A 72089-nucleotide genomic window follows, 5' to 3' on the forward strand; every position below is an offset into this window, starting at 1 on the left:
ACAGTTTTATTTCTTCCAGTTTCCCATTTCACACTTAGAAACAAAATTCTCTGCAGTGAATAGCATTTCAGGATATCATGATTTTCCCCTTCCCAAAGTCTGTTTACTAAAATATGCTCAGCCGTCGGCCTCCCTACACAACGGGACATGTCAAAACCCATCCCAAGCTCCGCCCTGACAGGAAAGGGATCCAAGAATGATCAATGAGGTCACCTGCACCATCAAGAAGGTATAACCTTACTTTATTTACATGTGTAATGATGTAGACAATAAAATAATTCAGATAAAATGCATCAGTTCTTCACGGTCTCCCAGCTGCATCAATATATATTTCAGAAAAAAGTTTGTAACAATTAACATTCCTATATCCCCTGACCAACAGAATTTATTATTACTGTTTCATAAAATCTCCTTTGGTGTATTTCTGCTCACAGGACTTCTTCGGAGCTCCTATCCCTCTCTCTCACTCAGATATGTTTTTTCCGTAGATCACTTTTTTTTATTGAATTTCTTCTTCCTTCAGTTATCTCAGTCTCAAAAGGCAGAGTAAGACACACAGTGTTGTTTTTTTTCCCCTAAAGTCTCAATAAATATATGTTCTCTTTTGTACATATTTCTTTACAGAGTAATAGAAGCTTGCATATGTTAATTTGTGAATAACAAAAACTGAACTACTTCAAAAATAAGCAAGATAGGCAACACAAAAAGAAAAAAAAAGAGAATTAAAAGTCTAGCTTTTAAGATTAAAAAATATATCTACACTGCAATTTGTACAAAGAATTTTGGGATGTAAAAAAATCTAGTAAAAAGCAAAATAGATTTTAATATAGATGGTTTTTTTTAGTAGCCAATACAAGTTCTGTCTTCACAGGAAAAATATAAACGACTTTCTGAAAAATAAAATATAAATAATTTCAGTTTTCTGTAAAACTTTGCTTTTCATTTCTTCAGGCTCCAGGGAAGGTGGGGTTAAGTGCCATTTTCTCTCCACAAAAAACTGCTTATATAAAAGGTGGGGGGGGGGGGGGGGAATATTTAAATGACTTTTGCTCCTAACTTTGAGGCCCTTTTACTAAGTCATGGTAGGACTAACGCGAGGGTAATGCCTGCCAAATCGATATTACCGCCAGGGTAGTGCGGGCACCCGACGTTAACTCCAAAGTTAGAGCACGCTGTTTCCCGCAGTAGAAAATAATTTTCTATTTTCTACCGCGGGGTATGTTCCCGGCGGTCCTCAGCCGCGCGCTGCCTGATTACCGCATGAGTAGTGCGTGAGCCTTTACCGCCAAGTAAATGGATAGTGTTAAGGGCTCAGGCAGTAGTCAAGTACTACTTTTAATATTAGCGCACAGCCATTCCTTAGCGTATGCAGCAGATGAATCCAAGAACTGGTGGGTTGTGTTCATCTACCAGCAGGTGGAGCTAGAGATGTACATGGATTCATCGGCTGCTACTAAATGAAAGAAAATTATTAGCAGGTAAGGCATAATTTTACCTTTACTGCCCCATTTTAAAAAAAGGCCTTTTCAACCCACTGCGGTAAAAAATGGGCCAGCGCTTGCCAATTTCACGTATCCAAACTAACGCAGGCCACTTACTGCAGCTTAGTAAAAGAGCTCCTTTGTGACTACTGTGCGCTAAAGAAGCGCTACGCAGGACACGCCGAGGCATCTCATGGTAGTGTGCTGCTTAGTACGTGCTGTAACTGAGTGGGTAAAAAATTGGTTGAATGGTAGGAGACAGAGGGTGGTGGTAAATGGAGCTTGCTCTGAAGAAAAGGATGTCGTCAGTGGAGCACCGCGGGGATCGGTCCTAGGGCCGGCTCTTTTTAACGTCTTTGTGAGCAATATTGCGGAAGCGCTGTCTGGTAGGGTTTGTCTCTTTGTGGATGATACTAAACTCTGCAACAGGGTAGACACCCTGGAGGGTGTGAATGACATGAGGAAGGACCTAGCGAAGCTGGAGGAATGGCCTGATATTTGGCAACTAAGGTTTAATCCCAAAAAATGCAGGGTCATGCACTTGGGTCGCAAAAATCAGAGGGAACGGTACAGTATAGGGGGTGTAGTGCTTCAGTGTGAGAAAGAAGAGTGGGACTTGGGGGTGATTGTGTCTGACGACCTTAAAGCTTTCAAACAGGTAGAAAAAGTGACGGCCAAAGCCAGAAGGCTGCTTGGGTGCATAAAGAGAGGCATGACCAGCAGGAAAAAGGAGTTGATACTGCTGTTGTATAAGTCTCTGGTGAGGCCTCATTTGGAGTACTCCGTGCAGTTCTGGAGACCACACCTACGGAAAGATATAAATAGGATGGAGTCGATCCAGAGGGCAGCTACAAAATTAGTAAGCAGTCTTGAATGCAAAAATTATAGGGACAGGCTTATGAACCTCAACATGTATATGCTGGAAGAGAGGAGACATGATAGAGACATTTAAATATCTCAAGGGCATTTATGTACAGGAAGAGAGCCTTTCTCAAATGAAGGAGAGCTCTGGAATGAGGGGGCATGACATAGATAAGAGGGAATAGGCTTAGGAGTAACCTAAGGCATTATTATTTCACAGAAAGGGTGGTGGAGTCGTGGAGTCGAGGACTGTTCCAGAATTTAAAAAGGCATGGGATAAACATGTGGGATTGCTTAGGAACAGGAAGAATTAGGGGTTACAGAGGATGGGCAGACTGGATGGGTCATATGGTCTTATCTGTCGTCATGTTTCTATGTTTCTAATCCTGCCCCGAAAAAGTTTTTCTTTTTCAGTATGGGAGACTTGCCTTTGGGCGGAGTAACGCAAGCACATTACCGCACGCTGCCTGATTAGCGTGGGGAGCCTATACCGCCTTCTAGATGGGTGGCAGTAAGGGCTTTCGCGGTAGTGGCTATGCACTAAATGGGAAATTAGATGTGGTCATGACAACCCCCCCCCCAAATGTGTCCATTTTACTGGCATGCTAACAGCAGCCACATAAAGGTAGTGTGGGCCACCTGTTAATGCACCTTAATAAAAGGACCCCTAAGCCCATTTCTAGTGTAACCATCAAAAAGGGCTTTTTTTTCTGTTTGTTTGTTTGTTTCATTCATTTTCATGTGCTATGTTAGCACTAGAGAATGACACGGGAACAGAGCTTGCGGGGACGAGGACAGAGCCCATGGGGACAGAGCGGACGGGGACAAACTTTGTCCCCGTCTCATTTTCTACTTTGAAGCCTGTTAATGAACTGGACTGTTATTTATGTTTGAGTGATGCAGACAATGATAGTTCCATATCATCATGCTGATCAATCCATAGACTGGTGGGTTGTGTCCATCTACCAGCAGGTGGAGATAGAGAGCAATCCTTTTGCCTCCCTATATGTGGTCATGTGCTGCCGGAAACTCCTCAGTATGTTCTCTATCTCAGCAGGTGGTGGTCACACACAGCAGCAGCTCTGGCTAGGTCTCCAAGCCTAATTTTTAGGTTTTGTTGAGTACCTGGGGTTGAGGGCTCTTCTTGAGCAAGTGCAAACCTGGTGGCGCCAGGTCCCTCCTTTTCTCCCCCCTCCCGCTGGCTCCGTTAAAAAAAAAAAAAATTTTTGGACATCCTTAAGGGCGTTTATTTCGACGTTTATTGCAGCTACTCACTGGGACATCAGTTCGTTACAGCTCGGAGCGAGAAGCAGGTAATTTTTACCTTTTTATAGCGGGCAGGGGGTTCCCCGATCGATCTCCACGTGGCCTATGGCGTCGGAGGGCGAGGGCGCGAAGAATCGCTCCCCGGACCGCGAGTGCGCTTCTAGCGGAGATGCGGGGGTCTTAAAGTCTGATTCGCCCTTGTTGGGTGTCAGTTTGGAGGCTGGTCAGTGTCCCGGGTCTTCCTCCGGTGCGGCGGTTTTTCCCGCCATAAACGCCCATCCCCCGCTGCTCGCCTCCGCCATCTTGGCCGGCCACTCTGCTCGGACGGCTTCTTCTTGGGCCGCCCTTGAGCTGGGAGACGTTAATGCCATGGCCGCCCTTGATTTGGGCGACGGCAAAAAAGCGGCTAAAGTTAAGCGCCGTTCTTCCCGCGCGGCTCCTTCGCGGAGTGTCGCGCCGGACGCCATCTTGGATGCGCAGCATGTTTCTCCCCCGCTCTTGCGAGCGCCGGTTGAGGGCGCGTCTAGGGCTGTGGCCCAGGCTGCTGAAGTGCACAGTCTGGGGGGTTTCTCCCCCGAGTTTATTTTGCTGCTGCATCAGGCCTTCCTTATGCAAAACGCTGCCCCTGCTCCCTTGTCCGATAAAGGGGTTGAGGCCCTCGGGTGGATTCCCAGGCCTTAGAGGACTCTGTCTCCTCTGATGTAGATGAGGGCAGCGTATCTGAGTTCTCCCAACAGTCCTTTGGGGATTCCTTGGAGGAGACGGATTCCCGCTCGGATGGAGCGGATGACCCCTCTGCAGCGCGGATCTTTCGCTCAGAGGACTTGCCCAACCTGTTAGTGCAGGCCATGAGCATTTTGAAGATTTCCTCTCCAGAGGACGTCTCTCCCTCAGCCCCTGTTGGCTCCGCCATTATGCTGGGGACGAAGCGCCCGCCTAGAACCTTCCACGTGCATGATACCATGCACACCTTAATTTCGGCTCAATGGGATGTCCCGGAAGCGAGCCTCAAAGTGGCTAGGGCTATGTTCCGCCTCTATCCTTTACCTGAAGGTGAACGGGAGGCCTTTCTTTGGCCTACCGTGGATTCTTTAATCACTGCGGTGACTAAGAAAACGGCGTTGCCGGTGGAAGGTGGCACGGCCCTAAAGGACGCCCAAGACAGAAGATTGGAGGCGGCCTTAAGGTCGTCCTTCGAGGCGGCTGCCTTAAGTTTGCAGGCCTCAGTTTGCGGCTCCTACGTGGCTAGGGCGTGCCTGACGATTGTGCAGCGGGCTTCCCCCTCGGATCCTTCCTTGAGGGCTGATTGGCCGGCCCTGGAATCGGGCTTGGCTTATTTGGCAGACTTGTTGTATGATGTCTTGAGAGCCTCGGCTAAAGGTATGGCTCAGACAGTCTCTGCGCGGCGGTGGCTTTGGCTGAAACATTGGTCTGCTGACCATGCCTCTAAGTCCCGCCTGGCTAAGTTGCCTTTTAAAGGCAAGCTGCTCTTTGGGGTCGAGCTGGACAAAATTGTGACCGATCTCGGCACGTCTAAGGGCAAGAGGTTACCAGAGGTCAGGGCTCGGACCAGTGCTCACCTCGGTAACTCCAGAGGACGGTTTCAGGAAGCCCGTCGGTACCGCCCGGGCTCCTCTGCCCCCTCTTCCTTCAAGAGGAACTTCTCCCCCAAGCAGCATTCCTTTCGCAGCGCCCTCCGGTCCTCCCCCAGGGTCTCGTACCCAATGACGGGGTCCTGGTCCATGGACCAGTGCAGATTGGAGGACGCCTGTCCTCGTTTCTGGGCGAGTGGACCAGGGTAACTTCAGACGCTTGGGTGCTGGAAGTCATCAGAGACGGCTACAAGCTAGAGTTCTGCCGACCCTTAAGAGACGGGTTTGTACTCTCTCCCTGCAAGTCTCCGGTCAAAGCTGTGGCAGTGCAGCAGACCTTGGACAATCTGATCCGCCTGGGTGCGGTCGTTCCGGTGCCAGAAAATCAGCTTGGCAAGGGACGTTACTCCATTTACTTTGTGGTACCAAAGAAAGGAGGTTCTGTACGGCCTATCCTCGACCTCAAAGGGGTCAATTGGGCCTTGAAAGTTCGGCACTTTCGCATGGAGACTCTCCGCTCTGTTATAGCGGCAGTGAAGGCAGGGGAGTTCCTGGCATCCTTGGACATCAAGGAAGCGTACTTGCATATTCCCATCTGGCCTCCTCATCAACGCTTTCTGCGTTTTGCAGTCCTGGGCCGACACTTCCAGTTCAGAGCCCTCCCGTTCGGGTTGGCTACTGCTCCGTGGACCTTCTCCAAAGTAATGGTGGTCATCGCGGCCTTCCTGCGAAAGGAAGGAGTACAAGTCCATCCTTATCTGGACGACTGGTTGATCCGAGCCCCCTCTTATGCAGAGTGCGGCAAAGCTGTGGACCGGGTGATTGCTCTTTTGAGCTCCCTGGGGTGGATCATCAACTGGGAGAAAAGCCAGCTGCGCCCGACTCAGTCCCTGGAGTATCTGGGAGTTCAATTCGACACCCAAGTGGGCAGAGTGTTCCTGCCGGACAATCGGATTGTCAAACTTCAGGCTCAGGTGGACCAGTTCCTAGTAGCCTCTCCGCTTTGGGCTTGGGACTATGTGCAGCTGTTGGGCTCTATGACGGCCACGATGGAAGTAGTGCCCTGGGCCAGGGCTCATATGAGACCACTACAACACTCTCTGCTGCAGCGCTGGACTCCGGTGTCGGAGGATTATGCTGTGCGCCTTCCCTTGGACCCAGCAGTGCGCAAGGCGCTGAGCTGGTGGCTGAAGACAGACAAGTTGTCTGCAGGGATGCCTCTTGTGACCCCGGAGTGGATTGTCGTCACGACGGACGCCTCTTTGACGGGCTGGGGAGCCCACTGCTTGGGAAGGACAGCGCAGGGGCTCTGGTCTCCTGCAGAGGCAAAGTAGTCTATCAACCTCCTGGAACTCAGAGCCATTCGGTTGGCGCTTTTGGAGTTCCTCCCGGTACTGGCGTTGAGGCCAGTACGGGTCCTGTCGGACAATGCCACGGCTGTGGCCTATGTCAACCGCCAGGGAGGTACCAAGAGCGCCCCTCTAGCCAAAGAGGCCATGAATCTATGCCAGTGGGCGGAAGCGAACCTGGAACAGCTGTCAGCGGCCCACATTGCCGGAGTCATGAATGTCAAGGCGGACTTTCTCAGTCGCCATACCTTGGATCCCGGAGAGTGGCAGTTATCGGCTCAGGCGTTCTTGGACATCACGAAGCGCTGGGGCCAGCCGAGCCTAGATCTGATGGCGTCATCGGCCAATTGCCAAGTGCCGCGCTTTTTCAGCAGAGGACGGGACCCTCGATCTCTGGGAGTAGATGCTCTTCTCCAACAGTGGCCGACACAGGAGCTTCTCTGTGTTCCTGCCCTGGCCCATGTTGGGCAGGGTACTAGACCGGGTGGCAAAGCATCCGGGCCGGATAATCCTGGTGGGTCCGGACTGGCCCAGACGTCCCTGGTATGCGGACTTGATCAGGCTCTCAGTGGACGACCCTCTGCGGCTGCCAGTGGAGCAGGGCCTGTTGCATCAGGGTCCCGTGGTGATGGAGGATCCCTCCCCCTTTGGTCTTACGGCCTGGCTATTGAGCGGCAGCGTCTGAGGAAGAAGGGCTTCTCAGACAAGGTCATCGCCACTATGCTGAGAGCGAGGAAGCGCTCTACTTCTACTGCTTACGCCAGGGTTTGGCGTACCTTTGCAGCGTGGTGTGAAGCAGGCTCACTTTCTCCCTTCACTGCTCCAATTTCTTCAGTGTTGGCGTTCCTGCAAGAAGGTCTGGAGAAAGGCCTGTCGCTCAGTTCCCTTAAAGTCCAGGTAGCGGCTCTGGCTTGCTTCAGGGGCCGCCTGAAGGGTGCTTCCCTGGCTTCGCAGCCAGATGTGGTACGTTTTCTCAAGGGAGTTAATCACCTGCGCCCTCCTCTGCACTCAGTGGTGCCTGCGTGGAATCTCAACCTGGTGCTAACAGCCTTGCAGAAGCCGCCTTTTGAGCCCTTGTCGAGGGCATCTCTGAAAGACCTGACGTTGAAAGCAGTCTTTTTGGTGGCTATCACTTCAGCCAGAAGAGTTTCCGAGCTCCAGGCACTCTCATGTCGAGAGCCTTTTCTGCAGTTCACTGAGGCAGGAGTGACTATTCGTACAGTGCCTTCCTTCCTGCCCAAGATTGTTTCTCGCTTCCATGTGAATCAGCAGCTCTGTCTCCCTTCCTTTAGTAGGGAGGACTACCCAGAGGAATACTCTGCTCTCAAATATCTGGATGTGAGACGAGTCATCATCAGATACTTGGAAGTGACCAATGATTTCCGGAAATCGGATCATCTGTTTGACCTGTTTGCAGGTCCTCGTAAGGGTCTGCAGGCTGCTAAGCCTACAGTGGCAAAATGGGTCAAGGAAGCCATTGCAGCGGCTTATGTGGCCGCGGGGAAGGTGCCGCCTATCCAGCTGAAGGCTCACTCCACTAGAGCTCAGGCGGCCTCGATGGCAGAGGCCGGGTCCGTCTCCTTGGAAGAGATATGCAAGGCGGCAACTTGGGCATCGGCCCATACCTTCTCCAGGCATTACCGCTTGACTGTGGCTGCTCGGGCGGAGGCCCGGTTTGGAGCTTCAGTGTTGCGGTCAGGGATTTCAATGTCCCGCCCTGGGTGAGTACTGCTTCGGTACATCCCACCAGTCTATGGATTGATCAGCATGATGATATGGAAGGTAAAATTATGTATCATACCTGATAATTTTCTTTCCATTAATCATAGCTGATCAATCCATAGCCCCTCCCAGATATCTGTACTGTTGGTATTCTGGTTGCATTTCAGGTTCAAGTTTAGTCTTCAGTTCCTGTTCAGGAGGACTTCGTGTTCAAGTTTTTTCAATTGGATTCTTCAAGAGTTGAGACGAGTTTGTGTTACAGTGAGCTGCTGCATTCCTCTCCCCTCCGTTTTACGGGGCTGGATTGAGACATAAATTCTGCCGGCGCTCCCTCCCGCTTCGTGCAGCTGTAGGGCAGCTTTGTACCCCTCCCGCTTCGGCGGTGTTAGGGTCAGTCAGCTCCTCCCGCGGTTGCGGTTGCAGGATAAGCCAGATCCCCCCGCATCGGACGGATTCCCCTCCCCCACTTGTGTGGGGATGAGCTGGGTTAATTCCCCTCCCCCGTTTTGGCGGTGGTGAGCTGGGCAGAGTGTCCCTTTGTGGGTGTAATTCTCTAAGTGCTGAGTCCTGCAGATGGAGCTTGGATATCGACATACTGAGGAGTTTCCGGCAGCACATGACCACATATAGGGAGGCAAAAGGATTGCTCTCTATCGCCACCTGCTGGTAGATGGACACAACCCACCAGTCTATGGATTGATCAGCTATGATTAATGGAAAGAAAATTATCAGGTATGATACATAATTTTACCTTTGATTTTTTAGGAAAAACAAGCAAACATGCTGGCCACAACTAGCAAAATTTGCATGGGAGATCCTGTGCATTCCTGCTACCAACACAACTTCAAAGAAGACATCTTCTATTGCAGGAAGGACTGTGGAAAACAGGAGAGCTAGACTGAATCCTGAGATTGTTAATGACTGGTTAGGGTGGTGGACTTTGGTCCTGGGGAACTGAGGAACTGAGTTCAATTCCCGGCACAGGGAGCTCCTTGTGACTCTGGGCAAGTCACTTAACCCTCCATTGCCTGCCACATAGAGCCTGCCATGAGTGGGAAAGCGTGGGGTACAAATGTAACAAAATTCATCCACAGATTAAAAAACCATAACAGTTCTTCATAGGGCATATTTCTCCCCTCTATGGCATACAGAACGGGTTGTATTTTGTACCTCTGGAAATTTTAGCAGGGTGGATTAGGATTCCTTGGGGTAGTAGAAATCAGCTATTGTTGGGGTTGGAAGGGTAGAGGGTGGTGGTGAGGAGGGTTATTATAGGTGCTGTTTGTTATTGTTTTCTATTTGTAATTTAAACACAGCATATTGTTCCATCTTATACTTTAATAAAAAGGTTTAGATATAAAATCATAATTGTTCGAGGCTTCTGCAGATGAGGACAGAGCCCACGGGGGCAGGGACAGAGCTTAGTAAAAGGGCCCCTTGGAGAGAGATATTTCTAAACTGGCTTCTGTAAAAATGTGTATCTGAAAAGGAGGCGTAATGACGGGTAGGTCAGGGGAGTTCCCTTAAAATGCACCAGTGTTATAAACTTTGGGGGATCTGCTCCCAATTTGTTTCAGTTGATGTAAATTCTGGCGCCCAACGTTGGGCAAGGATTCCGGCGCCCATCCTGGAGCGCTCTTTATAGAGCATCATTCAGCGCTGATTTTTTTCGGTGCCATATACTGAATCCAGTCCACAGCACCACAGTGGTCAGAGGGGATTTTAAGTGCCACTGACTATTCGAGGATGGGGTTGAATAATAACCTGTAGACTCATTGGGGCCCTTTTACTAAGCCGCGCTGGGGGCCTATGCACGCCCAACGCACGTCAATTTGGAGTTACCACCCGGCTACCGCGCAGCCCTTGCGGTAATTTCATTTTTTATGCGAGCCGGAAAATAATTTTTGTTTTCTGGTGTGTGGCACAAACTGGGCAGGAATCATCATTCTACGCTCGTAGACGACTTCCGCACAGTTAACGCGTGAGACCTTACCACTAAGTCAATGGCTGGCGGTATGGTCTCAGACCCAAAATGGAAGTGTGCCAATTTTTATTTTGCCGCACGTCCATTTTCGGCAAAAAGTTTTTAAAAAGGCCTTTTTTACAGGCGTGCTGTAAAATGGGTCTGCGCACGCTTAAAACATGCGCCTACACTAGCGCAGCCCATTTTTCGGTGCACCTTAGTAAAAGGACCCTATAGATCTAACCAGGGCCGCTGAGAGGGGGGCAGGGGGGACAAAATTCCCCGGGCCTCCAAGGGGGGCCCGGCGCAGGGGTCAGGCCGCTGGCGCTGCAGTTCCCGGTCTCACCTGCCTGCCTCCTCCTCAGCTCTGGGCCCCCTGCATTCGAAGCGGCAGCCACAGATTGCCTCCCTTCGGGCCTTCCCTCCCTGTGTCCCGCCCTCACGGAAACCGGAAGTTACATCAGACAAGGGCAGGACACAGGGAGGGAAGGCCAGAAGAGAGGCAATCGGCAACTGCCGCTTCGAATGCAGGGAGCCCGGAGCCGTGGAGGCAAGCAGGTGAGGCCGGGGACTGCAGCAGCGGGGGGGGGGGGGGGGGCAGCGGAGGGGGCGGAGGTGGGGGCGGAGGTGGGGCGGCCTTGCCCCAGGCCCAGCCTAGTCTCTCAGTGGCCCTGGATCTAACAAACAAATAGCAGGCTAAGTATAACTTTGAAACTCCCAACTGAAGATGAATTTTGAGCTGAAAACTTGGGTTCATACATTTGGCTGAAAATAGGGCACAAATTTAGAAAGCCAGGTGTTTTGAAAATTAAGTCCATAATTTATAGGGAGGCTGATTTTCAAAAGCATTTCCACAGGAATGGATTTTCATAAATCTTCCTGCTGGATACGCAGGTCAACTTACACGTTAATTTACCAGGACAAAGAGAGGAGATATCTCTGACAACAGGGCTTTGCGCTTCCACACATGTCTTTTAAAATTCAACTGTACATACAGTACAGTCTCGCTTATCCAACAGACCCCCGGTGATGTCACGCGGCTTCTCTTTCTGTTTTCCAAACCCAGGACCCTACTTTTACCACTGCTGTGAGCCGGGTCCCTGCTTTCGCTGCCTTGGTTTCCACATTGTTTGAGGAGTTACCCTCGTTTTAAGTATTAGCCGACTTTTCGTTTATCCGAAAACGGGTCGGTCCCATTTAGGTCGGAAAATCGAGACTTTACTGTATTTAAAATAAACCCTGAAAATTTGGACATGCCAAAGAGCAGGTGTAAATCTGTGAGCACAATTTTCCTGGGATCATTTTAATTTTGAAAATCTGGCCAAGTTCACCCCCACCTAAAAAAAAAAAAGAACTATGCATTTTTTTTATGCCTGTACAGAACTAAAATGACAACTTTTCCAGTTATCCTTCTTATAGATTTACCACCCTTCTAGCAGTCACAAAAACTCTATATTCAGTTAACATATGCATTGTATTATGTAATAATGTTTGCTTTACTCTTAGGGATTTTAGAGAACTGCCGTAGGTAATTTAATCAGATATATGCTCAATTTTAAATTACAGTACACTCAGAAACACTTTCCACTGTTTTCATCTTTAAAAACATTTTATCTAGGAATCATCTTTGTACTTAAATGATAAACAAAATCTATGTTTCCCAGAAAATGTTTTTTTCTCCAATAACATGCACCAGCAGAAGTGAGATCACATTAAAAAAAAATTATATGGGACAATTCTTTTCTCTAAACTGGATAAAATTCATTCTTACTGTCCAAACCCCTAAAAAGATTTAGACAGCTTTAACCGTTGTCAGTTTCTACTTAAATATAAAAAACAAAATTATTAACATAGTCTTGCACAAGTGCCAGAATAAGATTCCAGAATATCCTGACAGTTCTGCATAAGAAAACCTCTTATGTAGTTAATCCGTTTCACATTTCCACTTAAAAAAATGTGTGCGGATGACTTCAGTAATTGTAGCTTTAGTAGGGATTAAAAAATGGCATTGCACACCAGAGACGGCTGTTCATCTCAACATTTTCAAACATCTTCTTTCTGTTCTAAATTGTATTCAAGCCGTCTATAGAACTGATCATGGAAAAATAAGTCTTTTTTTTCCCCAAAACAATTTCATTTTCATGTTTTGGCCGGTGCCTTGGGATCCTTTTCTCAAACAAGAAATCTCCTGAGCATCATCAAAATTATTTTAATGGAGCCATTTCTTTTTGACAGTGATTTGAGGATAGCGGAACGTTTGCCATAACTTGTTGATAATATCCTAAATGTGGACGTTTTCTGCCAAATGATATATTTTTAGAACCAAATGACATCTTGCAGCTTTAATTTCTTATTTGAAGCATGTTGAGATGAGGATCTTGTCTCATTATGGAGCACCTTGACATCAACTGAATTAAGAGCATCAGGTACCAGTTCTGTACCACCTAAAGATTCCATCAAATAATTCACGACTTTGGGGGTGCAGCTGACGGCATGTCAGATTAAACATCAAGCATAATATGCATGTGGTTAATGACAAAACTGAGAACAATTTGGATATTTGTGAGTAACCAAAAACAGGGAAGGAAGCAGTATTCCACGTCTCCCGGATGCAGGCTATGTAAGCCGCATTTGTTTTTCAAGATTTGTCCTATTATTTCCCAGATAATGACTATGCTGCTTATAAACCCTTTTATCTGTAATCTATTATCCACGGCTGCAGTTCTTTCATCTTTGGCTTTGATATTTCTTTTAACCGGTTTTTTTTTTTGTTTTGTTTGGTTTTGGTGGCTTTCGCTTTGTATGTGGTTGCTGAAATAACTTTTTGTACTTCTCGCCATGTATGTGCATTTTCTAGTTGATCTTCTTCGTTTTCTACTTTCTTGTTTTGAAAATTCTGTCACTTGTTCCCCCATGCTGACTAGAGGATTTGGGATACATGTGTTTATGTTTGATGATTGTGGCCATTTACTTTCATACTTCAGTACCTTTTGTTTGGTTATTTGTTTGAGCAAGTCGCGTAGCCCTCCGTTGCCCCAGGTACAAAATAAGTACCTGTATATAATATGTAAAGCACTTTGATTGTAACCACAGAAAGGCGGTATATCAAGCCCCACCCCCTTTTCCTTTTGGAGGCCTACCATAACACCTCTGGAAGTGTAATCTGTTTCTATAATTGCCATACCTCCTTCAGCCCATGGGACAAATAGTTTCAGTATTAACAGATTCATATAGATTAGCTGGTGAACCTTGAGTAGTTTTCCTATTTCTTTTTTACATCCTATTGTTAAGAGATTGGAGCATTAAATATTGAAGTTTGTTTAAATAAGAAAATATCCTCTGAAGACAAACAGGCCAGGGTTTCCTTTTTGTAAGAGCAATAAAACAGTGCTTCTTTCTTAACAAGATACATGGCGTTGTAAACAGTTTAACACAAAAACAGGAAGCAAGTAAGGAGCATATTTATCAGAAGACCTAATAGCTGAAAACAGTTCAGTGCTGTCTAGCTTCGCACAGTCCAACACAATTCCAACCCCCAACTGGCTGAGATCATTGAAGCCAATCTATGATTCCAAAGCTGCATGGCATTGCAGAGGTGTGGATCCTTTTCTGTTATCTCATGGAACATGTCTGACTGAAATGTTATCAGAATATTTAAATGGTCTCTCTCATGGAGGTGAGAAGTGATGTCTCCAAATGTATGTTTTCTACATACCCCACCCCTAGGCCAGTATGTCGGGTATAAGCTCAGTATCTTATATTTACTGCTAATTCTTGTATTGATCTTCCTTCTGGTGTAAATATCTGCATACAGTGTATCATAATGTGATTGGAAGTTATTCGGGCTGATGGCATCCAGTATAACTTGGAATATTTCCGTAGCTTCCTGTCATATTTTCCTAGTTTCTGATTAGATTTCTGAATTCTTGAAGACATTCTCTCTCTCCCAGGGTTGTTCAGAAAAGTCACTTCACACCTGCACGGGTCTGTTAGCTAGATCGTTCTTGTGGGTTGTTTTTTCTTTTTTTCCTTTACCACAATGTCTGTTTTCTAGCATCAAGATTTCTATTGGTTGGTCCAGGGGAATAATAATTTATGGCCCACCTTTCATAGTTAAAATCATGATAAGGTGGCTTAGAATAAAAACATTGACATCATAAAAATACAAAGGACACATATATACAGTCAAATACATACAATGCAAAGGAACTTAAACCAGCATCAACAGTCACAACACCAGCATATGATGTGAGATGCAGAGACATTTAATCTAAAAGAAATTAGACACACCTAGTGAGGATTATAAAAGCCACACTGTCAGGCTCTTCCTAACACTCATGCAATTAGACTCCCACCAAAGGTCGCAGGGGAAATATAAGGCCCTGTTTACTAAGCTGTGTTATAGGCACATTAGTGTTTTGCACACGCGTTAAATGTGTACACGCCCACACGGGTTAGCGCGCGTGCGCCAATTGTAGGCGCGTTAAAAATTCTAATACACATTAGTAAACAAGGCTCTTAGTATGAGCTACGAGCAGAACAGAAATGTTGCAGCTGTCAGCTTCACAGGTGGCAAAGCTGTTCCTGACTGGATCTAAGAGTCTCTGTTGGTTCATACTGGAAAAGGTTTTTCTTTAAATAAATCATCCTGTTACCTCTTAAACCTTTGAAAGCCAAGATAAACAGCTTAAGCCTGATCCAGGATCTAACTGGGAGCCAGTGAAGTTCCCAGATTTGTTCAGGCAGCCAAATTTGGTAAACCCTGTAACTTTCTTATGAGTCTTGAAGGGAGTAATCTAGATGGGAGAACACCATAATCCACAATTTTTGTGGTTGCAAAGAACATACAAATGTGATGTACTATTTAAAGCTCAGTAAAGTTCTTTTTTTTGCAAACCCCCCCCCCTCCCCCCAAATTTGAATTTGTGCTCCATAAGAGGAGTCAATCAAGACAACCAAATGCCTAGGTGATTGCAATTTTCTCAGGGTCATGATTCCAGTGTTACAGCAATGGTATAGGTGTTTCCAGTGGATGAGCCATGCCACCTTACTGTGTCTTTCTCTAGGTAGACCTTCTCATATTAGTATGTCACATCCAGCCAAGAGATATTACTGGTGTCCAGGTCTATGCTACAGAATCTACATTTGCCATGAACCTTCATGCCTGTAATCTGCTATCCTGTGCTGCAATTATCAAATTCTCATCTCTAGGTTTAAGTTCATCTCTCATTCATGTGTATGGTTACTGAAGTAATGCTTTGTATTTCCCGCACTATTTGAGCATTCGCCAACTGTTTTTTCTTGTTTGCTGATCTAATTCTTTTAAAAGTTATTTCTTGATTTGCATATCCCATTTCTCTTTCCCCATGTGTACTGGAGGAATCTTATTCATTCTGCTCACTTGAATTCTTGTCCCAATTTAAGGACGGAGGACCAAATCTGGATGTTTACCTTCATACTTAGCATTTTTTGTGTATTTGGATCTGTTGATGCTGTTAAGTATACCTGATGGCCTATGATACTTTGTCCATATAATCTATTTCTACACGACCCACTCCTCCTTCACCTCTAGGGAAGTATAGGTTATATGGATCCTTTCATGTTGTCTTAGGTTGCCTTTCTGTGTGAAACATTTATCACATTCAGAACATTTAAATGGTTTTTCACCAGTGTGGATTCTTTCATGTTGTCTCAGATAGGATTTATGAATGAAGCTTTTATCACATTCTGAACACTTAAATGGTTTCTCTCCCTTGTGGATTTTTTCATGTTGTCTCAAATAGGCTTTATGGATGAAGCTTTTGTCACATTCTGAGCACTTAAATGGTTTTTCTCCTTTGTGAAATTTTTCATGAATTGCAAGCTGGGATCTGTATATAAAACATTTCTCACATTCAGTACATTTAAAAGGCCTTTCTCCTTTGTGAATTTTTTTATGTGCTATAAGGTTTGACTTCCAAGTAAACCTTTTATCACATTCTGTACACTGAAACTGTTTGCCCCCTGAGTGAATTTTTACAGGACTTGGAAGCTCAGTTCTGTGGATCCTTTCATGCTGTCTCTTGTTGCACATCTGACTGAAACATTTATCACATTGAGAACATTTAAATGGCTTCTCACCCGTGTGAATCCTTTCATGTTGTTTTAAATAGGACTTATGAATGAAGCTTTTGTCACATTCTGTACATTTGAACGGTTTTTCCCCATTGTGGATCCTTTCATGTTGTTTTAAATAAGACTTATGAATGAAGCTCTTATCACATTCTGAACATTTAAAAGGTTTGTCTCCCATGTGTATCCTTTCATGCTGTCTCAGATAGCATTTATGGACAAAGCTTTTATCACATTCTGAACACTTAAATGGTTTTTCTCCCTTATGGATTCTTTCGTGCTGTCTCAGGTAGGATTTATGAATGAAGCTTTTATCACATTCTGAACATTTAAATGGTTTCTCTGCCAAATGGATCCGTTCATGCTGTCTGAGATAGGATCTATGGATGAAGCTTTTGTCACATTCTGAACATTTAAATGGTTTATCTCCTCTGTGAAACTTCAGATGGATTTTTAGCTGTGATCTGTAAACAAAACATTTTTCACATTCAGGACACTTAAAAGGCCTTTCTCCTCGGTGAAGCTTCCTGTGTGCTATGAGGTTTGACTTCCAAGTAAACCTTTTGTCACATTCAGTACATTGAAACTGTTTCCCCCCTGAGTGAGTTCGTACACACCTCTCCAATTCAACTCTGTGGATCCTTTCATGTTGCCTCATGGTGCACATCTGACTGAAACATTTATCACACTGAGGACATTTAAATGGTTTCTCCCCAGTATGGATCCTTTCATGCTGTCTAAGGTTGCCTTTCTGAGTGAAACATTTATTACATTCTGAACATTTGAATGGTTTATCCCCCGTGTGTATCCTTTCATGTAACCTCAGATAAGATTTATGAATGAAACTTTTATCGCATTCTGTGCATTTAAATGGCTTCTCACCAGTATGGATCCTTTCATGTTGTTTGAGATAAGATTTGTGAATGAAGGTTTTATCGCATTCTGAACATTTAAATGGCTTTTCTCCTTTGTGAAATTTCTGATGAATTTTAAGCTGAGATCTGTATACAAAACATTTCTCACATTCGGTACACTTGAAAGGCCTGTCCCCTTTGTGTAGTTTTTTATGTGCTATGAGGTTTGACTGCCAAGTAAACCTTTTATCACATTCAGTACACTGAAACTGTTTTCTCCCTGAGTGAAGTTTTACATGCCTTTCCAGCTCAGCTCTGCAGGGAAAGGTTTTATCGCAATGAGGACATTTTAATAGTTTCTTTTGCATGTTAACGTTTGTATGTGCTATGAGGTTTGGTTTTTTAGGGTTTCTGTTCTCATCTTCAGTATCTGTAAAATTAGTTTCACTTCTTTCAGATTGTTGGGTACAAGAATTACCTGACTTCTCAGTGAACCTGTTTTCGTAGTCTGTCATTTCTTGGTGCTCTATAAAATGTGAATTTGTGGTGATGTTTTCCCATGTAATTTCAGCACTTTGAAATGACCTCTCTTCTTCACCCAGTCTTTCAGTTTGTATGAGATTTAGGCAGTGGTTGGAATTCATCTCTTCCTCAGTGCAGGTGTTTGGTCTCTGTCCTCTTTGGGCTCTTTTTTCCACCCTGGGTGATGTTACGCCCCTGATACCTCCTTCACACTCAATTGAAGGATCTGGGCTGTCTGTGGTGGGTTCTCGCTGGTTCCATTCTTCCCTCTCCTGCCCATCACATGTTCTTTGTCTGTCACTGCTGTTTGCAAATCCATCATCTGTTAGGTAAAAATATGAGCAGATGATTAATATTACAGATATGAATATTACAAGTATATACGATCTGTTTACACTCAGCACATAGACGTGAAGCGTTTTGTTTACTGTTTCCAAAAATATAAGGTCTAGGGGGCATGCAATGAAGCTACAAAGCAGTAAATTTTAAACGAATCGGAGAAAATATCTCTTCACTCAACGTGTAAATTAATCTCTGGAATTCGTTGCCAGAGAATGTGGTAAATAGCGGGGTTTAAAAAAGGTTTGGACGGCTTCCTAAAGGAAAAATCCATAGACCATTATTAAAATGGACTTGGGGAAAATCCACTGCTTATTTCTGGGATAAGCAGCATAAAATGTATTGAACTTTTTTGGGATCTTGCCAGGTACTTGTGACCTGGATTGTCCAGTGCTGGAAACACGATGCTGGGCTTGATGGCCCTTCAGTCTGTCCCAGTATGGCAATACTTATGTACTTGGGATTCTGAATGGACTCTTGCTACTCTTTGGGGTTCCACATGGAATGTTGCTACACTTTGAAATTCTGCATGGAATCTTGTTATTCTTTAGAATTCTAGAATCTTGCTACTCTTTGGGGTTCTACATGGAATGTTGCTACTCTTTGGGGTTCTGGAATGTTGTTACTATTTGGGTTTCTGCCTGAATTGGCCACTGTTGGAAACACGATGCTGGGCTTGATGGACCTTTGGTCTGTCCCAGTGTGGCAATACTTATGTACTTAGTGTACATTGCTCATTATACATTACACATTACTCATAGCTTGAACGAAAGCCACTGAAAAATAGAAAGTAAAGGCACAGCACTTAACTCATGGCTGCCAAATGGGAAAACCCCCTACCCAGCAGCCACTGTACCACGACTCCTCTCCAAGTTCCAAACTCCGGAACTCCCAAAGGGGAACATGTATGTAGTGCAGACCGCGTATTTGAGAAATTTATAAATTAAGTAATTTACAAGATATTGGCGAAGCCACTATAGGCAGCTATAGAATTATTATTTTTGAGTCTTACAGGTATCACTATTCATTTATATAGTTGCATTTTTGTTCTGATCTGTTGCACTGGTGTATGGAATGCACATTTGAGAAGGTTTTAGAGGCACAAAATGTGCTTAAATAATAAAAGCTTAAAAAAATTTTAAAAATCTGAATGTAGTGGGGATTTTAAATGATTGAGAAGCTTCTCCACCCTCTAGTGGATAACCCTGCTTGGGTGAGATATATCTCTGAGAAGCTCCCCCTCTTAATCAAAATTTTTTCTGCATTATTTATACATTAAAGTGTATTCACCCTTGTGCAATGGAGCAGAACAGACATATTTACACTTGGATTAAATGAATGGCTATGGAAGGATAGAGTTATCCCTCTTACACAAGTAAATAAGTATTCCATACTGGGACAGACAAAGGTCCATCAGGCCCAGCATCCTGTTTCCAACAGTGGCCAATCCAGATCACAAATACCTGGCAAGATCCCAGTACAAAACATTTTATATTGCTTATCCCAGAAATAGTGGATTTAATAATGGTCTATGGACTTTTCCTTTAGGAAGCCGTCCAAATCTTTTTTAAACTCTGCTAAGCTAACCGCCTTTACCACATTCTCTGGCAATGAATTCCAGAGTTTAATTACACGTTGAGTGAAGAAAAATTTCTCCGATTCGTTTTAAATTTACTACTTTGTAGCTTCATCGCATGCCCCCTAGTCCTAGTAAACAAATGCTTCACATCTACCCTTTCCACTCCACTCATTATTTTATAGACCTCTATCATATCTACCCTCAGCCGCCTTTTCTCCAAGCTGAACAGCCCTAGTTGCTTTAGCCTTTCCTCATAGGGAAGTTGTCCTATCCCCTTTATCATTTTCGTTGCCCTTTTCTAATTCCACTGTATCTTTTTTGAGATGCAGCGACCAGAATTGAACACAATATTCGAGATGTGGTCGCACCATGGAGCGATACAAAGGCATTTTAATATTCTCTTATCTCTTGTTTGTCCTGTCCTAATTAGATTGTAAGCTCTGTTGAGCAGGGACTGTCTCGTCATGTTCAAGTGTACAGCGTTGCGTACGTCTAGTAGCGTTATAGAAATGATAAGTAGTAGTATAACGTCCTCACTTTTGTTTTCCATTCCTTCCCTAATAATACCTAACATTCTATTTGCTTTCTTATCTGCAGCAGCACACTAAGCAGAAGATTTCAACGTATCATAACATTCATGTGGCACTAGAGAAGTTCTTTCACAGTTCTGATACAGTGGTACTCCGTTTTTTGTTTTTATTGTTTTGTATACTTTTTTGTATATATTTTTTTGTATATATATATATATATATATTTTTTTTGTATATTTGAGCTTATTTACCAGTAGTTTTTTTGTGGGATTTTTTCTTTATATTAACTTTAAAAGCCAGTGTTTGACATGGCGTAAATGCTTGCACCTAAAGTCAGTTGTGTGCGCATGCCAACGTACGTCCTATTCTATGACGGCAATGTTGTGCAGAATTGGCGCTTGGGGTAGATTCTATATATGCCGCCAAAAACATTTGCGTGGAGCAAGTTTCCGCCTAAGCGTATTCTATAAGCAGCATCTAGACTTAGGCGCGTTATATAGAACACGCTTAGTTGATATCCCAGCACCTAAAACTACGCGCATCCATTTAAAAGCAAGGAAAACACGGCGTAAAGACCGGCGTGTAGATTTAGTTTCAGAGGGGGTATATTCTGTAACAGTGCACGTAAATTTTCGAATGCCCATGAAACGTCCATTTCTCTGCCGATAACCATGCCCCTTTTTGGCTGCGTGCATTAAAATTTAGGCACTCTGCGTTACAGAATATGCTTAGCGAGTTGTGCACGTCAATTCTAATTATTGCCAATTAGTGCTCATTATTGTTTGTTTGTTGCATTTGTATCCCACATTTTCCCACCTATTTGCAGGCTCAATGTGGCTTACATTAGTACCGTTAGGCGTTTGCCCAGTCGGTTGATAACAAATACAAGGTTGTATAGTGATCGAATGAGGTATATGTGGAGGGTCGGAAGGGATGAAGGTTGTGTGTTGTCCAGTACGATCATTAGGCATGCTGGGTTTTGGGTGAAGAGGTTTGCGTATGGTCATTGGGGTAGGCCTTTTTGCAGAGGTTGGTTTTTAGTGATTTCCTGAAGTTCAGGTGGTCATAAATTGTTTTCACAGCTTTTGGGAGGCCATTCCATAGTTGTGCGCTTATGTAGGAGAAGCCGGATGCGTAGGTTGTTTTGTATTTCAGTCCTTTGCAATTTGGGTAGTGTAGGTTTAGGTATGATCTTGCAGACCTGACTCTTGTTGGTAGATCTATAAGGTCTGTCATGTATCCTGGGACTACGCCATATATGATTTTGTGGACTAGAGTGCAGGTTTTGAAGATGATCCGTTCTTTGATTGGGAGCCAATGCAATTTTTCTCGAAGGGGTTTGGCACTTTTGAAGCGGGTTTTGCTGAATATCAACCTGGCTGCTGTATTTTGGGTGGTCTGGAGTTTTTTTGTTTGCTTGTTAAGCCAATTAAGTTGCATGCGTTGATATAGAATATGCCTTGATTTTGGCGCAGAACACTAGGTGTTCTATATAGAATCTGGGGGATAGAGCCCATATAGAATCGACCCCCTATGTAAGTGACGCAGGTATTTGCAGAAAGCCCCTGCTGTCACTTTCGCGGGTATGTGTACGTAAGCGCGACACCTAGATTATCGAATTTCCCCTCACGTATAAAGTTAGAAGCACACAGGAAGGAACCGAACGCTCACCGCTCTGATCCGTATCCTCCTCGCCTTCCTCCAGCTGGGTCCAGATATACGGCTCTTCTATTTTCAGGATCTGTATTGTGGGATCAGTGTAACTCAGGCTGTCTGTTCAAAGAGCGAGAGAATACCTTCATATTTTAAACAGCTTTGGATATTAAGAAAAAAAATATAACACGACTAAAAGTGAGACGATGGGAAGTCAGTGATCTCTGAATTTATAAGTATCCCTGGGAAGGAGTTACAGCTTGCCAGTAAAGAAACCGTGGCCGTGGAAATGTCTGCAAAATATGCCCTTTGCTGTAGAATCCCTTCCCCCCTCCCATTAAGAATAGAGGGTATCCCGAGGGTGCCTGACACCCGGGGCGGGTCACCGCTGTGCACCCCCCCCCCCGAAACACACCCTACCTTTCAGCGGGGGGCAGGCGGGAGGGCCGATCCGCCCCCAGTGCACGTCACTGGGAGCTGCGTCGGCTCTGCTGCTTCCCTGCTTTCTCTGCCCCGGAACAGGAAGTAACCTGTTCCGGGGCAGAAAGAGCAGGGAACCAGCGAGCCGACACCCCCCCCCCCCCCAGCGCGTGCACCTGGGGCGGACCGCCCCACCGCCCCCCCCCCCTTCTCTTCCACCAGCTACTTCCAGCTGGGATCTTTCCTGCCTTCATCCCTACAGCATCGTTTGGCTCATAGAAAAAGACAAATTGACTGCAGGGGGAGATGATGGGCTGGCACCCTGGAAAAGCAGTGAGAGAGGATGGGAATGACAATCCAAAAAAAAAAAAAACATAGGGAATGGGAGACAGAAACAGAAAGAAGCAGGGGATGGATGGAAGAAAATTCTACAGCAGAGTAAAAAAAGCCTGGTGAGGGGAGAAGAGGAGGTGCCTAGGGTAGAGAGAATAAAAAAAAGGGAGAAGAAAGGAACGAAAGAGACCTGAAAATGAAAGCAGAGAAGTAGAAGAAATAAGTTATCCACACAACAAAGGTTACAGATCAGGTGCCTAGATTATAACATCTCATTCTCACTGAAGCTCATCCACAGGAGACAAACAGAAATAATGGAAATAGAAGAAAGAAATTCTCCACAAAATAAAAATTAGAAATCATAACACCTCATTCTCTCTGTTCCTGGTGCAAAGGAGCCATCTTTCCTATAAGGAAATATTTGGATCAGCCCATCACCTGCTTCATGCAGTTCCTCACACGCGTCTGTCATGGGCAGGTTCCCTCGTTCCTCATATCCCTCGGGTCCAATGGTGAATTCCTCTTGTTTAAATCGGATTAAAATGTCAGGTTTCACATTGGAGGAGCCTATTATGGAAAAAGATGATTAAGGTACGTTTGGGAAAGTTACTCCAGCACTTCTACGATCAGGGCAAGTAAGCACAGAATTTCGTTCATATTTAGGTCTGGGTGGCAGTTGTCACCGCTGCCAAAATTATGCCGATACCAGTATTAAATATTCAGGTACGGGTGGAAGGCCAGCATTTAACTGGATAAATGCAGATATTCAACCCAAAACCAGCCAAAGACAGGACTTCTATCCCCCACTCCAACATCATTCCCTCCCCCAACCCAAAGTCCTCTCCAGCATCAAGAACCTCCCCAATGACTTCCCCCTGGCATTAAGAAGCCTCAATCTGACCCTCCCCTCAGCATCAAGTCCCTCACCCCACCTCAAGGGCAACCCATGTCTGGCAGCCGTACCACAAGATTAGCACTAGGGGTACGGGTAGACGTTTACTGTTTCCAAAAATACTAGGACTAGGGGGCATGCGATGAAGCTACAAAGTAGTAAATTTAATATGAATCGGAGGACATTTTTCTTCACTCAACGTGTAATTCACTCAACGTGTAATTAAACTCTAGAATTCGTTGCCAGAGAATGTGGTAAAGGTGGTTAGCTTAGCGGGGGTTAAAAAAAAGTTCTGGACGGTTTCCTAATGAAAAAGTCCATAGACCATTATGAAATTGACTTGGGGAAAATTCACTGCTTAGTTCTGGGATAAGCATCATAAAATGTATTGAACTTTTTTGGGGGATCTTGCCAGGTATTTGTGACCTGGATTGGCCACTGCTGGAAACAGGATGCTGGGCTTGATGGACCTTTGGTCTGTCCCAGTATGGCAATACTTATATACTTATGGTCATGGGCACCATTTTGAAATCAAGAGTCAGTGGGGATTGCTTCTACTACCAGGGGGAGAGGGTTGGGTAGGTGTTTCTCTATACCAAGGTGGAGGTGATTGGGAGGGGGGGGTGACTTTTTCCTTTACACCTGCCTCTCTCCAGCAAGCTGTTATTCATGCCTCTGACAGGCAACGTCTAGATTTGTTTATATCAACGTGGATTCCCCTTGTAAAACAGCCTGCAAAACCACTCTCTCTTCCTAAGCACACCTTCCTGATATCTAAGTGCGGTGTGCATTCCCACATGTAAACATTGGATTTTCAGAATTGCATTTAAACGTTTATGACAATCTACACACTAAGGGGTCCTTTTACAAAGGCATACTGAAAAATGGCCTGCGGTAGTGTAGGCGCGGGTTTTGGGCACGCGCAGAATCATTTTTCAACACACCTGTAAAAATAAAAAGGGCCTTTTTAACATTTTTGCCAAAAATGGACGTGCGGCAAAATCAAAATTACCACATGTCCTTTTTGGGTCTGAGACCTTACCGCCAGCCATAGACCTAGCGGTAAAGAATTTGGGCGTCACTTCGCGCGCCAGAAAATAAAAATTACTTTCCAGACACGTGTAGCGGACAAGCGCCAAAATTGAAATTACCGCAAGGGCCATGTGGTAACTAGGCAGTAAGTCCAATTTGGCGCGTGTTGGGCGTGCTTAGCGCCTACGCGGCTTTAGTAAAAGGGGCCAATAAAGTCCACAATTTACATGTGTTTTCCACTGTATTTTATTTAACTTTTGCTGACCAAAGCGGTTCACAATTTATAAGTTAAATACACAAACAAGATAATCTTGGTGAGTGTATAATCCTAACCCGATGTAATAAAAATATTTGCTAAATCAATCATCTAATATAATAATTTGCTCCTCCAACATTCCAATGTGTCTCACTGGGATCGTAACCACCTGCTGACATCACTCCTCCAACGTTCCAATGTGTGTCACTGGGATTGTAACCACCTGCTGACGTCACTCCTCCAACGTTTTCCCTCCCCTCCCTCCCAGTTCCATGGGACCGTGGAACTGGGAGGGAGGGACAGGGACTCGAACTCGGAGGGGGGAGGGAGGAAGGGAGGGGGGCCTGGAACTCGGAGGGAGGTGGAGAGGGCAGGGGAGAGATGCTGCACATGGATGGATGGAGGGGGCAGGGCACAGAGGATGTTGCCTGCATATGGATGAATGCAGGGGAGAGAGCATAATGCAGGGGAGGGAGGGGACCCTGAAACTCGGAGGGAGGCAGGGAGGGGACGACCCTGGAACTCGGAGGCAGGGAGGGAGGGGGGACAACAACCCTGGAGGGAGGGAGGGAGGGCCTGGCACACACTCTCATGCTCACACACACACTCTCTCTCTCACAGACACACTCGCACCCAGTCTCTCTCACTCTCTGTCATACACACACACTCGCACATTCACTCTCTCTCACACAGTCACTCTCACACACACTCTTTCAAACATACACACTCCAAGGAAAGCCTTGCTAGCGCCCGTTTCATTTGTGTCAGAAACGGGCCTTTTTTACTAGTTCTTTATAATATTAAGCGAACACGTCCAGAAAATGGATTCCACCCCCCCCCCCCCCCCCCCAGTTCTTATTATTTTTACATTGGATTTTCTAGAAGGTTGTCTATTTCCATGTTCTGACAGGAGGAGTAGCCTAGTGGTTAGTGCAGCGGACTTTGATCCTGGGGAACTGAGTTCGATTCCCACTGCAGCTCCTTGTGACTCTGGGCAAGTCACTTAACCCTCCATTGCCCTGGTACAAAATAAGTACCTGAATAAGTACCTGTTTTCAAATCTATGCTGAAAACCCACCTTTTCACTGCTGCTTTTAGCTCCTAGCCACTACTCAATTGCCCTCCCCTTGTCCCTTCCTTCCTTCCTTCTCACCCTTTACTTCCCTCACCCGTAACTGTCTTGTCTGTCTGTATTATTTAGATTGTAAGCTCTTTTGAGCAGGGACTGTCTCACTTTGTGTCATATGTTCAGCGCTGCATGCGTCTGGTAGCACTATACAAATGCTAATAATAATAATATATGTAAACCGCTTTGAATGTAGTTGCAAAAACCTCAGAAAGGCGGTATATCAAGTCCCAATTCCCTTTCCCTGTGTGTTTCTGCTCTTCTACTCCTACAAATCGATATTATCAATTAATACCACTATGGCACTTTACATTTTTCAACACAGTCGTTTTGAAGAATATGATAATCCTGACTTCAGATTTCCGGTGTGTTTATTAATTATTTGCTTCATAAACTTCACCTCTCCGCTGTACCTTTGTTATAACAGCGGGAATCTTTATTAGTCAAGATTAATAGTTTTTACTTATTCACTTTTTTTCTTATTCATCCCTTTTAATATCACTCAGTTTTACACTTATCTTATCTTCCAGGCTTTCTCTCTGGTTTGCTCCAACCAGAGAGAAAGCCTGGAAGATAAGATAAGTGTAAAACTGAGTGATATTAAAAGGGATGAATAAGAAAAAAAGTGAATAAGTAAAAACTATTAATCTTGACTAATAAGGATTCCCGCTGTTATAACAAAGGTACAGCGGAGAGGTGAAGTTTATGAAGCAAATAATTAATAAACACACCGGAAATCTGAAGTCAGGATTATCATATTCTTCAAAACGACTGTGTTGAAAAATTTAAAGTGCCATAGTGGTATTAATTGATAATATCGATTTTAAGGAGCACTTGTTGTGAAGTGTCTTCTACAACAAAAAATCCAGGTTTTTTTTTTACTGTGAACCTTATAACTTATCATGTATATACTTGCTTGTTACGGAAGGATAGGTCCGTTCGTTTCTCTCGGAATTCGGATAATCCGAGATTGCAAGGTCTTCTTCCTCTTGTTTAATGTTCATGGAGAACACAGACGTTACGACTGGAAAGTCTGTGATGAGAAAACAAACATGACTAGAAGGGGTTCACTGACGGTGGATTATATTATATTAGGAAATGAGTCTCTAAGGGGGAAACTTATCATCAGAGGCTACTGTTAAGAAGTATTTTACTGTTAACCCCAGTTATTAGTAACTGGGTCTCACTGTATAAAATAGCACGAGTTAGTGGTAAAAATAACACTTCTTAACGGTAACGTAGTAAATGACGGCAGATAAAGACCTGTATGGTCCATCCAGTCTGCCCAAAAAGATAAACTCACTTTATACCCGCGTTTGATTTGTCCTTGCCATTCTCAGGGAACAGACTGTAGAAGTCTGCCCAGCACTGTTCTTGTACTAAAAGTTCTGAAGATTCTGGAATCCTAAAGAGTTACAAGATTCCGGAATCCCAATTAGTAGCAACATTCCATCCCAAAGAGTAACATAGTAAATGACGGCAGATAAAGACCTTACGGTCCATCCAGTCTGCCCAACAAGATAAACTCATTTTACATGGTATGTGATACTTTATACCCGAGTTTGATTTGCCCTTGCCATTCTCAGGGCACAGACCGAGAAGTCTGCCCAGCACTGTTCTTGTACTAAGTTCTGAAGCTAACGTTGAGACGAAGCCCCTTATGATTTACACTCCAGCCCATCCATATCTACTCAATCACGATCATGGCGTAGACCATAGAAGTCTGCCCAGCACATGAACCTCATTCTACCACAACATCACTGTGTAACTGTTTATACCAGAATTGGCGAACGCCTTTGAGGTACTATTTAAGCCACATTGAGCCTGCAAATTAGGTGGGAAAATGTGGGATACAAATGTAACAAATAAATAAATAAAAGTTCTGAAGATTCTGGAATCCCAATTACCAGCAACATTCCATATAGAACCCCAAAGAGTAACATAGTAAATGACAGCAGATAAAGACCTGAACGGTCCATCCAGTCTGCCCAACAAGATAAACTCATTTTACATGGTATGTGATACTTTATAACCGAGTTTGATTTGTCCTTTCCTTTCTCAGGGCACAGACCGTAGAAGTCTGCTCAGCACTGGTTTTGCTTCCCAATTACCGGCGTCACCACCTAATCTCCGCTAAGATTCCATGGATCCATTCCTTCTAAACAGGATTCTTTTGTGTTTGTCCCACGCATGTTTGAATTCCATTACCATTTTCATCTCCACCACCTCCTGCAGGAGGGCATTCCACATACCCACCACCAGCTCTCCATGAAAAAAATACTTCCTGACATTACTCCTGATTCTGCTCCCCTTCAACCTCAATTCATGTCCTCTAGTTCTACCACCTTCCCGTCTCCGGAAAAGGTTAATTTGCGGATTAATACCTTTCAAAAATTTGAACGTCTGTATCATGTCACCCCTGTTTCTCCTTTCCTCCAAGGTATACATGTTCAGGTCGGCAAGTCTCCTCGTTTGGTTTGCAACGCAAATCCCATACCCTTTTTGTTGCTTTCTTTGCACCACTTCCAGTCTTTTTACATCTTTAGCTAGATACGGCCTTCAAAACTGAACACAATACTCCAAGTGGGGCCTTACCAACGACTTGTAGAGGGGCATCAACACCTCCTTTCTTCTGCTGGTTATACCCCTCTCTATGCAGCCTAGCATCCTTCTGGCCATGGCCGTCGCCTTGTCACATTGTTTCTTCACCTTTAGATCCTTGGACACCCAACACCCCAAGGTCTCTCTCCTGAGTAAAGCTTATTAATCTCTTATTAAACCAGTAGCTCACATTCATAACTTCCCCCACTTTGTGTCAAGAGTTTCAGTCCCTGATAACCAGAGCTGATATTCTGATGACATAAAGCCTCATTCCACCAATGAGCCAACCTCCTCAGTGATGTCACAATGACTTGATTCTCCTATACTTAGCTCACTTTTATCAGATATAGCAGGGATTTCGATTTCTAGAGACATTTTTTTCTTTAATTAAGGAGGGATGTCATCAATGTGGGCTACCGTTAAGACTTGTTATTTTACTGTTAACCCCAGTTATTAGTAACTAGGTCTCATTGCATAAAATAACATTTCTTAAAGGTAGCCCACGTTGATAACGTCCCCCCTCAGTGTGAACATTTTCAGTCTCTGGTAACCAGAACTGATATTCTGATGTCATAAAGCCTCATTCCAACAATAAGAGCCAACCTCATCAGTGATGTCACAATGGCTTGATTGCCCTATACTTGGCTCACTTCTGATATTGTGACATCATAATGTCTCATTCCACCAGTAGGAGTCAACATCACCAGTGATGTCACAGTGGCTTGATTGGCTCACTGTTATTACATGCAGCAGTGATTTCACTTTCTAGAGACACTTCTTTTTTCTTTAAATAAGGGGAGAAGTTGTCAACATGGGGTCCTTCTAAGACATTTTATTTTACTGTTAACCTCCAGTTATTAGGAAAGTCTTATGGCATAAAATAGGCCTTGTGCTAGAATAGCACTAACATGTTTTAACAGTAGTCCACATTGATAACCACACCCTTTAATGCTTGATGTTAATGACCTCTGTTCTTGTGATCTAAAACACAAAGCCACTTAAAATCGAAATATGTACTTACTCGTGGTGGGGTCATTCGTGTATCCTCTTCCTTCCCACTCACAGTGCTGAGTAAAATATTTTTCGTCTTCCTTTTTAATCTTGAATATAACATCAGGATTAACAATAGAATAACCTAGCAATAAAAACAGATACATGGATATTTAAATAGTACTTGTAAATAATTGTATATGTGTGTATCTTTTCAAATTGTTCTTGTATAATCCTTAGGTGGTTCAGCTGTTACCTGTTCCAATGGAACAGTGTGTGTGTGTGTATTTGTGTGAAAAAGTTTGGTGAGGTGCAGTCTGTCCCCTGATTAACATTAAACCTTAAGAGGATTTTTTTTTAAAAGGTAGTTTCTGTTCATGACCCTCCTTTGTGGAGGCACTGCAGGTACTAGTCTTCTCTGGCCTTCTGAAGAATTCCAGAAGGAAAACCCAAGTCCTGGGATATAAATATCTAGAGGCCGCTGAGAGGTGGGAGGGGATATTTGACCTGTGACATCTGGTTATGATCTAGAGGAGTTACATGTTGTACAGTGCAGAGCTAACCTTTACTCAGTTGTGGATCTCAGCAGGGGATCAGAGAGGTAAATCCCCCCTCCTAGCTGAGAGACGGGCTGCTCTTGTATGAAGTGTCTAGTTTGAGAAGATTTTGAGACATATGGTCATTCTTCTTGATATGTTTTTTTTCAGATTGGTCACTTGCGGGGGTGGGGTTGGATTTGGAAGCCTTGAGCATGAGTGGATATTCGATGCCCCACACTGGCAGCAATGAGTCTTCCTTTTCACATGCTGACTGCTTTGTAGATGCCACCCCAGAGGAGTTAGGCAAGGGAAACCGCTGAATGCGGGGAGTGGGGGAAAGGTAATGATGGGAGATGCTAAATATCTTAGGGGGAGGGAGAGAAAGAGAGAAATACTGGACACCTTGGGAGGTAGGGAAGGAGAAAGATGCTGGACTCCTGGAGAGAGAGGGAGGAAGTAGGGAAGGAGAGATATGCTGGACTCCTGGAGAGGGGGAGAAGGTAGGGAAGGAGAGATGCTGGACTCCTGGAGGGAGGAGGTAGGGAAAGGGGAGATGCTGGGCATGGTGGGGAAAGGCCTTGAGCAGCCTCTTGGTGGTGGGGGCATATTTGAAGGTTCGCCTAGGGTGCCAGATACCCTTTGGCTGGCTCTGTATATACGTCTTTGGTTTTGTTCTTAGGATTGGATAAATGATTAATTATATGGGGCTTTATACAAGAGTTGTGTCTCTCACTGAGCCCTGGACAGTTACAGCAGCTCCTCCTGGACTTGTGATATAAGAAGCCAGACTCTAGATTTTAGATGCCCAAGACACCCTGACACCTGAGACTCTTCTTGCCCTCCTAGCAAGTTGGCAGCAACCATCCTGCAGTGGGTCTGTGTGTGGTAGATGATAGAAAAAGGCACATTTACCCCGTGACATGAGGAGGCCGTGAATCTCCTTGATGACCTTCTTGTACAGCTCCTTCTGCCATTCTCCCAGGACGTCCCACTCCACTTCCCAGAAATAAGCAGCGACGTCATTGAACGTGACCGATGCCTGGAACAGCAAACAGGACACCCTCAGCCCCTCTCCCTCCAGCTTCATTACAATGTGCGTATGTGATAAGCTTTATTATAGGGCCTGTACGGTGTGTTATAACAAGAAGAGAGCTCTGTTCTCTAAATCTCCAGTAATTGTACAGATTGTCTGCTCTCCAGAAAAACACTGGCAGATGCAGCAGCTGGAAGGAGTTGTAAGAGACGGCTTCACTGTAAGACAATAATCAGCTGTTATCACCAGTTAACAGCCAATTATTAAATGAAGTTGCGTACACATGGATTAAATGAATGGATATGGAAGGGTAGAGTTATCCTTCTAACATTCATTTGGCACTAGAGAAGTTCTTTCACAGTTCTGATGTATTGGTACTCCGTTTTTTTTTTTGTATACTTTTTTGTATGTTTTTTTTTTTTGTATATTTGAGCTTTATTTGCCGGTAGTTTTTTGTGGGATTTTTTCTTTATATTAACTTTTAAGCACCAGCCTTTGACATGGCATAAATAAATGCGCCTAAAGTCAGGTGTTCACATGCCGTCGTACACCCTATTCTATGACGGAAATGTTGCACAGAACTGGCGCTTGGGGGGGGGGGGAGATTCTATATATGGCGTCCCAAAAATCTGCCTACGCGTATTCTATAAGCGGCACCTAGATTTAGGCGCGGTATATGGAATACGCTTAGTTGATATCCCAGCGCCTAAAACTACACGCATCTATTTTACACCAAGGAAAACATGGCGTAAATACCAGAACGTACATTTAAGCGCAGAGGGCATATTCTGTAATGCCCATTTCCCCAGCCATAACCACGGCCCTTTTTGACTGCGCGCATTAAAATTTAGGCACACTGCGTTACAGAATATGCTGAGCGAGTTGTGTGCATAAGTTCTAATTATTGCCAATTAGTGCTCATTAAGACCTGTTATCATTGCTGATTAGCTTGTTAAGCCAATTAAATTGTGTGCATTGCTATAGAAAATGCCTGGATTTCGGCGCAGAACACTAGGCGTGATATATAGAATCCAGGGGTTAGAGCCCATATATTTACCCAGCAGTAATCGGGCAGCGCCGTTTTCTGGCCATTATCACCGGGTTAGGGCGGGATCCCTTACCACCACCTCTATGGGTGGTGGTAAGTACCCCCCTCCCCCCACATGGTCATTTCTTTTTTCGTCCTTTTTACCTGGTGCGGTAAAAAGGGCCTCAGGCACGGCAAAAACAACCGCTAGCGCAGGGCCCCTAAGCATGAAGTAGCATGCCCAATTGTATATCAAATTAGGGAGAATAGTTTTCTTTATTTTCTACAGGGTTGGTTCTAATTCTCAATTACGTTTTCTAATTTTCAATAGACTCGGGTCCTGGTGTCAGGACTGCCGAGAGGGAGGAGCAGAGGGGGCAAGATTCCCCTGCACCTGGCCTCCACTGGGGGGGGGCGGCGCCAGCAGCCCAGGTGAAATCCATCATCTTTACCCCCACTCTCTACATATCTGCAGTCATTGAATGGCAGGCAGCAGTGATTGAGAGAGACTGCTCTGCGGATCTTTCTTTTTCCTGCGTCCCGGCCTGTGCGGAAACAGGAAGTTACTTCATCCATCTTTGTCTCTCGGTGGCCCTGCTCCGGACTGAAGCCGCTTGTAGATTAGACACTAGCACTGGAAATATGCAGTAACTCTTTGGTTTATTTATGAAATTTAAAATGGAAAACAAACATGTTTTGACCTGTCCATAGTTTATTTTGTGTCTCTTAAAAACAGTAAAGTAACTTAAACATTATATAAAAACAAGCACTGTGTACATTTTAGTTTTTCCCCAAATCTCTCTTTAAAAAATAAAACCTGGGAAAATGGCTTACTTTCCATATCACTTCAATTTTTTTAGAAGCTTTACATACATCTCTTTCTACTCGTGGGCACAATAATTTTGTTCTTAATGAAAGCTTTTTTTACCATTTTGCTCAGGCTCCTGGATCTGCATATTAACCTCTGCCATTCTCTGAGGGGGCTCATTACAAGCTGAGGCAAGTGTTCTGATATACATATGTTTTGCTTTCAAAGAGATTTTGTAAATATTGCTCATAGGTTACGGCAGGGCCGGGTCTTAGGAGCGACAGGGGCGGTCGCACAGGGCCTTGCACTCCTAGGGGCCCACATCTCTGGCATCCTGTCTCGGAACACCTCCCTGCTCCGTACCTTAATGTGCATCCACATTTCAGTTGAGAGCATCAGGCAGTGGCAGAGTTTTCATATCCTGTCAGCTGCCGAGCCCATATCCTCCTCGCTGCTGCGTCCTGCCCCCTTTGATGTCACTTCCTGCTTTCCACAAGGACAGGATGCAGCTGATGGGATATGAATATTGCTGCCTCTCTCTACTGAAATGTGGTGGATTGCATATCAAGGTATGGGGTGAGGTGGGGTTCCGAGAGCTCTAAACCCTCCTTTTAAATTGATAGCTTTATGGTGGGGGCAGACACAGGCAGAGGTGGGAGTGGGCATGGTCAGGGGGGCCACTGAACTGGTCTGCACAGGGCCCCACAATTGCTAAGACCGGCCCTGGGTTACGGGATTATTTTTTAGAAGTCTTTTTCCCCCCCCTAGGTTTTAGTACTAGAAAGCAAGGGAAGGCTCAGGGCTTTTTTTGAGGGGGGTACTTGGGGGTACTGAGTACCGGCACCTTTTTCATTGTCTGCTAAATTGACCCATGGTTCCCAAGTTTTAATGAAAGAGCTCAGGCTCTACACACCTTGTCATAGATTCTGTGACTGGTTGCAGGGGGGCCTGGCTATTATCGGGTGGGTCCCTCAGTGATCACCCACTGTTGAAGGATGGCCAATCATTTGAGTACCAGCACCTTTTTTGCTTGAAAAAGCGCACTGGAAAGGCTAATAGTATTGTCTGAAGTCACAGCACTGCTGTGATGTTATTTAGCTGGGTTACCACTCCTCAGGGCCACCAAGGGGGGGGGGGGGGGACCAGATTTCCTGGGTCCGGCGCCAGCAATCAAAACAGACAGCTCTTCCAGCCACAAATTCTTCTTTCTGCCACATCCTGCCTATGCGGAAACAGGAAGTTACATCACAGGAGGCGGGATGCGGCAGGAAGAAGGACCTATAGCTGGCAGAACACTCTATTTCGCTGCTGCGGGAGGAGGGGAGGTGCCCTGAAGATTGTTTGCCCCAGGCGCAGCTTTGGCTCTCGGCGGCCCTGCTGCACCTAAAATTGTCTAGAATTCAGGATTTTTGAGTTCAAAGTTCACAGATGTTTAGAAACCTCTACCTTTCTTGGAGGGTTTCATTACAAGCCGAGATAATTTTTTGGCTTTTAAATCAAGTGCTCTGCCTGACATTTATTTATTTATTTATTTTAATTTATCAATTTTTTAACATTTACATTCATGTCAAATAACACAAATTTAGAATTTAAGAAATCTAATATACTAAATAGATCCAACAGGTACAATAAAAATTTTTGTTAGTCCACATTTAAACGATCCAAGTTAGGAACTCAAATTAACTATGCATAAAGAAAATTAATCAAAACAGAGGAACAAGGATTCAGGTCGGCGGTAGCCGATTAGCGTTATTGATCAAGGCTTACATCACGTACTCTTACTAGTAATAAATTCTATAAGCTTCACTGGGTCAAAAAAATATATAATTTGTGGATTCTAAAGAAATACACATTTACAGGGGAACTTAAGTATTAAAGGTCCCTCCAAATTGTAGGTCCCTTGTTTTTCATTAATAAAAAATCTTTTCTTCTTTTTTGTGTCTCTCGAGGAGAGATCAGGAAAAAGTTGAATTTTTGATCCCAGGAAAGGCATGGAAATGTGACGGAAAAAAAGTCTAAAACACATTGTTACGGTCCAGTTCTAGAGCAAACGATACAGTAACGTAGTCCTTTCTGTGATAACTTCCATTGAGCTTTCCAGAAAACTGTGTCAATTTAAGTCAATCTGAGGAGGTTGCAAATTCCCCAATACCAGCCCCAGATATGTATTGCACTCTAGTCAATGGAAGGAAAATGCTTCTGGGGGGATACCCAAAATTTCATTAAAGTATTTTTTCAACATTTCTTTGGCTGGAATAAGCGGGGCCTTAGGAAAATTCAAAAAACGAAGAATTATACCTCCTCAGCTGATTCTCCAGATACTCAATTTTTTTCCTTTAAAAATTATTGTCTTTTATAACTGCTAAGATAGAAGACTTCGTGGAATTACCTCTGTTTCTAGGGAATCCATCCTGGTTTGTTGCTCAGTCCACTTTACCTGATAAGTCAATTTGAGCCTGAGACAATTTCCCCACATCTCCTCGCAGGGATCCTGCGTGTTGTTTTAAGCCTTGTATCGCCTCCCAAATGGAGTCCATTGTTACAACTGAAGGTCTCACTATCTCCCCGATACTCACGGGAGGGTTCGCCCCGAATACGCTCAGGCAAAGAAGCTTGCAGCATCTCGCCTGTCTGCGAAGCTGTTCCAAACGGGGACGAAGTAGCCATGGGGTTCTCCACTACTAACTGCAGGGACTCCACTTCCGGGAGTACTCGTCAGTTGTCCCACCCATAGCCAGCAATTCTCCGGGTCGCGGGGGTGTTGCCATCGGAGGGGACTTAGAGTCACACCTCCATGCTAGGATCCAAATCTCCATCGGAACCCTTCGAAACGCCAGCCTGGACCCTCCGTGTCAGCAAGCCCGAATCCTCCAGCGTGTCTGTCAAGCACCAGAGGGGTTCACCTGGCCTGTTGAGGAAGGTACGCTGGGTGGTTTTGCCTTTTCTATTCCCCATAATACAATACGGAAGGCTCTCACTCGAGATTTTCCGGCTGGCACATCAAGAGCTGCCTCTCACACGTCCCCTCCCAGACGCCATCTTGGATCCCTGACATTTTTTAAATAAAGGATTTTTTTTTTTATATTGCTTATTAGATTGCTAGATTCTGCCACCCTTTGTCTCCTAACATCCACTTCATTGATAAGACTGGAGTAAAGAATTTATGTTCTGTGATGGTGTTGTCCTTCCCAAAGTGCCCCTTTTAGGGCCCTGGTGATCAATGACAGGTTTTCAACCAGTCCTCAGGATATCCACAGTGAATATGCATGAGAAAGATTTGCATACCAAGAAGCCGTGTATGCAAATCTATCACAGGCATATTGATTGTGAATATCCTGAAAACCCGACTAGCTGGTTGAAACCACGGATTAGGGGGGCATTTTAAAACAAGCCCATGATTACGCAAATTCACACACTTTTTTTTTCTAATTTCTTCATTTTATCATGGTCTCCATTAAAGTTATACGTTACTGTAGTAACATACATAGTAACATAGTAGATGACGGCAGAAAAAGACCTGCATGGTCCATCCAGTCTGCCCAACAAGATAAACTCATATGTGCTACTTTTTGTGTACTTTTACATATTAATTCCCACTCTGAAAATTATCTCAACTTTGATTAGGAGACGGTGGCTCCAACCTCTGCTGGAGAAACTGTGGTCGGTCTGGAAGTTAAATACATATATGGTGGAAACGTACAGAGGTAGGAATTCATTTCATTCATTTAAGTATTTATATACCACTTACACCTAAGCGGTTTACAGTTTCATTTTACAGGTAGTGGGTTCACAATAATAATAACCCAATAATAATAATAATTTCAATAAGAATCAAATTTATTTGAACAAGGGTCCTTTTACTAAGGTGCACCGAAAAATGTCCTGCGCTGTTGTAGACGCTCGGACGCGCGCAGGTCCATTTTTCAGTGGCGAGTGCAAAAAAGGGCTTTTTTTTTCTTTTGGCCATTAATGGACATGCAGCAAAATGAAAATTGGCGCATGTCCATTTTGGGCCTGAGACCTTACCGCCACCCATTCACTTAGCGGTAAGGTCTCGCGCGTTAACTGGGTGGTAATCATCAGCGTGCGTACAATGCCGGTTAGCGCCGCACACCAGAAAATAAAATATATTTTTCAGCACGTAAAAAATTAAATTACGGGGGGCGTGTCAAGATGGCGGCCTGAGCGGTTTTGTGGATCGAACACGGCAGATTTGTTGGTAGCCTTTTTCTTTTTTTTACTTTTTGCCGAAGTTATGCCCCATACTAAGAGGAAGGGGATAGTGAAAGGCCCGACGCCAATGGCCCGAACTTCCTCCCCGTTCCAACAAACGCTGGATCGATTTACCACGCCTGTTCCCGTGAGGGTGAGCGAAGCCGATTTAGGGGCCATTGGAGGAGCTATGGCCCCTTCGGATTGGGAAACATTGCTTTCGCCCCCAGATAATCGACCTCCGTGCCCAGCGATATCAGGGCGGAGAGAGGAGGCAGTGGCTGCAACGGAAGGCGTTCAAGCCCAAACCTCGGATGGCGCCGACTCCGTCCTGAACGCGGAAGAAACAATCTTGGAGGAAGAACCTCCCGCGGAGATAACTCTACAGGCGATATGGAAAACATTACAGGGCTTAAACCAGACGGTTTCAAAAACAGCCTGGGAAACCTCGCAACTAGTGAGTAAAATTGATTCTCTGACTAACACTTTTGAAAAATCTAAGCAGGAGACAACTTTACAAACTGAGCTACTTCAGCAGGAAGTAAAAACTTTAAAATCTGTGACTAACTCTTTGACTGCAGATAAATTACTGGTACATAGGAAAATAGAACAATTTGAGAATTTCAATAGAAGATTGAACTTAAGAATATTAAATTTTCCTTGGATTAAAGAATCGAGTCCTGTTGAAGTCTTCAAGAAGTATTTACAAGAAATTTTGCTGTACCCAGAATCAGCTATTCCTCCTTTAAATAAAATTTATTATCTACCAATTCCACTGCAAGCTGATCTGCGGGATAGCGATAAAAAAAGCAATTTGAAAAATTTGCCTTCAGACTCTCATGACCAGCTGGATGTATCATTAATCCTAGAAACATCCTTTCTGAAATAGATCAACGAAGAACTTTATTGATATCATTTGTTTTTGAACAGGACTTTAATTCAGTCTTGAAGTTATACTTTAAAAATGCTATGAAAACTTTTTGTGGTCAGAGAGTATGGGTATATCCTGATGTTTGTAAAACAACCCAAGATAGGAGAAAAAAATTTTTGTTGTTTAGAGAGGAGACCCGAGCGTTGGGAGCAACATATTTACTTGCATATCCTTGCAAATGTCTGATTAAATATATGGGTGTTAAGTATACCTTTTTTGAGCCAGAACATCTTAAAGCATTTTTAGAAATGAGAAAACTGTCCATTAAACCTATAGAGTAAGTGATATCATCTGATTATAAAAGATATAAAGGGAATATATAGGCCAGGCCATATATGCAAAGTTATTTTTTTTTCCTTTTTTGAGATCTCCTATTATCTAAATCACTCCCCCCTTTTACTGCTTAGTTGTGGTCTAATTAATTGTATAACTTGTTTTTTCCTAGGGCTAATGTGAAAAGCCCCGTAATTCTTGATACTTATAGTTAATTTTGTTCTTATTTTTATTATTCAAGTTATGCAATGTATTTCAATTGCATGTTAAGCGTGTAAAATTAAATTGAAGAATAAATAAAATAAATTCAAATACCTAAAAAAAAAAAAAAATTAAATTACCACCCAGGCTGTGTGGTAGCCGGGCGATAGTTCCGAATTGGCGCTCCTTGGGTGCATCTAGGAGCCTAAACGGCTTAGTAAAGTGGCCCCTTAAGAAATAGCAGAGATGGATTTGCTATTTATTTCAGATGTTTTTCTTTCCCCAAATTCCTTAATTGACCTTCAGCTCATGAGCAGATAAATTGCCAATTGTTGGAACCCAAATGGTCATAGCATGGGAATACAGGTAGAAAACAACAGAGCAGATCAGTGGAAAATCAACATGAATTTTATTAATAAAACATTAAAAAGCCCGACACAGGCCGTGTTTCACCCAATAGGGCTGCATCAGGGGCTACTCAAAGATCCTTATTGGCATTATTGGAAACTGTACAAACCAGTTGTCATAAATGTATAGGAGACAACAATCGTATCCTTTTATGCGCTAGGCAAAAAACAGCTGATGGCCCCACATGCAGGAGCCAACATCAATCATTGTGTCGGGCTTTTTAATGTTTTAGTAATAAAATTCATGTTGATTTTCCACTGATCTGCTCTGTTGTTTTCCATCTTGGAGTTTGCAGATCGTCTGCCTTGTTGTTTTCTAGGAATACAGGTATACAAAGCCCGCACTCTGAATGGGCTGTGTCGGCATTGTCAAGCAGCTTAGTAAACAGAGGCGTTGGTTTGTTAGCACATCTTAAAATTTAGAGACCCTTTTACTGAAGTTTAACATGCTGTAATTCGGTTAGCACCAGGGGCGTAGTATAGGGTCCCGGGCCCCTGGTTTGGCTGGAGGGGTTTGCACAGGGGGAGCAAGAAGAAAGAAGAGCAGGGGGCAGGCAGCGAACGTGGCTGCGCTGGAGACCGCTGTGCACAGGAGGAGCAAGAAGAAAGAAGAGCAGGGGCAGGCTGCGAACGCGGCCAAGCCGGAGACCGGTGCTGAAGAAGGCTTTGGCTGGCGGGGGTTGGGAGACCCCTACCAGCAAAGGTATTTGTGTGTGAGGGGAAGCGGTGAGGAGGCGTGGGGGCGGGGCGGCACTCAAAATGTGCCCCAACCTCAGGCTCTGGCCCCCTTCCACTGTGAGGTCTGGCTACGCCCCTGCTTAGCAAGCACTGAATGCTAAGAAGCTCATAGGTAGAAAAAGAGCTTCTTAGTATTTAGCGCGTGCTAATTCCATTAGCAGTGCATTACGCTTTCGTAATAGGGTCATTAGTGCATATAGAATCGATTTAACCTGCAAGTTAATTTATATAAAGGTGATTTTTAGAAAAAGAAAAAGGATCCAGTGCGATATGTTAAATCATCAATTTACTGCATCAGAGGCATGTATAAACATCAAATAGCGTTACAAGCATTCATCCAGGTTAATCGGTGCCACTGAGGGGGAGATTCTATACATGGCGCCTGGAAAATCCGCGCGGAAATCATTTTCGCCTAAACATATTCTGTAAGATGTAGGCACGGTATATACAATATGCTTAGTTGATATCCCTGCGCCTAAAACTATGCATATCCATTTACACAAAAAAAAACGTGGCGTAAATCCCTGCACGTAGATTTACACGGACTGGGCCATATTGTACAACAATGTGCTTAAATTTGGGAACGCCCATAGCCATGCCCCCGTTTGAACTGCGCGCTTTAGAATTTAAGCGCAGTTCATTACAGCATACGCTTTGCAAGTTATGTGCGTACATTCTAATTATCGCCATAGTGCTCATTATTGCTTGCTTAAGTGCTGTTAACAACACTAATTAGCTTGTTAAGCCAATGTATTTGCGTGCATTGTTATGGAATACGCTTAGATTTAGATGTGAAACACTAGGCGCGATATATAGGATCCGGCAGGTAATATCAATATTTCAAAGGACCCTGTTTACTAAGGTGCGCTAGCGTTTTTAGCGCGTGCTAAAAATTAGCGAGCACTAACTCTCGAGACACCCATAGGAATATAATAAACTTTATTTATAACCCACTATATCTATAAAAGTCTAAGCGGGGAACAAACCACATACAAGAACAATAAAACATAGTAAAAATGATTTAATTCCTCAAAAAAACCTGTACAATAATTTACCATATTACTCTTTAATTTGCAGTATGCTTTATTTTAATTCAATTGTTATTGACGACAAAATATCATACATCAAAGGAACCAAAGGCCTGAAAAAATAAATGAGTTTTTAAAGCTTTTTTAAACTGAACCATATTCTGTATTAAATGAAGTTCAATGGGCAACGCATTCCATCATTTCGGACGTTTGATGTAAAAAAAATAGAGGCTCTGCATTCTTCCAAACAGACCTGATGAAATGAAGGCACATCAAGTAGCTAATTCTGAGACAATCTCAGAGGGCGAGCAGGTTGATAACACCTTAGAGTGGCACTGAGTGTTGGAGAGATACGACCATTCAATATTTTAAAAAACTAACTGTACAATTTTAAACTCAGTACGAAATTTTACAGGGAGCCAACGCAGCAATTTCAAAATTGGAGTTACATGATCATAACGTCAACCTCCTTTAATCCAGGGGCGTGGCCAGAGCCCGAGGTTGGGGGCACATTTTTAGTGCCGCTCCGCCTCACCTCCCCCCCACCACCACTTTGCGCCTCCTCGCACCCCCGCCATCAAAACCAGGGGCCCGGACGAAATTTGCGGGGACCCAGGTCCCCGTGGCCCCCCGTAGCTAAGCCCCTATTTTAATCACTCTGGCTTTGGAATTTTGAACATCTTGCAACGCTTTGAACATGTTACCGGTGCTTCCCATTGCAGTAATCTAACAGTGACAAACTGCAGACTGGGTGTCTCTAGCGTTATCGCATGCTAATTTTTTGTGCATGCCTACAGCATGGCTTAGTAAACAGGGCCCAAAGACAAATATTGTTTTTGCCATCTCAGACAGCAGCAATGCCTTTCTGAAAGGCATTGGCAGAGCGATTACAAGACGTATGAGGAGAGACTTGCTGACCTGAACATGTATACCCTGGAGGAAAGGAGAAACGGGTGATATGATACAGACGTTCAAATATTTGAAAGGTATTAATCCACAAACGAACCTTTTCCGTAGATGGGAAGGCGGTAGGTAGAACTAGAGGACATGAAATGAGATTGAAGGGGGGCAGACTCAAGAAAAATGTCAGAAAGTATTTTTTCACGGAGAGAGTGGTGGATACTTGGAATGCCCTCCCGCGGGAGGTGGTGGAGATGAAAACGGTAACGGAATTCAAAAATGCATGGGATAAACATAAAGGAGTCCTGTTCAGAAGGAACGGATCCTCAGAAGCTTAGCGGAGATTGGGAGGCGGGGCTAGTGGTTAGGAGGCATGGCTAGTGCTGGGCAGACTTCTACGGTCTGTGCCTTGAAAATGGCAGATACAAATCATGATCAGGTGTACACAAAAAGTAGCACATATGAGTTTATCTTGTTGGGCAGACTGGATGGACCGTGCAGCTCTTTTTCTGCCGTCATCTACTATGATACTTGACTTTGACTTTTGGGACGTTTAAAATTTACATTTAGTGCCACCGATTAATCTGGATGAATGCTTGCAGTATTATTTGATGTTTACGCATGCCCCTGATGCAGGCGATAGCTGAAATGTGGCCGCGCCAGGCTTGTTTTGCAATAAATGTTTTTTACCATACTAGGCTGGATCCTTTTTCTTTTTCCAACTCTATTCTTTATCTGTTGTTTTGATAGATTTTGCCTCTGTCCTCTGGTTTGGACCCCTAAAAAGTTCTAATGCTCATCAGAAAATGTTTATTAGCATAAAGGAAAAAAAAAAGCACATAAAAAAAGAAACAAAGAAAAAAATTCCAAAATTTTGAAAAATAACCTAAAGTTTTTTGTCTTGTGTCTATCTTTACATAAGCAGCCAAATGGAATAATTAATTGGCACCAAATGCAGAAAATTGTAGGATATTCTGCTAGTGGGGAGAGTTCAAGGATCAAAAGTGGGAAAAGTCATATATTTTGTTTAAATACATTTTCAGTTAGATACCAAAGTGTAAAACCATTGCTAGATTTCATAATATGAAATAAGAAAAGTTGATATAACCATCTTACAAAAAAGATGGGATATACTTTATCTCAATCTGGAGAACTGATATGGCTGAAACACTCTCATTAAATATGTATCAATGTTGGATTTTATTTATTTCTTGCCTGTCTTGTTCTTTAAAAAAATCTTTTGAAATAAAGAAAAAAATGATTAAAAAAAAATCAAGAAAATAATTTCTTACCGGATTAGACATTTCCCTTCTGTTTCCCTCTGAATTCTGCAGCTGCTGGGATGGATTCAGGCTAGAGATTTCCCTGTTCCTGGAAAGATAAACAGGAGGAGGAGGAGGAGGCTGGGCTGATTCCTGAGGGTCTCAGCAAAAGTCCCTTCCTCTCCCCCCTCTGCAGATCTGGGGCTTGCACTGATTTCCAGTCCTGGGGCGGCAGAAAGTTTCAGCTTTTTATTCTGAGTCTTTTCTGCTCTTTGCAGCTTTTTGCAAACACTAGAAGAATAGAGAGCAGCAGAGCATGCGCAGGGCACCCCAGCTGAGGGCATGCTGGGGGATCCCGCCTCCTTAAGGTGGATCTGTTGAGATAGCCGATAGCTGTAGTGTGTCCAGACAGGAGGAACAAGTCAGGGACCCGGTGTAGTCCTGTTGCATGTACGTGATACAGCCCTGGTGACTTTTATATGGTATGATCCAGTCACCCTGACCATGGATTTTAATTTGGGATGGCTTGGGTGTTTCGGAGCATGCTCAGAAACCTGTGCCAGGGGGTGGGGAGAAGAGGGAAGGAGAGGAGGAGTGTCTGGAGCAGCAGATGTGCCTGGAGGGAGACCTACCTGGATGGGTTTCGACATGTCAGTAAAAGGCTTGCAGCAAGTGCAGCTCACTGGATGCTGGGAAAGCAGAATCTTTGAGCATGGCCAGCTCCAAAGGTTGGTCTGAACTCTGGAAACGAGGAATAGTTTTAAGGAAAAGATGTTACAGAATTTATGGCTCTAGGGGGGAGAGGCTCTGAGTGGGCAGAGCACAACCGCACAGACTTTTCGTCATCGATTCAGATGTATCGTGGAAAAATACGCAAGCATATGCTGGATGGTTGGTTACAGACTTCTAAAGGGCTCGAACCAGCCCTGGATTAACCATTAAGCCAAATAAGCAGGCGCTTGGGGAACCACAGAATTTTTTCCCCCTAGCTCTTTCACTGTCGCCTGCCACGTCCGTTATCCAACATCAGTTTCAGTGTTTTTCTAATCGTTACAAATTTATATATGATGTTTTGTTTCGTACAATAATATTTCTCAGCTCTTATTGAGTCATTGTCTTGTCGAGCTCATCAATGGAAGGACCGAGGGGCACCGTTGTTGGACTGTGCTTAGGGCTTCAGCTGGCCTTAATCCGTCCCTGGCTTGAACTAGCACAAATTGTTGAGCCATGCGGCTGCAGTCCCCAGATCTTCAAACCTAACTCTTGTCGTTCTCATACATTCGGAATAGTAACATAGTAGGTGACAACAGATAACACCTGTACGGTCCATCCAGTCTGCCCAACAAGATAAACTCATTGCATATGGTATGTATTCCTGATCTTGGTTTGTCCTTGCTAGTTTTAGGGGTATAGACAGTAGAAGTCTGCCAAGCCCTGGCTTTCCTACCTTAATCTCTGCTAACCTTCTTTGGATCCAGTCCTACTAAACAGGATTCCTTTGTGTTTGTCCCATGCATTTCTGAATTCTGTTACCGTTTGCGTCTCTACTACCTCCCACGGGAGGGCATTCCAGGTATCTACCACCCTCTCAATGAAAAAATACTTAATGACATTTTTCCTGAGTCTGCCTCCTTTCGTCCTCCAGTTCTACCACCTTTCTGTCTCTGGAAATGGTTTGTTTGCGGATTAACACCTTTCAAATATTTTTTTTGTTACATTTGTACCCTGCGCTTTCCCACTCATGGCAGGCTCAATACGGCTTACATGGGGCAATGGAGGATTAAGTGACTTGCCCAGAGTCACAAGGAGCTGCCTGTGCCTGAAGTGGGAATCGAACTCAGTTCCCCAAAGTCCACCACCCTAACCACTAGGCCACTCCTCCACGTCTATATGCATTTAGGGGAAGTTATCAACATGGGCTACTGTTACGTCGGGTTATTTTGGCAGAGGGTCTCAGTTCGTAAAATGGGGCCGACTTAACAATAGCCCACATTGATAACATCCCCTCTTAGTCACACTAACTTACCTACTGCTTGGATCTGCAATGTCTGGCCAGTATTTAGGAGTTTCCCTGAGAAATTTCAAGGTTAATGGGGTGGGTAGGTTTGCAGTGGGATGCCATCATCCAGAGGAAGGGGCTGAGACAGAAGGACACTTTTTTTATTAGCTGGGATGCTGTCTGGGGAGTTCCACACCCACCCACAAATTAGAAGAGAGTGGTGGATACTTGGAATGCCCTCCCGAGGGAGGTGGTAGAGATGAAAATGGTAACGGAATTCAAAAGTAAGTGGGATAAACATAAAGAATCCTGTTCAGAAGAAATGGATCCTCAGCTTAGCAGAGATTGGGTGGCAGCACTGGTGGTTAGGAGGCGGGGCTAGTGCTGGGCAGACTTCTACGGTCTGTGCCCTGAAAATGGCAGATACAAATCAAGGTCAGGTATACACATAAAGTAGCACATATGAGTTTATCTTGTTGGGCAGACTGGATGGACCGTACAGGTCTTTCTCTGCCGTCATCTACTGTGTTACTATCTATACATATAAAGTATCACATACCATGTAAAATGAGTTTATCTTGTTGGGCAGACTGGATGGACCGTACAGGTATTTCTCTGCCGTCATCTACTGTGTTACTATCTATACATATAAAGTATCACATACCATGTAAAATGAGTTTATCTTGTTGGGCAGACTGGATGGACCGTACAGGTATTTCTCTGCCGTCATCTACTGTGTTACTATCTATACATATAAAGTATCACATACCATGTAAAATGAGTTTATCTTGTTGGGCAGACTGGATGGATCGTTCAGGTCTTTTTCTGCCGTCACTTACTATGTTACTATGTGCAAATGTTTGGCGGTTAAGCTTTAACATGAAGAAATGTAGAGTGATGCATTTGGGGTGAAGAATTCCAAAGGAGTTGTATGTAATATGTGCACAGACCGGAAGAGGGACCTAGGAGTAATAATGGCTGAGGATGGCCTATCCAGTCTGCCCATTTCTTAGAGGTCCTTGTACTTGTCCCAAGCTTTCTTGAATTCAGATACAGTCTTGACTTCCACTACCTCTTCTAGAAGGCCATTCCATGAATTCACCACCCTTTCAGTGAAGGTTACTCCAGCATGTGTCCTCCTGCACCTTCAGCATTTGGAGAGCAACCAAAATGACACGGGGTGTCCACCAGAAAAAAACTTACGAGAAGAGGCTTGAAACAAGTTCAAAGTATGATTTCGAAGGTCTTTTATAAACTTAAGATTGTGAGACATATCAGACCTTTTGCCACAGGGGCCAACATTCATAAGATTGTTCAATCTGTGGTCTGTCCTTCGTTGGAGTACTGCAACGGCCTGTTTATAGGAACTGCGGGTAGTGCACTGAGGGCTCTGCAAGTTGCTCAAAATTCTGTAGCAAGAGTGATCGTTATCATGTGACCCCTATTTTGAAGTCTTTACGCTGGTTTCCTATGAAGTTTCTAATTTTATTGTTGTTTTTTAAAATATTGAATGGTTGTATTTCCCCAACACTCAGTGCCACTCTGAGATGTTATCAACCTTTACGCCCTCTGAGATCCTTTCCAAAACAGTTACCTGAAATTCCATCTTTCCAGCAGTGAAGAACACTGGTCTTCCATATTCCATATTCTTTTCCTCCCAGGTCGTCTATGGAATAGTTTGCTCGTGTGCTAAGTGGTACATCGGACATACGAATAGACGGATCAAACAAAGGATAGGGTAACATTTAAGCAAACTAAGAAATCATTAATGCGAAGCACCTTTGGTAGATCACTGGACACAGGAACATCATGTCATTGAAGATTACAAATTTGTAGTGGTTATTCAGGTTTTTTTACCCCATGGTGGAGATGTTCCTAGGATCCTTCTGAGCAAGGAGCAAGAACTTATTTTCTGGTGGAACACAGTGGCCCCTAGTGGCCTGAACAGGGAAATAGAGTGGCAATCTCTTGTTTAAAAAAAAATGTGTTCCCGCACTGGTAAGTCAGCTGACAGCCATTATAAGTAGTACGCATGTGTGGACGTTCGTGCATTCAAACTCAGATGGGAGTTGCTCCTTCCCACAGTTGCTGGTATGTAAGTAACAATGCAGCGATTATAGAGCTACTTTAACCAATTTTGATTCAACTTTATATGGTCTACGTGGAGGGGCATAATTGAACGCGAACGCCTATCTCCATGGGCGTCTATGTCCAAAAACGGGTACGTGAAGAGGTGGGACAGACCGTATTTTCGAAAAAATGGTCGTTTTTCAGCTGGGCGTTTTTTTTTTGTTAGTGATAATGGAAACTAAAAATGCCCAGCTCAATAACGTCCTAATCCGAGCCATTTGGTCATGGGAGGGGCCACGATTCGTAGTATACTCGCCCCCCTGACATGCCAGGACACCAACTGGGCACCCTAGAGGTCAGTGCGGTGGACTTCAGACAACACTTCCACATGCATAGCTCCCTTACCACGTGTGCTGAGCACCCAACCCCCCTCCCCCAAAACCCACTACCCACAAATAGCTCTTAGGGGTGAAGGGGGCATCTACATGTGGGTACAGTGGGTTTTGGAGACCTCCCATTTACCAGCACAAGTGTTACAGGTGGGGGGGGATGGGCCTGGGTCCACCTGGCTGAAGTGCACTGCGGTACCCACTAAAAGTGCTCCAGGGACCTGCATACATGCAGGCCTCTAGGACTTGTTGCTGCTATATAACATTGGCACAGCAGTTGACACCTGAAGACTAGTCTCTCCGAAAACGTCCTTTATTGGAATAAGCACGCTTACTCACAGTTAACTGCAGATCAGAGGTTGTGCCCCACTGGCAACGAGTCTCCCTGGTACTGAGATGAGCAGTGGGTCAGAGCTGGCAGAATGCTGTACAATGCCCTCTTTCAGCCACATTCAAGGTAAGAACTAAGTTCTGTAACGTGGCTAACACATGAAAGGGATCTAAAACTGGCTTACAAAAATGGCCACTACCTCATGGACTACCGGAAACAAAACAGGGCACACTCTGACCCAGTAAGCAGGGGGAAAAGCACCATGGGAATAGAGCCTACCAACTACCAACATCGTGAGCATTTGCCACAAGCTAGTGGAATCACGGAGCCCAATACCCTACACCCACCACAATGCATTGCTGATGTGACTCTGCAGTGCGCATAACAGAAAAGGTGTCACACTCACCCGAGAGCCACATCAGAACCAGGGAAAGGCTGTCGCAGGATAGAACACATTCTGCTGTCATAGAGGTGGGTACGGCATTTGAGGCTGGCATAGAGGCTGGAAAAAAAGTTTGTAAAGTGGGTTTTTTTTGGTGGGAGGGGTTTAGTGACCACTGGGGGAGTCCGGGGAGGTCATCTGGTCAGTTGGGGCACTTTTTTGGGACCTGTTCGAGAAAAAAAGGGTCCAAAAAAGTGACCCAAAATCGCGGTAAAAACGCCTTTTTTTTCCGATTATCAGCTAAAGACGCCCATTTCTCCTCGGCCGATAACCATGCCCCAGTTCCGCCTCCAACACGCCCCCATCAACTTTACCCGTTTCCACGACGGATTGTAGTTGGAAACACCCAAAATTGGCTTTCGATTATACCGATTTGGGCGCCCACGGGAGAAAGACGCCCATCTCCCGATTTGGGTCGCAATATAGCCGTTTTTCTCTTTCGATTATAAGCTGGATAGTGTTTTTGAAACATTTTATGCTTGATTTTTTTGGATTCTTTCTTTTTCATGTTTTAACTTTTATTATCACACTTTTTCTAGATTAGTTCCCCTGAGGACGCCAGTATCTTTATTTTGCTGCATTAATATCCCCCATTTTCCCACCTACTTGCAGGCTCAATGTGGCTTACAATATAATACAACTACAATCACATTGATGAAATAGAGAATCAGAGTATATATAACAGATAAGGTGCATAGGAATATTATGGCAATCATATTAACGGAGAAGAATTTCAGAATTATTGTATTAAGGTTCATATCTTGGTGAGGGAACCAATCACACCAAATGATCAACATTGTTTTGATATAGTCACAGATTGATTTTGAAGCAGAAATGTCTCACCGATTCAGGGCTCACACCAGTTCCTGCATAGCAAGATCTAATTGAGAACGCTAAGAAGACCCTCCTCCCCAGCTAATGAAAGCTAAGTAGCTGCTGACTCCTCTTAAGACTGTTTAATTCAATATGTTATATCAGATAGGAGTGGAGGTAGGGAGTGCTATGATGGTGGAAGGGTATTTTTTACATATCTCGAGTCTTCGAGTCGTTGTGATACACCAAAAAAACTAAGCACTATTTAAAACTTTATAAAGATACTAGTAAAAAAGGCCCGTTTCTGACACAAATGAAACGGGCGCTAGCAAGGGTTTCCTCGGAGTGTGTATGTTTGAGAGAGTGTATGTGAGAGTGACTGTGTGTGAGAGAGTGAATGTGCTAGTGTGTGTGTGTGAGAGAGAGAGAGAGAGTGAGTCTGGTTGCGAGTGTGTCTGTGAGAGAGAGAGTGTGTGTGTGAGACTGAGAGTGTGTGCAAGTGCATATGTGAGACAGTGTGAGAGAGTGTGTGTTTCACACAGATACAGTGTGTGCAAGAGAGGAAATGTGTGTGTGAGACACAGACTCTCTGTGAGACTGAGTGTATGAGAGTGTGTGAGTGACTGTGTGACACATAGAGAGTGAATGTGATACAGTGTGAGACATAGAGTGTGGGAGAGACAGTGTGTGAGAGAAAAAGACATTGACTGTGTGAGAGAGTGTGTGTGTGTGTGACAGAGATACCTCCCCCCCTCTGGTGTCAGGCCCCCCCTCCCTCCCTCTCTGTGATGTCAGCCCCCCCCCCCCCCCTCTCTCTGTGGTGTCTGAGCTTTACTGTGCAGGATGTTGAGCTCTGGCTGTGCTTCAAGGAACTGACCAATCCTATTTAATAGAATGCACCTCCAACATTCTGAAGCCGAGAAACCTTGTGTGGTTGGTCACTTCTGCTTGTGACGAACCCGGAAGTACGTGATGTCAATTCAGGAGATGGATACAGAGAGCAGGAATGCCTCAGCCATGCAGTCAGCTTCAGAATGTTGGAGGTGCGTTTTATTATATAGGATATTTATTAAGTTTTATACACATAGGACACATTTTGTTTTGTCTGTTTTTCTTTTGGTTTCTTTAAATATCGTTAAGTTTACTAAATAGAAACCAGAATTTGCTATAAACCCAGAATATTTAAAAATTAAATTTTAACTGCCAGACCCTCGACCATTCTTCTAACTTTCGGAGATCCCTTCTCATCGTTTCTACTCCCTCCAGGGTATCCACTCCATTGGCTATCTTCGTGTCATCCACATAAAGGCCCCAAAATAAACTGGATACACAAGAAATATCAGAAAACAACTTTATTTCTTTTTATACATTAAAAAGTGCCATTATCAAATCAAATCAATTCTTCTATACCATTAATATCCCCTTTCCAGGGTTCAGTTTCGGTTTACATTCTTGGTCAGACAAAAGCAGATAATGTTAGTGTGAGGTATGAGAACAATTAGAGACCACTGGTGTAATGTGTGAGACCAAAAACATTATAAGAAAGGATATTGGATAATATTAGGAAGTAGAAGTCATGATGGAAGAAGAGGGGGTGGATGGGAAGAGAGGTTTTTAGCCTCTTCCTGAAGTTGAGGTAGCTGTTTTCTGTTCTGATGGGAATAGGTAGAAAGTTCCACATTTTAACTCCAAGTACGGGGAATAGAGAGCTGAAAATGTTCTGATTTCAAATTGAAATACCCTAATATCCCCTTTTCAGGGTTCAGTGCGGTTTACATTCTAGGTGAGGCAAAAGCCAATAATGTTAGTGTGAGGCATGAGTACAATTAGAGACCATCGGTGTAACGCATGATATCAAAAGCATTATAGGAAAGGATAATGGATGATACTATTTATTTATTTATTAGGATTTATTTACTGCCGTTTTGAAGGAATTCACTCGAGGCAGTGTACACTAAGAATAGATCATAGACAATTACAGCAGTAAAAATATTCAAAAACAATACAAAGTATGGCATGGTATACTATTTACAATTTGAAATTCAAAAACACAGTTCCACACTACCTGTGTAAATTCTATACAAAAATACAGGGTCCAATGTTCTGCAGCTTACTTTGGCAAAAACACCAATTAAAGTGGAGAAAAACGGGGGAATTCAGTAACGCCACCCAGCCAGCCCAAAGATAACGGGCTATAAGGCATGAGCCCGGCGCAGCATCATATGGCCCCCCCCCAAAAAACTCCACACAAATGTCCAGAAATATCAGAAAATAAGATCTAGCTGTTAAGTAGATGTAACTGATCCAAAAAGACAAGCAGCAGATCATTGCCTGTTTCCACAAAAAGAAGGAAATCACAGAGAATGTCTGTATACAAAAGAAACTACACTGCTTTACAGTATGTTGCTGTGCTGAGCCACCGGTTACTTAGCTTAACTCCCAATGTGATGGTGTCACTTGCTCGATCAGTAGCTCAATCATAACTATTTACAATAACACAATACATAATAGAACATTTTAATTGGTAGTGAAGGGTAAAGCAAAGATGTAACATATAGAAGGGTAAGAAAGTAGGAAGAGTCTGTTCAGAACTCTGCTGCACGTCTCATATTCCGCCAGAACCGATATACTCATATCACCCCTCTCCTCAGGTCACTTCACTGGCTTCCGATCAGATACCGCATTCAATTCAAGCTTCTCCTTCTTACCTACAAATGCACTCAGTCTGCTGCCCCTCACTACCTCTCTACCCTCATCTCCCCTTACGTTCCCGCCCGTAACCTCCGTTCACAGGATAAATCCCTCCTCTCAGTACCCTTCTCCACCACCGCCAACTCCAGGCTCCGCTCATTCTGCCTCGCCTCACCCTATGCTTGGAACAACCTTCCTGAACCCTTACGCCAAGCCCCCTCCCTGCCCATCTTCAAGTCTTTGCTTAAAGCCCACCTCTTCAATGCTGCGTTCGGCACCTAACCCTTACCGTTCAGTGAATCCAGACTGCCCCAATTTGACTGCCCCGATCGGACCGACCGTTCACTTGTCTATTAGATTGTAAGCTCTTTGAGCAGGGACTGTCTCTCTTTGTTAAATTGTACAGCGCTGCGTAACCCTAGTAGCGCTCTAGAAATGTTAAGTAGTAGTAGTAGTAGTAAGTAAGGCGATTGATTTAAAGAAAGTTGCACATGAGGTCAGAGAAATGGTTAAATGAGTGGGTAAACATGTCCTGCTGCAGTATATGCAACCTGTGTGAGTGAGACTAAGAGGTAGAAGTCAATGGATTGTTATGAAGCAGCCTTTGGAAAGAGGACACTTAAGCTACGGTAGCTGTTTTCTGTTCTGATGGCAATATGAAAATGTGTGCAAAATGGGCTGTATAATTTTCACATATAACAAAAGAGAGGGAACGAAGTACAAACTAAAGTCCATTTTGATACAGAAAGTGAAAGTGCCTTGGTGCTTTGTAGCTTTTACTACATGAGACGTGGGGTAAGGAATAATATATTGTAGAGGAATATATTCGAGTTATTCCCCAAGTTTTCCACGTCATCACTGTGACCCCTGACGCAGGTGCTAGTCACCGAAACACGGCCCGTGTCGGGTCTTTTTGTCAAGGCTCATTCATTAAAGAACTGTGTTCCATTTTTAAAGGCCCGTGGTGCTGTATAATTTTCACAAAATTCCAGAAACTTGGTAGCAGGTTTTTAATTATTATTATTTAATTCAGCCAATGAGGGGGGGGACCCCAAAGAAACCACTTACAGACAAATATACTTGAGGATTCCCAGTCAACAATGCTTCACAAGTTGGAGGTACTGATTTGTGCTGCCAGCCTGCCCCACCTGGTCCCTCTGCATCCATCAGATAACCCAAACTAAGAGGCCCTGCACTAGCCGCAGCTCGTGGTTTTGTTACCACAGTGAAAAAAAAGAAATGGCCATGCGGTAAGTTCGCACTTGCCACATGGCCATTTCAGGGGGAGCATTTTCCGCCACCCGTTAACATAGCAGTAAGGTCTCCTGTGCTAATGCATCGCTACCCGATTACCGCTGTGTAATTGCTGCAGTAAAAAATACAGAACAATTTTCCGTAGCGCTGGTAGTGGCGCACAGTGGGGGGGGGGGGGGGGCAGAACCTCCCCAGCCAAAGAAAGAAAGGGTGACCCCCCCCTCCTGCCTTCCCAGTGCTAAATTCTTAAATGATACTGCCTGACCTCCATAAAAACATCCAGGAAGAATTTTATACTTGTTACAAGAGACGGATTCTCCTCAAAAGTCTCTGCTTCAGGATATCTATGAATGGGGTGTGTATGGGGGGGGGGGGGGCTGCCTCTTTTTTAAATCCCCAGCAAGAACACAGACAATCGAAAGACCTGCAGTGAGAAAAAAAATGTCTACAAGGATTCACCAAGGGCCCAATTATATCACATTAGGAAATGAATAGTAAATGTTTGATGTTAACGACCCATCTGCTGCCCTTTAAATTCAAAACATTTGTTTATTCATGTCCCAGCCACAGTGTGAAATAATTCTTAACTTCCTTTTTGATCTTGAAGATAACATCAGGATTAACAATTGAATAACCTGTCAATAAAAAAAACAGGAAAATTATATTTACATTACTGTTTATACAACCCTTATGAGGGGGAGGGGGGTGAGACCGCAACAAGCATGTGAATAAGATTAAAGCTTGGAGAATTTTTAATATCATTTCTATTCAGGGCACTGCAGGTACCAAACTTCTTTGTCCCCCTGGAGAGGACTCCCAGCTTCTAATTAGCAGAATCTGAGAAAGAAACCCCAGGTCCTGGGATATTAATTTAACTCTTATGTAGAGGCCGGTGAGAAGGAGAAAGAGAGAGTTGAATTATATTTTGACTAGAAGTGTATTGTTTAAGAGATGCTAATGTTATATTACATTGTTATTATTGATTCCAAAGTTAGAAGCAGAAAAATACAGCTATGAATGTGTTTTCCATAATTTTTTAAAAATATTGTACAGTTAAGAATTGGGATTTTACTCCTGGTTTTATAAATACCAATTTTGAGAAACAGCAGGTTGCATTTTTAAGTTCCCTTTTGGCGTGGCAAATTTTATCCTTTTTCACTTTTCACTATAACAATCTCGTTTATATATAAATATTTTAAAGATGTTTTAATGTTTTTTTTTTTCAATCAGTCTTTTATTTATGTCATAGGTTCACAGACTCCTGACGCAGGTAAATCTTGCAGAAACATGGCCGTTAAGGGTCAGCAGACTGATTCGATGTTTTGACAGTAAACTTTGGACGAAACGTGCTTGGACTCCTTGGCTGGTTTCCTACCAGTTTCTTCCTAAATAGTTTGCCTGTGACATCTGGAGGGCTTATATGTTGTATACTGCAGAGTTAACATATCACACCCTGACACAGAAGTTGTGGATCAGAGAGGTAAATTATTATTTCAGCTTGTGTTGTAGAGAAATGATAAAGGGGATGGGACGACTTCCCTATGAGGAAGCTCCCCTGGTACAACACAGTTTAGAAAGGGGTCATGCATTCATGAATTATAAATGTGTAGTAATTGATCATGTCCCCTTATCCATACGAGGAGGCGGTAGAAATAGAAAATTGTTGCAAAAGGAACAACGGTGGATATATAGATTAGATGCCTTAAGTCCAACGGGATTGAACAATAAAATAGAATGGAAAGTTTTCTTATAACATCAGTGAAAAGGAGGGCATAAGAGTGAGGGGAAGGGAGGTCCGTGAATTTTGATAGGCTTAGAGAAAGAAGAGCCAGTAGGGCGTCTGACATAATAAAATCAGCTGATCGGCGCCATTTTTGAGATATCCTCTAGCTGAGAGACAGAAAAGTCGAACAGTGAAATGAGATAACTGTGAGTACATGAGATGTTATATACAATATAAAATAAGAAGAAGTAAACACAGCCAGAAATTTATTAAAGGTGTTTAATTGCAGGGCATTAGATTGTAAGCTCTTTGAGCAGGGACTGTCTCTCTTTGTTAAATTGTACAGCGCTGCGTAACCCTAGTAGCGCTCTAGAAATGTTAAGTAGTAGTAGAAAGGTTTAGCTCCAGATGAAGAAGTTACGAAACAGAAGCGCACTGTAGAGCAAACCAGAGAGAAAGCCTGGAAGATAAGATAAGTGTAAAACTGAGTGATATTAAAAGGGATGAATAAGAAAAAAAAGTGAATAAGTAAAAACCATTAATCTCGACTAATGAGGATTCCCGCTGTTATAACAAAGGTACAGCGGAGAGGTGAAGTTTATGAAGCAAATAATTAATAAACACACCAGAAATCTGAAGTCAAGATTATTATATTCTTTAAAACGACTGTTGAAAAATTTTAAGTGCCATAGAGGTATTAATTGATAGTATTGATTCTAAGGAGCACTTGTTTTGAAGTGTAATTTACAATATTTAAAAGGTATGCGGGGGAGGGGAGATGTTTGGGAGACCATATGGCATGCAGGCGAGAGAGGGAGAGACCAAATCACTTGTGGGAAAGGGTGGAGTTCTGCCCACCCATCTTGGGCCCAGGCCCACCCAAAATTGGATGTCTGGCTACACCCCTGCTTAGCGGGGTTTAAAAAAGGTTTGGATAGCTTCCTAATAGAAAGGTCCATAAGCCATTATTAAGATGGACGGGGGAAAATCCACTGCTTATTTCTGGGATAAGCAGCATAAAATGTATGGTACTATTTTGGGATCTTGCCGGGTACTTATTACCTGAATTGACCACTGTTGGAAACAGGATACTGGGCTTGATGGACCTTTTGGTCTGTCCCAGTATTTATTTATTTATTTATTTATTTATTTGTAGCATTTGTATCCCGCATTTTCCCACCAATTTGCAGGCTCAATGTGGCTTACATTATGCCGTAATGGCGATCGCCATTTCCGGGTAGAGAATTACAAATGATTTTACATAAGGTGCATACATAGTATAGTACAGTATGGTATTGCATAGAGGTTCCTGAGTGATAGAGTAAATTATAACATAAGTTAGATAGTCAACTATAGCAAGTTCATTTCTGACATGAGAAATAAAGTGGTAGTGCGTATTGCGTGATTTTCATTAGTAGTCATTCGATTATCGGTCTGGTGTAGGGTAGGTTTGTCTAGTTCATGAAAGTCTGTGGTTAGGATGAAGCGTTGTGGTATGTCTTCTTGAATAGGTCAGTTTTCAGTAGTTTTCGGAGATTGTTAGGTCGTGCATTGTTTTTATGGCCTTCGGTAGTGCGTTCCATATTTGCGTGCCTATGTAGGAGAAGCTGGGTGCATATGTGGATTTATATTTAAGTCCTTTACAGCTGGGGTAATAGAGATTCATGAATGTCCGTGCTGATCTGTTTGTGTTCCTAGTTGGCACGTCTATGAGGTCTGACATGTATGACAGTATGGCAATTCTTATGTACTTATGAGAGAGACTGCAGCTGGTATTGTATGAAGCCTTATAGCATAGAGCTGCCCCCTCTGCTAGACCTGCAGCAGTGGGACCTGACTCGGGGATTTTTGCAGCCTGACAAAATGGTAGCACCTGGGTCTCTGTCAACCTCAGTGCCAGCTGAACTCAAGGGCTCCCAGATATGGAAAGCAGAGTTGCTTACCTGTAACTGAGGTTCTCTGTGGCAGTGGCGTTCCTTGCCTGGATGGCACCCGGGGCGCAGCGCCGATGTGCCCGCCCCCCGGGTGCAGCGCGCCCCCCCCCCACTAATTACACCTTCCTTCGGCAAAATGACACCCCCCCGGGGCAGAGGGAGCTGCAGCGAACGAGCAAAGGAAGTTTAGCGAACTCGGAGCAGGCGCGCGCCACGGCACCCACCAGCGGCGTGCACCGGGGCGGACCGCCCCCCCCCCTTGGTACGCCACTGCTCTGTGGACAGCAGACAAGTCTGTCAGATGACATCACCATCAAGTGTGCCTGCATTGTGCTATGAAGAGGCAAGGTTGGAAGTGGCCTGTGCAGGGAACATTTTCATTTTTGCGTAGTGGCCTATGTGCAAGGTAGAATTTCTTACCTGCTCAGACGTTTTCCCTCTGAATTCTGCAGCTGCTGGGACCGATTCAAGCTATTCCTGGACAACAGGAAGGGGAGGAGGTTGGGCTGCTTAATCCTGAAGGTCTCAGCTAAAGCGCTCTTTCGCCTGGATCTGGGGCTTTGCAGGGATTTCCAGTTTTGGACAAGCAGAAAAAGTGCGATTTTATTATGAATCCATTCTTTGCAGCAGCCCTGCAGACCCTGGAAGAATAGAGAGCAGGCAGCATGATGCCCAAAGCTCTTCCTCCCAGTGCATGCTGGGGGATCCCCGCTTCTTTAAGGTGGATCTGTCGAGATGGACAGGGTCCGGGACGGGGACCTGGTTAGCCCTGTTCAATCCTGTAATTTGCTAGTTTTTGGTTTGTTTGTTTTTTTAATCATGAAGAATAATGAAATCTGTGGCTGCACTGGATCATTACCAGGTGCAGATTCAATGCTGTGATGACCTGGAGTGTTTACCATGTGCTATTAAATGTATTCCTTGTTCATTGGATTAATTTTATACACCCTGCCTTATGAGATCATAAAAACAAAATATATCTAATGGAAAGCAATGACATCAAATGCAGTTCAGCGACCTCAATGGCTGCTGTCTCGGCTGCCTCCCACGGTTCACTTCCTGGCTGAAGATGAATGATTTATGGTCAGCAGAGCACCTGACAGGTTCTCCATATTTCTAAGGCAGTCAGTGTTAGGTCTGCTAATTCGCTCAAGTGATGTCCCTTGGAATAAGGATTTCTTTATTAACAGGAACTGGAGACAGCCGCACAGCTCTCTGACACCACAGGCTTTGTTTTTAGTTTCAGGTTATGATTTCAGCATCTTGTCACTCCCTAGGGGTGATGCTGGCACGGATACCCAATGTCTGTCTTGATGGAGACGGCTTGCCTTTGAGGGAATTGTGTCTATCACTTCTTCACTCCCCTAGCTTCAGTCTAGCCAAATATTCAAGAAAGATTCCTTCAAAATAGACAGTTAAGTCACTGCATTTTAATTACCGTATTTTTCAGACTATAAGACGCACTTTTTTCCTCCCAAATTTGGGAGGAAAATGTTGGTGCGTCTTATAGTCCGAATGTAGCAGCCCCCCCCCCCCCCCCCTCCCCGTTACAGGCACCCTCCCTCCGTTACAGGCACACCCCTCTCTCTCCCTCCGTCAGAATTTAAAACGCCTCACCTCGTCGGCAGTTAGCTTAGCAGAGTTAAAAAAAAAGGTGTTGGACAGCTTCCTAAAGGAAAGTCCATAGGCCATTATTAAATTGACTTGGGGAAAATACACTTTTTCTGGGATAAGCAGCATAAAACTTTTGGGATCTTGCCAGGTATTTGTGACCTGGATCGGCCACTGTTGGAAACAGGATGCTGGGGCTTGATGGACCTGTGGCAACACTTATGTACTTATAAGTCTTTGTTCATGACATACATATATTCTCTTATGTCTGTTAATACTGATATTGAGGCAGCTTTATTGTGAGGCTAGTATTATAAGATCCTCAAGAACATTGCAAGTTGGAAACTCATATATATATATTATCTATGTTGCATTGTGTATTTCAATAAAGTTTTTCTTTCAGTGATGTCAGATACGTACCAACATCCGGAGTGACTCCACCTTCTTCATAAGTACTACAGTGGAGTTTTAACCAGCCCTAACCCAAGTCCCTGAAGAAAGTTTATATAAACTCACGGTGTCTGGCTTCTTATGTTCCAGGGGAGCGCAGTGTTTCTACATGATTATCTGGTGATTTCACCCACAGAGCCCTTGGCGTCAAGTTGGTCCGAAGCAGGGCTCACAAGATACAGTGGTGGAAATAAGTATTTGATCCCTTGCTGATTTTGTAAGTTTGCCCACTGACAAAGACATGAGCAGCCCATAATTGAAGGGTAGGTTATTGGTAACAGTGAGAGATAGCACATCACAAATTAAATCCGGAAAATCACATTGTGGAAAGTATATGAATTTATTTGCATTCTGCAGAGGGAAATAAGTATTTAATCCCTCTGGCAAACAAGACCTAATACTTGGTGGCAAAACCCTTGTTGGCAAGCACAGCGGTCAGATGTCTTCTGTAGTTGATGATGAGGTTTGCACACATGTCAGGAGGAATTTTGGTCCACTCCTCTTTGCAGATCATCTCTAAATCATTAAGAGTTCTGGGCTGTCGCTTGGCAACTCGCAGCTTCAGCTCCCTCCATAAGTTTTCAATGGGATTAAGGTCTGGTGACTGGCTAGGGCCACTCCATGACCCTAATGTGCTTCTTCCTGAGCCACTCCTTTGTTGCCTTGGCTGTATGTTTTGGGTCATTGTCCGTGCTGGAAGACCCAGCCACGACCCATTTTAAGGCCCTGGCGGAGGGAAGAGGTTGTCACTCAGAATTGTACGGTACATGGCCCCATCCATTCTCCCATTGATGCGGTGAAGTAGTCCCTGTGCCCTTAGCAGAGAAACACCCCCAAAACATAACATTTCACCTCCATGCTTGACAGTGGGACGGTGTTCTTTGGGTCATAGGCAGCATTTCTCTTCCTCCAAACACGGCGAGTTGAGTTCATGCCAAGAGCTCAATTTTTGTCTCATCTGACCACAGCACCTTCTCCCAATCACTCTCGGCATCATCCAGGTGTTCACTGGCAAACTTCAGACGGGCCGTCACATGTGCCTTCCGGAGCAGGGGACCTTGCGGCACTGCAGGATTGCAATCCGTTATGTCGTAATGTGTTACCAATTGGTTTTCGTGGTGACAGTGGTCCCAGCTGCCTTGAGATCATTGACAAGTTCCCCCCTTGTAGTTGTAGGCTGATTTCTAACCTTCCTCATGATCAAGGATACCCCACGAGGTGAGATTTTGCGTGGAGCCCCAGATCTTGTCGATTGACAGTCATTTTGTACTTCTTCCATTTTCTTACTATGGCACCAACAGTTGTCTCCTTCTCGCCCAGCGTCTTACTGATGGTTTTGTAGCCCATTCCAGCCTTGTGCAGGTGTATGATCTTGTCCCTGACATCCTTAGACAGCTCCTTGCTCTTGGCCATTTTGTAGAGGTTAGAGTCTGACTGATTCACTGAGTCTGTGGACAGGTGTCTTTCATACAGGTGACCATTGGCCGGACAGCTGTCTGTCATGCAGGTAACGAGTTGATTTGGAGCATCTACCTGGTCTGTAGGGGCCAGATCTCTTACTGGGTTGGTGGGGGATCAAACTTATTTCCCTCTGCAGAATGCAAATAAATTCATATACTTTCCACAATGTGATTTTCCCGTATTTAATTTGTGATGTGCTATCTCTCACTGTTACCAATAACCTACCCTTCAATTATGGGCTGCTCATGTCTTTGTCAGTGGGCAAACTTACAAAATCAGCAAGGGATCAAATACTTATTTCCACCACTGTAAGTGATAACGTCTTTTTGAATTTTGTATTATTATTCTTTGTTCGAAAGGCTGGCTTTTAGGGTTTTATGCAGTTGCCTGATGAGTGGTCAGGGCATACTTTTGCACCATGTCACGATAAGAGAGAGGGACCCCGTGAATGAAGTGTTATGCCACCACCCGATAGTGGTCTTGATGGACTACCACGTGGGTGTTTGAATCTCTGAGCTGCACCTCTTTATATATCAATTAGTTTGATTGCATGAGTACTTTTCCTGGTTTTGTTTTGTATCAGTTAGGATTCTTAACAGTGAAATTAGGGCTTTTTTTGTTTTTTGAGTGTTGAAGATTATTTAGGGCAGTAAGATCCTGGACCAGTCCTGCGTCATCCAAGTCACCCTTAAAGAAATTATCACATCCAGAGATGTCAGGTTACCCAGTTCCAGGCTGGAGATTTGGCCAGTCTCTTGGATTTCTGACCACCCCATCCTGCTGCATTATGGGACCTGCACTGATGTCAATGGGCAGGATCGGGCACTACAAATCGCGCATGTTGTTATTATTTGTGACATTTATATCCCACATTATCCCAAACGAGTTAAGTTCAATGTGGCTTACAATAAACAGTATAGGATATATGACAAAGAATAATGCATAAGCAAGTAATTTGTTGTAAGAATACAATATCGTAAACATACTGGGATAGCTATGGATGTTTAACATTTAGAAAATCTATTATGAATGAGAAATTGTACATGAAGCAAGAGAAGCTAATGGTAAAGAGTAATAACCAATTCAGGTAATAATTAGTTGTTTGATATATGGTTGTTTCTTTGTGAGGGTTTGTTTGAATAGGAACGATTTGAGGATTTTGCGGAATCTAGTATAGTTCCTGTATATTTCTATTTGGGTGGTAAGGAGTTCCATCATTTGTTCCCAGGTAAGTGAAGTCTGCTGAGTGGACAGTTTTGTAGATCACTTTTGCAATTGGGAGGTGTAGCCTGAGATAGTTTTCTTGCCTCATATTTAGTGTTTCTTTGAGGTAAGTTTATTAATGGTACTGTCTAGGATTTGAAAGATAAAGGTACATAATTTGAAGGTGATTCTCGCTTTAATGGGAAGCCAGTGTAATTTGATTAATAAAGGGGAGGCCCTTTCAAAACAATTTTTGTATATCGAACCTGGCTGCAGTGTTTTGAGCTGTTTGCTGTTTTTTTCAACAGGTTCTCCTTACAGCCACATATGTGGCATTACAATAATCCAAATTGGGATTATATTAATGATTGTACCAATAGTCTGAATGTTTCTGATGAGAAATAGGGTCTGATCCTTTTTAGTTTTCCAAAGATATCTGAAAGATTTTGTGATTACTGAGGAAACTGAGTATCAAATGTTAAATGTTTGTCTACAATTATACCTAGAATTTTCAGGTTATGGCAGTGGGGAATGAAGTGTTTGTCAATGGTGAAAAAAACTGTTGTATTTGTTTTGGTTGGGTGTTGTCAAGTAACTGGGACTGGCCTGAAATAGCTCCCTCCTGGACTGAGTAACTTGCAACTCTGGAGAAGATACATGGGTATAATAGTACTGTGAAATTCACTCTGTTCCGTGGTCTGAAACCAGGCCAATAATAAAACAATCAGACAGGTTTTCAGGATATCCACAATGAATATGCATGAACTTGATTTGCCTACATTGCCTCCATTATATGTAAATTCTTGATACATATTCATTGTGGATATCCTGAAAACCTGACTGGCAAGGGGTACTCCAGGACTGGACTTGGAAAACACTGGACTAGAGGGCTGTGATTGGCACAGCTTAAAAAGATGCTACATGTTAAGTGGCAAGATAAGTTTAAAGCCAATGCAATACGAGTAGGGTGCCAACGTGATCCAGATTCACCCAGCAGGGTTGATCCAGTCCTTGGTTTGCACCATTGCATTCTGGGACTTGTTGTTCTTATTTCCCACATTGTATTCCCTAAGAAAAGCAAGACTACAAGTCCCTGCATCAAATGGAGTAAACCCAGGACTGGTTCAATCCTGTTGGGCGACTCTTATTTAAGGCTTCTAACTGGATTCAAAGGGACAAATAGCTGCCAGTTAGGAATGGCGACTCAGATGGGCTGGACACCTACAAAAAATGGAAGTACAGTGCATCTAGTGGAGTGGAGAAGTATTGTAATGGGGTTGGAAGTGTGGTGGAGCCTGTTCAGTGTGCTCCATGTGATCTTGTGCCTCAGCTACAAACTTACGTAGGTTATGAGCCCTCCCGGGCCCAGGGAAATACCTAGTTTACTGAATGTTCACTGCTTCAATAGTTTTCGGCTTGCAGCAGTATAGGCTTGAGGCAAAAAAAAAAAAAGTAACCCCTATAGTTTTTTTGCTGTTTTCCTAGCAACTGCTTGAAATTGGCTATGAAATTTACAACTTTATTTGTTGTTACTTTCTACGTTTATGTGCAAGGTGGGATGAGATTATTTTTTCAAAATTACAGACGTTTTAGTGTGACCACCCACTGATTTCATGCATTCAAAAATGTTTTGTTCCGGCAGGTCCTCCTAATGATTTATTTAATAAATCCTTGGAGACAGGAGAGGTGCCGTGGGATTGAAAACAAGCGGCTGTGGTCCCTCTTCACAAAGGTAGCGACAAAGAAGTTGGAACCTACAGGCCGGTAAACCTCACCTCAGTTACTGGAAAAGCTATGGAAGCGATGCTAAAGGAAAGGATAGTGAATATCCTGGAATCCAGTGGGTTACAAGATCCGAGGCAACAGGTTTACCAAAGGTAAATCGTACCAAACACATTTTTTAAATTTATTTTTAAGAATTCATACAAGTTACAAGAACATTCTTGAATAGGAAAAGAGACATATCACACTTACAAAGAGTTACATTAAACTCAAAGAAAAAGGAAGTATTATACTTAGAATTCCATCTTAATCCTCTTTATACAAATCCACAATTAGGGGTATTAGGCAAGGCACTATTCAAAGAACCATGGGGTCCTTTTACTAAGGCACGCTGAAAATGACTTGCAGTAGTGTAGGCGCGGGTTTTGGGCATGCGCCGATCCATTTTTTAGTGCACCTGTAAAAAAAGCTCCTTTTGCCGAAAATGGACATGCAGCAAAATCAAAATTGCCGCGCGTCCATTTTGGGTTCGGAGACCTTACCACCAGTCCCTTGACCTAGCCGTAAAGAAGCCGGGTGGTAATGACCTATGCGCGTCAAATGCCACTTGGTGTGCATCCGTTACGCACGCCTGAAAATTAAAATATTTTTCGGGCACGCGCCAAAAAATGCCAAGAGCCACGCCGTAATCGGGCGGGTAGCTCCATTTTGTTGCGCATCGGGCACACTTAACGGTTACGGGGCTTAGTAAAAGGACCCCATAGTTAAGGAAAAGGTGGAAGGACTGCACCAAGTTAATTATACGTTACGGAGTAGAAGGAGTTGAAAACCTGTTTAGCGTCCAAGAAGGTCATTAAATGACTGGTTCAAAGAAATATATTTAACTGACTGTAGTTTAATCACACGTTTACAAGGAAAATTAAGCCAGAAGATACCCCTAACTGCAAAACACAGAGATGCAATTTCAGAAAAAAAATTGGCGCCTCCGTTGAGTTTGTCTAGAAATATTCAGGAAAAACCTGTAACTTTCATAATTCTTGTCTGTGATGAAAAAAAATATCCTCAAAATCCCATCACGATCTGGTTGCACAACAAAATCCACAATTAAAGTAGCAGCCTGGACTCCACTGGTTTCATCTTCTATCGTCCGAGTTAAATTTAAATTAATCAAAAAGGTACCTCAGAACCCTCCACTAATGGTTGATCTGAAGATTTCTTAGAATAAGGCAACAATATATTCTGGAAACAGGAGGGTATAATTGTTCTGGGATTTTCAACATTTCTGCAAGATAAGACAGAGAAGCAACCGCTGGTTGTTTAGGAAAATAGATAAAACGCAGTGTCTTCAATCTTAGTTGATTTTCTACATTTTATTTTCCTTTGCAATAACAAATTCTCCTTATTAAAGCAGATTTTCCCTCTTGGAGTTTAATAGAATTGAGTGTCAATATCAGAGAAAACTGCAAATTGTACAGAATACAGCCGTAAAACTGATAAACAGATTGAATAGATATACTAGTGTTTCAACTCATCTAAACAAACTGAACTGGCTTCCCCCACAGCAGAAAAGACTCAGGTTCAAAGCTGCTCGTTTAGTTTTTCAAATCTTACAGGGCTTCACCTCTGAACTTCTGACTAAGACCGCTTTGCTACGTTTGGTCCAGTCTAACAGACAAACAACTAATGCTAGCGTCACCATTTCAAAAGACAATTCGAGATCATTAGGTTTTCAGCTTTCTATTCCCCGTACTTGGAGTCAAAATATGGAGCTTTCTACCTATTCCCTTCAGAACAGAAAACTTCAAGAAGAGGCTAAAAATCTCTCTCTTCCAAAGACTGCTTCATAACAATCCATCATGACTTCTACCTCCTAGTATCATCCATTATCCTTTCCTTAATGTTTTTAGTCTCATGTATTATCCAATGATCTCTAATGTGTCTCATACCTCACACTATCTGCTTTTGTCTCACCAAGCATGTAAACCGAAACTGAACCCTGGAAAGGGGATATTAGCAGTATACAAGAATTAAATTGAATAGTATCAGACTTAGTTGATGTCTCAGAAGACTCCAAATGCTGTACCTTAAATTCAGCAACTTTACCAGGAAGTAATTGGGTTTAGAGACTACCTTTTCTAATAAGATTTCAGCTCTAATGACTCAAACTCACCAGTTCTTCCCAAATCTTCTCAAGAGTAATTGCTTCTAGTCTTGCAGTCAGCAGGGGGTTACTTTGCAGCATGGACTCTGCCTGGACACCTTCACCTGCCCCACAGAGCAGTCTCCCTCGTTTCAGCTCCAAAAACTCCAATGGATGGACGATTAAACAGCACTTTCCCACGCTGCTACACTCTGCATTTCACTGCTCTGGACTGCCCCTGCACCCGGAACAGATGCAACCCCTCGGGACATACTGATCCAGGGCCATCATTCAATAAGGTTGCCAGCATCCTTGGAGGACTCCGCATCTCTTGGCTGAAGGAGATAGTTGCTTCAAGCGGGGGGAACAGTTCACCTCCCAGGAAAGACGCTAGCCCAGAACACACGCTTAGTACTGCAAACCAGAGAATTCGATTGAGGACATGTGCTAAATGTAATTTACTTAGGTTTATTTAAGAGGCCTCCTGTGAAGAACAGTGTCAAAGGCTTTGCTGAAATCTAACAGGCTGAAATTAGGACCAAAAGTGGTGAACTGGATTAGAAACTGGTTGACAGACAGATGCCAGAGGGTGATGGTCATCATAGAATTCATTCAGAGGAAGGAAAGGTGAGTAGTGTAGTGGAGTGCCTCAAGGATCGGTGCCGAGGTCAGTTCTGCTCAGTATATTTGTGAGAGACATTGCCAAAGAGTTAAGTGTAAAGTTTGCCTTTTTGCAGAAGATTTGTAACCGAGTGGACACCCGGAGGAAGTGGAAAACCTGAAAAAGGATCTGCAACAGTTTGGCAATTAAAATTTATGCAAAGAAGTGCAAAGTGATGGGGAGTAGAAATCCAAGGAAGCCGAATGTCCTGGGAGGTGAGAGGACCTTAAGGTGATAGTGTCTGAGGATCTCAAGGCAATGAACAGTGCGACAAGGCAGTAGTACAGTAGCCAGAAGGATGCTAAGCTGTATAGAGAGAGGCGTAACCAGTAGAAGAAAGGAAGTGTTGCTGACCTGCTTCCAGTCAGCTCTTTACTTGTCAAACAGGACTACTACATCCAGTTGACAAAACTCTCTTGGCTCAAACCCTCAATGTCTCTTTGCCATACTGAACTTGTCTCCTCAAAGGTAATTAGATTGTAAGCTCTGTCGAGCAGGGACCGTCTCTTCATGTTCAAGTGTACAGTGCTGCGTACGTCTAGTAGCGCTATAGAAATGATAAGTAGTAGTAGTAGTAGAGCCTTCACTTTCTCCCCAGACTCTGAATAGAAGGTTCTTTCTCTCAGTGTCAGGGTCGGCCATTTTATGCCTTTGGGATCTTTTCACCCCATCCCTCCTTTCTAAGACTTCTTTGGCTTTGCTGCCCTCTAGTGGGGACTGAAGACATCATCGTACATAAGTATTGCCATACTGGGACAGACTGAAGGTCCATCAGGCTCAACATCCTGTTTCCCACAGGGACCAATCCAGATCAAGTACCTGGCAAGATCCCCAAACAGTACAATACATTTTATGCTGCTTATCCTAGAAATAAACAATTGTGCCTGTGCTCTGTCGAGCATCAAAATATAACAAAATATTTAAACACACATGAATACACATGAGAGTAATGCTGCAGTTGCACTTGAGACAGTTACTTGAACTGGTGACTCCCCCTTGAAAAAGTAGCCACGAAACGGGGACCTGTCGGGGTTTTAAGAGCACCAACTTGTTCAAGCTAAGTGCTGCATAAAATTAGATGATAGCATATTGATAAACAGAAATATATTTTCATATATAAGATTAGCAAAGGGTGGTGGAGGTTAAGTCAATGATTAGACAATACACACAGATAATACACCCAGTCATTGGGTGAAAAATCAAATAATTTTTATCGTGTGTTATATATGAGACTACTCCACTCTCAATAAGCTGAAGAAGCAATACACTTGTATTCATGTGTGTTTAAATATTTTGTTATATCCTAGAAATAAGCAGTGGATTTTCCCCAAGTCCATCTTAATAACAGCTTATAAGCCTGTAACCTATTAATTCTGAAGTATATTTCTCCTATTGGCCAGCAGGTGGTGCTGCTGTGCTGGGGATAGACCCTCTCCAGTGCATTATAACACTAGTAAAAAAGGCCCGTTTCTGCCTGAAATAAAACGGGCGCTAGCAAGGGCTCCCCCCTCCCTCCGTTGCTGTCTCCCTCTCTCCTGAGTCCCACGTGCTCCTTTCCTGTCCTCCCTCTCCTCTCCCACTCCCCTGTAACTCACCACTTTGTCTGGCGTTCCGGTGGCAGACGGAGAGGGGTGAGTGGAGGGTGGGAGCGGCGACGACGGTGATTGTGGCAGTGCCATTTGTGGAGGGGTGGTTGGAGGGTAGCTGGGCCTTTGTGGTCACTGTAGGGTTCATCGGTTGAAGCCATCTCTCTCTGGCGGTCTCCGCCCTCGACGTCATAACGTTAGATGTGAGGGCGGGGCTAGGAGACATGGGCAGAGAGAGATGGCTTCGTTTGGGCATGTCCTCGGGTGGTTTTCTTTGTTTGGCAGACTGCAGCGATTCGTTCGACGGGTAGGAGTAGGGAAATATCCCCGTTCGTTCTTTTTCGTTTTTTTGTAATTGTTCCGCCCTCGACGTAATCACGTGTGACTCAAGGGCGGGGCACGGAGACATGGTCAGTGTTGCGGCTTCACCACCATGAACTTACGAACCGGTGTGTGAGTGCTTGCAGTGACATCAGTGTCTTCAGAATGTTGAGGGTGAATTTTATTATAGTAGATGAAAAGAGCTCTGAAATCTACAGTATTTTCAATAGATTACCCAGCCTCCAGAAAACTCAAGAAATTTTGTGTATGTGTGTGTGCTTATTCATGTGTGTATGCACTTCAGAAAGAATGTCTTACTTGATCAGAAACCATGACAGACATTACCCTCCTGCTTTCCCTCTGAACGTTGCAGCTGCTGGGATGAATTCAGGCTGGAGAATTCCCTGGTTCTGGAAAGATGAACAAGAAGGGAGGAGGCAGGGCTGATTCCTGAGGGTCTCAGCTAAAGCCCCTCCTCTCCGCCTTCTGCAGATCTGGATCTGGAGCCTGCAGGGGTTTCCAGCTCTGGAAAAGCAGAAAGTTTATGATTTTTTTTTTTCTGAGTCTTTTCTACTCTTTGCAGCCCTGCTGACACTAGAATAGAGGGAAGGCGAGCATTTAAAAAGGGGTTAGACGGTTTCCTAAAGGACAAGTCCATAAACCGCTACTAAATGGACTTGGGAAAAATCCACAATTCCAGGAATAACATGTATATAATGTTTGTACGTTTGGGAAGCTTGCCAGGTGCCCTTGGCCTGGATTGGCCGTTGTTGTGGACAGGATGCTGGGCTTGATGGACCCTTGGTCTTTTCCCAGTGTGGCATTACTTATGTACTTATGCGCAAAGCTCCCCGGTGCATGCTGGGGAAATGTCATCTGCTTAAGGTGAATCCAACTGCAGGAACTCCAATGAAAAATTCAGGGACCTGTTTTTTGAGGAAGGAATGGAAATCATCCAGCATAAAAATGTGGAAGCAGAAGGGCAAAAACCTGCAGCTTTTACTGTGATTATTTACTGTTACTATTAGGATAGTTCACTGCAATGTTTGTATTCATACAGCCCTGTGAAATTTCCAAAAAGGTAAAACAAATAAATGTTGTAAAGAGGTAACATAAATTGAAGTCATGGTCTCTTATGCTCCAGCTCTGGTGCTTTGTATCTGTAAAGCTTTCCGATCGTGCTGGGAGTCAGGACAAAGATCTAACCCCATGATCAGTCCCCTCTGCCATCGACAGCTCACGTGACCTGGTCCTCCATGATGTGTATCCGTTTCCATAGCAGCCGTGTACTACCTGATAAGAGCAGACATTTTGGTAGTTCTTTCAGTTGCTTAGGGGGGGAGGGAAGAATTAGGGACCATGTAGGCAAGTTATTAAAAAGTGATTAAACCTAATAAAATCTAGGGCTTGCAGGCAGCTGAAAAGTTTGGACCAATAGTATTCCCCGCTACAAAGGCAGAGGATGACTAAATTGGTGGGGCACTAAAAAATGTTTTGCTGTCCTGTTGCTGAAACTTTTGAGATGTTTCTATTCAAGTTGGACAAAAAACAGAAGAAACAGTCTTCGCAAAAAACACCAAAAAGGCAAAACAGCGAAGATGACTAATAAAAACAAAAAAAAAACAAAAAATCAAATTTGTATTTAAAAATACAAAAATACATAAAAAAATTAAAAAAGATGAAAAAGATGACACTTGTTTATAAAAAATTAAAACACTTTATTAGCCAAAGGATAGCAGGGAGAAAGGGGCTCGACACAGCTGTGTTTCGGCCGTACAGGCCTGCATCAGGAGTCTTCTCACAAGTTGGTGCATGCATAGCCCTGTACTAGCTTCCTCCTCATTGCTTATCCATGACAGCAGAAGAGGTGAGGTGAAGTTTGATTGGAAGTTTTTTTGTGCATTCTAAGGCTCTTCCAAAAACAACAGGAAGACAAAGATGCAAAAATACGTTATTCCTTAGAGTACCTGACATGGCACCATGTTTCGGCTAAGTGCCTGCCTCAGGGGTCTTAGTATAGTTTGTCATAGTCTTTAAGGAGATGTGGTAGAAGCCCAAGCTATCTTGAAAAAGACGCGGAGTAAAAAGAGGTGTGAAACAATCCTGGAAAAACCTGTGAACACTGCAACTGAGAGCATGGGGTTTCTACCACATACCCTTAAAGACTTTGACAAACTCTAGTAAGACCCCCGAGGCAGGCACTTAGCCGAAACACAGTGCCGTGTCCGGTACTCTAAGGAATAAAGTGTTTTTGCATCTTTAGCTTTGTCCTCCTGTTGCTTTTAGAAGTACTCATTCTGTGAGTACTTTTACACGTAATGGGCTACAGTCTTCCGCTTCTGCAGTTCCTCCTCTGGTCCTTTGAACCAAAGTATTTTAATGCCAGTTTGTTTTCTTGGATGGTATTGTTAACCTGTTGAAAACCAACGCTAGCTGTGTATATGGAAACATTAAAAATGCTTTGCACTAATTTGTGATGAGAAGCACATAGTACATTTACCTTCAACAGAAATATTTATTCTCGTTATTCGGTACCTGAGCGAGGGTTGCCTTCGATGTGCCATTCTCCACAGGAAGTTATTTTTTAGCAGCTTTGCCACCATTTTGGCAACTCCTCAACATGGGTCTCTTTCACTCACCCTCAAATTCGACACTGGCTTTCTTTTTTTATATATGGTGCCCCACCGATTTTATATACCACGACTGAAATTGTGCACGCAGATCCGGTCATAGTCTGGATTTTGCACACACAAATTACTTACTTAACAAGGCCATCAGTTGCTACTTAACAAGCAATCGTTAAAACTAATTGCCATTAATTAGAATTCACATACACAACTTGCTAAGCATATTCTATGTCCCCACCCGTAACCTCCGCTCTCAGGACAAATCACTCCTATCTGTACCCTTCTCCACCAACGCTAACTCCAGACTCCGCCCCTTCTGCCTCGCATCACCTTATGCCTGGAACAGACTCCCTGAGCCCATATGCCATGCGCCCTCCCTGCCCATCTTCAAGTCCTTACTCAAAGCCCATCTCTTCTCCCTTGCTTTTGGCGCTTAACCGACCTTCCCCATTCATGATACCTACACTGACTACATAGCTTGTTACCTTTAGATTGTAAGCTCTCTTGAGCAGGGACCGTCCTTCCCCATGTTTTAACTTGTACAGTGCTGCGTAACCCTTGTAGCGCTATAGAAATGCTAAGTAGTAGTATTCTGTAAAGGGGTACATATAAATTCTAATGCTCCTAAAAAGGCAAAAAGATTGTCAGCACTGATGTTTTAGCTGCTATACATAGAATCTTAATGCTTTTGTATGTTTTTTGTAGCTGTTTCATGGTTATTTTGTTTTTCTATAATCATTCTTTTCATCAAAGGTTTTTACACCTCATGCAGAGGGTTCATTTTCTAGCATGTTTTTCAGCCAATATATAGATCAAGGATTTGGTTATTTGTGCAGTAAGATCTACAGCAGGCAAGTATTTATTACATTTATTTCCCACCTATTTGCAGGCTCAATGTGGCTTACATAGTGCCGGAAAAGGCATTTGCCGTTTCCGGTGTGAACAAATACAATGTGATAAGATGAAGTTTAAATGGCAAAATCACAGTAGTAGTCGTAAAGTGGGTTGTGTTCCTACATGCTTCAGTCTTCTTGTGTAGCCATTCCTGCTTTGGGATTAAAACCAAGCAAGCTATTTCTATTGCTTTTAAACAATAATGTTATGATTGGAGTCTTAATACATCTGTGGCAGTCAGGGCTGGTGCCATCCAACTTTGTTGTTAACGTCCGAGACATTTTTACTGCATCCCGCACCTTTTAGGTAGCTGTTTATTTCACTGCTAAGCAAGCTTTACCCAAGGTCAGTTCTCTTCTGTTCTTTCTTTTACAGTTCCTGAGGTTATTTTATAGTGAAACATTTTTTAACTTATATGATGGCTCTATGGGTATTGCATGTTCTCTGCACATTCCTCTATTCACATGTATATTAGTTATGTGGATTTATTTACCACCTTTTTGAAGGAATTCACTCAAGGCGATGTACAGTAAGAATATTGCGATTTGTAAATGCAGAAATATAAATCCATTTCAAAAGTATGTCAGAATCCCAGTTGTCCTCCTATCATCAAACCAGCAGACGTCCAAATTCTTACAACACAGCTACTGTGCTTCCAGGTGTCTGCTGAACTTGCCTCCAGCACAGAGACAAATAACTTACCAGCTGATTTCCACCTCTCTCAAAAGTATTTTACTATTTTTTAAATAGCCATGTACCACCTTTGTTCTTTATCAAGTACTGGCTTCTTAGTGTACTTTACATTTTCCATACCATGTGTAGTTACTGCATCATTTACTCATTCACACATTTATTTTATTGATCATGTATAAAATATTTATATTTTATATTATATTAAGTTACTGATTTGTTTTATGTTTATATCTCTGCAGAAAC

The 72089-nt window shown here is 43.6% G+C and overlaps 1 protein-coding gene across 1 annotated transcript; it reads right to left on the bottom strand.

Annotated features, from left to right (window-relative positions):
• Positions 1-15222: 15222 nt before the first annotated feature.
• On the bottom strand, positions 15223-43084 carry LOC115466118 (zinc finger protein 420-like). Its single transcript, XM_030197162.1, has 7 exons — positions 42862-43084; positions 30924-31050; positions 29504-29617; positions 26798-26914; positions 23014-23142; positions 21841-21942; positions 15223-18043 (listed from the first exon to the last, which is right to left on the bottom strand). Exons 1-7 carry the CDS (start codon positions 42871-42873, stop codon positions 15777-15779), a joined length of 2868 nt encoding a protein of 955 aa, XP_030053022.1. The 5' UTR covers positions 42874-43084; the 3' UTR covers positions 15223-15776.
• Between the last annotated feature and the right edge of the window lie 29005 nt (positions 43085-72089).

This window comes from Microcaecilia unicolor, chromosome 3 (genome assembly GCF_901765095.1).
Source record: "Microcaecilia unicolor chromosome 3, aMicUni1.1, whole genome shotgun sequence".
Lineage (NCBI taxonomy): Eukaryota > Metazoa > Chordata > Amphibia > Gymnophiona > Siphonopidae > Microcaecilia > Microcaecilia unicolor.

Excerpts from the sequence above, each read along its gene's own strand:
- LOC115466118 (XM_030197162.1), bottom strand. Across the intron at positions 29,618-30,923 it reads CGGCCTCCTCATGTCACGGG|GTTATTCTATTGTTAATCCT; the intron begins GTAAATGTGCCT and ends TTTTATTGCTAG. Across the intron at positions 26,915-29,503 it reads CACGAATGACCCCACCACGA|ACTTTCCAGTCGTAACGTCT; the intron begins GTAAGTACATAT and ends TTCTCATCACAG.